Raw genomic sequence first — 72,089 nt, 5'->3', positions numbered from 1 at the left:
ACAGGGCTGTGTCATGCCATGTGCTCAATCATCTCCTCTCTGAAGGCTCAGCCTTTGAAGCAGATGGATTCTTCTCCCGAGCTAATCCTTGTCAATTAGAAAGCTGTATCTTGACACCTGCCTGGGGTCCATATATTATCTACGAGATGCTCATTATACTGCAGGCCCTGCAGTCATGGATCAGAAGATGGACGTCACTAAGGCGTGTAGAACCACCTCCTCTAGAACCAATGACCTTCCATGAAACCCTCACGTTTTAACAGCCAAACTGCCAGGAGAAAGGGCCTCAGAAAACCACAAGTTCTATCTCCTTGCACACCTCTGATATTGAATTGTCAGCTCCGAAGATCACGAGCAGAATTTCATCGTGTTCTCCTGGGAGGGGTTTCCTAAGCGATGGCTTGGTTAGGGGTTTGCCGCTTGCTCGTTTGTTCTGTTTGCCTCTCCCATTCAGAAGACAGCTTTCGTCCTGACGGTGCTGCAGCCCTCGCCACGCTCTCTTTAAAGCCACTGGTTTTGCATGGGTAGCTCTTTCTCTAAAAGGAAAATCTGCAGTATCACTTCTTGTTTAAGTTCTGCGTCAGAATGCCAGGATGCAGTGGGGACCAGTGGTGAAAAGGCACTTTGCTGCCACCTAGTGCTGCGCCTTCAAGGTCGAGGTGGTAAAGAGACAGAACAGTCACAGTTCACGGTCCCTAGACGAAGACTTGCAGGCCTAATCCTGCATGGCTGGGGGGGGGGGGGGGGCGGGCGCAGGGTGCAGAGTTCTGGGTCACATGGTTGGCTCTGACCCGTTCTGCTACTGGGCTCTGATTTAGGGAGGCTGACCACACACCCCCACAGATAGAAAACTGAGGCTGGCACCTGCCCTCCCACCCCATCACCAGGGCAAAGCCAGTGTGACCAGCAGAACTTTCCAGTTGCCCTCCGGTGATTTCTTCCTCCTACCTGAATCCCACACCCCTCCCCCCGTAGCCTACCTGGTGAAGGAGAGGAGAGAGGCAGGAGGAGGCAGAGGAGCATAAGCAGTGTGATTTTCTCTGGGTTCTTGAATCCTCTACAGAGAGCTCTGAGCACTAAAACCAAGACTGTTGAGAAAGCGATCTTAAATCCACACACTGGAATCTCCAGGAGATGCAAACTATCAGGGCGATGTGCTCGGCTTCCCATAAAGAAGGGCTGGAGAGGACTCTGTGAGTCAACTAAAAAGAAACACTCAGGAAAAAACGGCTTAAAGCTAATTGAATATGTCTGATGGTTGGCTGTGGCCCGCCTGCAAGTTCAAAGCCCCAGTAGCACGTGGTGTGCGTTAGGCCTGCCCCAAACTGGGAACACTCACAAGATTTCTTCAAACGTTTATTAATAGTGCTATGAACTTCAGTTAATCAGAAGGGTCAGGCACTGAAATGTTTAATTCGATTTTCTGGTTAACTGAGAACTCATGAAGAAATTGTCTCTTTTATCCAGGAAAGTGGATTCTGGTGGTTACAACTCTCAGTGCACACTTGTGCCCTTTGAATATTTCTGTTAATATGCAGGAAGAAGACTTTGACACATGCTGATCAAATTTTACAGGGCATAGGCTGAGGAGGATTGACATGCATTATATGGCAGAATTTCTTTCAAAAGTAATTCAATAGGCTAAAATTCAACAGACTTCTCTTATAAGAGACAAGACTAAAGTAGATTTTTTTTTAAGTTGACCACACAGATACAGGATGTGCAAATTTGCCTTAATAGTAGTTGATGTGGGGAAACCTAGGTGTTTTGGTCACCTGGTGCAGCTGCCAAAAATGCCAAAACTATCTTAGGCAGCCCTGATGGAGAGAGACATCAAAGATAAACAAAACCGGGCGCTAGTTAAAGTGATGAGAACAGATTTTAATCAGTAGTATACTATTGCAGTAGGAAAAGAATCCAGAGTGACCTGAAGTCAACTTGAATTTGTACAGTGACTGGGTGTTTTAAAGGCGGAATGAGGGAGCAGGGAGGGGTAAGCAGGGCTCAGTAGAGTCAGGGGGGTGAAAAATTACCAAGAGCAGGAGGGAGGGGTTGGTCCCTGTGAAACTCATCTGGGTTTGCTAAGCGGCGCTTATTGAAGTCAGGCTCCTGCCCTCACACTAGGCTGGGAGACAGACTCCATCTTCAGGCTGTGGCAACCAACACCTGAACCAACAGTCAGTTCTTGCGGAAGCCTTGAGTTTTCTCAGGCAGGCACTTTAAGGGAGGCTGGAGTCATTCTTGAGATGTGGCCTTGAGCTGTTAGAAATCACATTAGTATTTTGTTTAAGCCTTTATAGGCTGAGGTTGAGGCCTCATTGAGAAGGCGCTCAGAGGAGCCTGGCTAGACTTTGGTCAAGAATAGAATTCTGGGCAGAGGTAGAGTATTCTCGGAGCAGGGTAAGTGGTAGTTCTACTGAATACTGCAATGGTAGGGTCATGCCTACAATGCTACACCCATTCTGCCTGCTACAGCACAAAATGGAAAGGTGAACAGGATGATGAAAGTTCTGGAAATCCTGTCATAGGAGGAAAATCTGAAGCTGCTGAGGATGTTTAGAAGGAAAGACCCAGGGGAAAACTGAAGACGTGTTCAAACATGTGAAGGGTTGTCATGGGGAACAGGGAATAGAATTAGAACTTTCTAACAGAGTTGTTCAAAAATATCAAGTAAAGCCAGTCCTGATGGCCTAGTGGCTAAAGTTCTGCACTCTTACTGCTTTGGGGGCCTGGGTTCATTTCCTGGTCGTGGAATCACACCACCCCTCTGTCAGCTGCCACGCTGTGGCAGTGGCTCACAGAGAAGAACTAGAAGGACTTACAACTAGGATATACAACCATGCACTGGGGCTTTGGGGAGGGGAAAATAAAAAAAGAGGAAGATTGGCAACAGATGTTAGCTCAGGGTGAAACTTTCCCTGCAAAAAAAAAAAGTACATCAAGTAAACTGTATTGTGAGAAAATGGGGGTGCCATCATATAGTTCATAGAGTCTAACCACTGTGAGAGATGTCATAGAAATAATTCCTGTCCTGGGTAGGGCTTAGCCTAACACACACACACAAACGCGCGCGCGCACACACACTAAAGTCTCTTCCTGGCTCAGCTACTTACCAGCTGTAAGTAGCAGCTTACTTAAGCAAATTTCTTAACCTCCCTAAACCTCAGTTTTTTTTCCTATAAAAAAATAATGGAACCCATGTCATAGAATGATTGTGAGAACTAAATGAGATAACACATGTCCAGCATCTAATGCTTGGTACATTAGCAAGTGTTCAGTAGATGAGCTCTTACACCAACTCTGAGAGTTAGTGATCTGCATTCCCTCCTCAGTTATGAAGAGGTAACTATAACACAATCATAGACTCAGAGGCCAGGTGGCCTGGATTACAAGCCCAGCTCTACTACTTACATAGTTGAACTTCTCTGCTTCTCTTCTTCCTCATCTGTAAAATAGGTATCATAATAGTCCTTACTTCATAGGCTTGTTGTGAGGATTAAATGAGTTAATATATGTAAAATGCTTAGCAGAGTGCCTAGTATGTGTAAGTACTACCTAAAGTGGTTTGACCCACTGCATTAGTTAGGAACCTGTGGTGACAAGCAAAAGAAACCAACTTAAGCTGTTCTAAGCTAAGAGAGGGAATGTACTGCAAGGATTCAAGGGGCTCTCCTGAACGTGGCCAGTCTTCAGCAAGTGACTGGAACCGGGACCTGGAAAGGACATCCACCCTCACAGAACTTAAAATCCATTTGGGGAGACAAATATTAATCACAAACTCACACACACTTAATGTAAACTCTGGTACATGAGTGTGAGACAATATACTGACCTGACCTATTCAGGGGGACAGGGAAGGGTTTCTAGAGGAACTCAGTGAGGCAACATGGTTCTCAAGTGGCACAATACCACTCTACCCATGGGTGCTGTGGGAACTTTTAGTTATCTCAGTGCCTGGATCCACTACTGAGCAGGGATGCTGTACAAGCCACAAGGTCCAAACAGTCTCACGCAAAGAAGCACTGTCTTTCCCAAAATGCCAGCGTTGCCCCATTTAGAAACAAGGTGTCATACAAAACTAGTGCAGAGTTGGCTTCCTTGCTTTCCGTCATGGGCTTTCTTCATGACACCCATGATACGTGTGTTTCTGCCTGTTTGCTTTGTTTTTTCTTTCTCATATGGTTTATCTACTGAGCATCTACTAACACTTGATTCTTTCCCATAATGAGCTGACAAAATACAAGAATTTGGGGGTGATGGTCCCTCACCACACATTCCTCTAGGTACTCATCCAGAGGAGTATATATACAAAGAGCAGATAACCAGATAGAGACGGAAGGATTAAGTAAAGTTGGGTGTATCAATCAGGTTTAAAAATAGAAGCAGACACACCATGACAAAGATAGTTAGATGGGTGGGGGCGGAGAGATATTTGTTACGGGGATTTGACTTGTAGCAATTGTGGGAGGGGGTTACGTAGTCTCTGCAAGGCTGTCATCTTCATGTCTGATGCTAGAGCTTCAGTCCTCAGGACAGGCAGCTAGGAAGCGAAGAGAGGAAAGTGGGGAACCAGAACAAGCTGAAACCACAATCGTGAGTCAGAGCCCGTGAAGAGGGACTGAGACCAGTGTCGGCTGTCAGTCCTTGTACCCCTGACATTGGTGGCATGGGCGTCCTGCAGAAGTCAGAGTCCTTTGTCACGGAACTAAACCAAACACCTGGCCCAGGAAGCAGAGAAGCTGAAGGAGGAGCCAGGTAGGGTGGAGGATTGCAGGACCTGCCCCTGCCTCACTCCAACAAGGTGAGCCAGTGGACAAGCAAAAACATGTCTGAGCTACAAAGTGGCTGCTCTTTACTTCTGCCCATAAGAATCTCTCTTGTGGCCTATCCTAACTGGAAACATATAGGAAAAAATATTCTGGGAAATGCAGTTCGGTCTACCCAAATTCAGACATTACAAAGCCACAACATTGGGTTGGAGAATGAGGCTTAGACTTGAAGCCAGAATGGGGGTCTTGTCTCAACTGAGACCTTCGTGCAGACCTGGGCAGCCGGGTCTAGAAAATAACAGTGACGGGGCATGGCCTACCTTATATGCTATTGGAGGGCAAAATGGAGAGCTCCAGACAGGGGGACTCAGGCTGCTTTTCCAATGTGGTGGCCTGCCCCTAGGTTTGTCAGGAAGCTAGTGAAGTTTCAGCTTCAGAGCCCTCCCTTGCAAAGGCCTTTCCAAGGCCCTGGGGTGCACTATCAATTTTGTACTCATAATTTTGTATTCCCAAAATTGTTCAGCTTCAGGCTCCACACAACTCAAGCCTGTCCTTCAACCTGCCCTCTAGTTAACCTGGCCCAGTAGGTATCTGATTATCACTGATCTCCCTAATAAGATAAGTTTATTCTCCTCTCATGGGGAAAAGCAAGTGAAGAGTGGAGAGGTGGCAGAATTTCTCTCCCCAGAACGTCTCCTGGGGGAAAGAAACATTCCTGGAATTACCTTCTTTAAGAGCTGATAACGGAACACTGAGAAAGAAGGGAAATTATAGCCATCTGTGAGGAAACCAGCCACCAAATGAGTTTGCTCACCAAACTCATTTCCTCTTCATCATGGGCATAGATCTAGACATTTCCCATCCTCTTCTGTGGCATGTGACAGATTTCTAATGGAATATGAGAGGAGGTAGCATGTACTATCTCCAGCTCTCACTGAAAAGAACCATCCTTATACAATTGTTCATGCATTCTCCCCTTCTGGCTGATAGGAGAGAGAGAAGACTCCCACCACCATGAAGGGAAACTTGGGAGTCTATGTTAAAAATAGCAGAGCCACCAAATGGCTTCTTCCAACCAGGAAGCCATATCAGAATGTTACATGAATGAAATCTAAATTCTTATTGTATAAAACCATTGGGATTCAGGGTTTTACCTGTCGCAGAATCTAGGGTCCTTAACAAAGACGCATACCTAGATATGTAGTAAGGAAAATTAGATACATTTAAAATTAACTAGCTTATTTTTTTAAATCAGACATGGGGTCATAGGAACAACGTGGGATAGGGCGCTAACGAGGGAAAGATCTGTTTGGTCATCAGACAAGGTTCAATGGAGAAGATGGATTCTTGTTGGACATTAAAAGTTAAATAGAGTTTGAACAGGAAAAGATGAAAGGAGATAGTTCCACACGGAGAGAAGAGTAAGAGCCAAAACTAAGACGTGGAAAGGACAATGGTGGATTGGTTGGAGCATAAACTTTATGTAAAAGAATAATAGGAGATCAGACTGGACTCGTGTGTTGAGCACAATTTTGGAATGTGTTAAATGGCAGGCTAAGGAATTTGGCCTGTATACTTAACATTGGCAACAGCGAGTCGTTGAAGTTTTCTGAGCAGAGGGGTGACACAATCCAAACAGGACTTTAGAAAGATGGTGCTGACAGCAATTGCAGGATGGCCTGAGACAGACGGGAATCCATAGCCACAATCCAAGAACATGGTAATAAGCTTCTGAAACAGAGCAGTGTTGCGAGACAATTCTCCATGTGTCTCTCACATCTTAGTTTTTGAGATAATGTGAAAATGTGCTGGAAACTCCAAAGCCCAATACAAATGTCAGTTATTATTCTTATTACTATTAACATTGTTAAATGAAAAGGAAGAGGATGACATTCCAATAAGCCAATGTTTGCTGCTTAATCAAGCAACCCACAAAAAAGTTGGATGTGGGGGAGGGAGCAAAAGGTTGCTGACTAATGACTAAAGTGAGGTTTGGGAATTAATTTTTTAAACTCCCATTCTCCCCATTAGCATGGAAAATTCAGAGTCATCCCATAAGAACCAATGGAAACATTTTATGAGGGGTTGAAGAGATACACAGAAAGACATATGCTGGGAATTATTGAAAAGGCGAGGACTCTCTCATAAATAATGGTGAGTATATCTTTTAGTGATCATGAAATTTTATTTTAAATACACTTTCTATGTTGCCTATTTCTCCTAACTTCATTCATCCTTCTCTCTTCACTTTTTAGATCCACAAGTTGCATCATAAAAGACGCTGTGACTGGCAGCTTTGCTGAAACGATTACTGGTAGTGCTCAGCCAGGATTGAGGGGAACAGCGCTAAACCCCTAAACCTAGCACATGATTGGAGGCCACAGACTTTTTAAAGGACTTTCAGGGTCCATACAGGATGAATTGGAGGGAGGGAGGATGGAATTTGTACTTTTCTTTGTATTTGCATAGAAACAAGAATGGAAGCATCACCCATGGGGACACAGGACCAGGGAGATGTTTTTCCACGCTACTGCCTTTTAAGTGCACTGTACTGAAATATTTATGCTGGCTGCACTGCAAATATACAGAATCATACAAATGCTAAACTCATAACATTATTAATTTATCTCCATCTATGGCCTCTGTCTCCAGGAATCCCAGGGAATCTTTCAACAACAAATGATTTTTTTTTAAAAATACCAAAATAAAATAATGAAGTCAGCAGGAATGAATGAATACTTAATAAAGGACAGAAGCATGAGGTCCAAACAGAGGAAAGAAAGTTCAGTTCAGAAACAGTCATTGAGCCTCTACTACATAACTCGTATTTGTATTAGTTGCTAGAAATACAAAAATGAAGGAGACACAGCTACTGTTCTTGGGGAGCTTCACCCAGTGAGGGAGAAAGATGCCTAAAAAAATAAAACTGAGGCAATTATAGAAATCACGACCTTCAAAAGGTTGCATTGTCAATAAAAGAGTGAACTTGGGAAAGTCCACCAACTGGCACAGGAAGAATTACGTAGAAGGTTATCCATCTTGGACTAGGCTCTGGGCGGGAGAAAAATTCTCTCTTGATAGTTTAAAACTTTGAACTGAGAGGCTGGATTTAGGGTTGGTTAGTTTAAAACCTCAGACCTGAGACTTGATTTAGTGTTGGTTCAAAATTTGGGGACAAGAAAACCCCAAGTGGAGAAATTAACATTAAAATTGTTCCTGGACTGGGATAGCAGATTTTTTTTTTTAATAGCTACGAGAACATTTCCCACGCCACATTCTCTTCTTACAATGTGACTTTGGCACACCTACTATCAAAAGGTGAAGTCCACATACCCTGCCCCTTGAATCTGGGTGGGTTGTGACTATGACAGAAGTGATGCTACATGACTTCAAAGGCTAGGTCACAAAAGGCAAGACAGCTTGTTTTGTTGTTTAAGAGATTTCTTTTAAAGCAGTTTTAAGTTCACAGCAAAATTGGGAGGAAGGTACAGAGATTTCCCATATCCCCCCTGCCCCTACACATGCACAGCCTCCCCATTATCTACATCCCCACCAGAGTGGTGCAGTTGTTACAATCAGTGCGCCTACATACAATCATTATCATCCAGAGTCCATAGTATACATTAGGGTTCACTCTTGGTGGTGTACATTCTATGGATTTAGACAAATGTATAATGACATGTATCCACCATTATAGTATCACACAGAGTGTTTTCACTGCCCTAAAAATCCTCTGTGCTCCACCTATTCATCCCTCTCTCCCCCCAATCCCTAGCCACCACTGCTCTTTTTACTGCAACACAGCTTTTTCCTGGTTTTCTTCAGGACGTTTGCTCTTAGAATCCAGCCACCATGTCATGAGCCCAGGCAGCCACTTGAAGAGGCCACATGTGGGCATTCCAGCCAACAGTTCCAGCTGAGGTCCCAGCCACAGCCAGAGTCAACCACCAGACATGTGATCAAGAAGCCTTCAGATGATTGAGCACCCAGCCTTTGGTTCTTCTCAGCTGAGGTCCCAGGCATCGTGGAGCAGAGACTGGCCATCTTTACTCTGCCCTTTTTTGAATTCCTGTCCAATAGAAGCCATGAGCATTATAAATGGTTGTTGTTTTGTGCCACTTAGATTGAGATGGTTAGTTATGCACCGGTAGTAACTAGAACAGCTGATGATAAGCCAGAAGAACAGAACAGAAGCAAATGTAAACTTCTTGAAAGGACACTCCCACGACTTAAACCAATCAAAAGGACACATACACAAGTAAGAAATCTATCATGGGTGCAAATCAACAGACTCAATAAGCTGGAGAATTAGACCCCAAGAACTTGAGATAATAATATGACAATCAGGAAGAGCACAGAAAATAAGCATATTTAAAGTGATTTAAATTCTTTAAAAAATAACGAGCCGTTGCAAAAATTAGCAATAGATTTAGCTGCTGCAATTAATACAAAACCTAAAATAACTGACTTAGTCAAGGTAGAATATTGTTTTTTCATATGTAAACAAAGCCCAGGAGAAAGCGGTCTAGGGCCGATATGATGGTTCAGAGAGGATGGTGAATCAGACTCCTTCTGTCTTGTTCTTCCCTCATTCTCAAATTGTAGCTTCCACCTTGTGGTTCGAGATAACCACTCAAACTCCAGTTATTACATCTGCATTCCAGCCAACGAGTAAAGGAAAGGGCTAAGAAGTTCTCACCCTCTCCCTTTTAGAACACTTCCTGAAGTCACACGTGGCAGTTTGCTTGCACCTTGTACTGGGTTGAATAGAGTCCCCCCAAAATTCATGTCCACATAGAACTTCAGAATGTGACCTTATTTGGAAATAGGGCCTTTGCAGATGTAATTAGTTAAGTTAAAATGAGATTGTACTGAATTAGGGTGGGCTTTAATCCAATGACCAGAGTCCTTGTAAGAAGAGAAAACAGACACAGACAGACACACAGAAAGAATACCATGTGATAACAGAGGCAGAGATTGGAGTGAGGCGTCTATGAGCCAGGAATAACAATTGCTGGCAACCACTACAAGCTAGGAAGAGACAAAGAAGGATGCTTGCCTAGAGCCTTCAGAGACAGCACGGTCCTGCCAACAACTTGATTTCAGACTTCTAATCTCCAAAACTGTGAGAGAATAAATTTCTGCTGTTTTAAGCCACCCAGTTTGTGGTACTTTGTTACAGCAGCCCTAGGAAGCTGATCCACACCGTTGGTCAGAATTTAGTTACACAGGCACACATAGCTGCAAGAGAGGCTGGGAAGTACCTTGATCCTAGGCTGCCAGAAATGACAAAATATTTATGTTAATTAGCTGCCATTTTTTTTTTAGCTATATACTCTGATCACCTCTTCAACATAACTGATCAAAATTTGGTGTAGTGGGTTTTTTTTTTCTTGGTACTAATATCTTAGAGCAGTTTCTTTCATCTTCACAACTAGGCATTGGTAATTTCATCTAAATTTCTAGAATTGTGAAATTTTGGAAAATTTATATCAAGTTTCTTTTACATCTGAGCCATTACACATATTTATAGGACTGCTTCAGGTTGTGCCTTACAAAAACATGGAATTCTAACACATTCCACATTACATAACTCCCGTCAAAAGAGAAATAGTGTGGTGCTTTTATGGTTATATTTGCTGCTTTCTTGACTGTATTCCTGGCAGAGGACAATTTCCATTTTGGCTGGGTGTCAATGATCACGGAGGTCTCCACTTACAGGTATACACATCCGATAACTGGATGAGATTTCTGCACAGCAGCTTCTGGCTCTGTACATTTCACTCTTGTTTCTCTTCCATTACCCAGACTCTTCTGGTGCCGTATGCCGTAGGACATGTTTGTACCACAGTACAATCTCTGGCACTGTATTTTCATGTCATGGGCAGTAGGAGTATCCCTGAACACCGTTTCTGCAATGGGAGGGCCAGCAATAACATGGAAATCACTGAGAACCCCATAAATATATTTCACTAAATCCGAACTAAATGTATTCCCAACTAAATTTCCCCTTGGAAAGATTCCCAAAATGCCCAATACCACCCAACACAAAGAGAAGCATTATAGAAGATGACTAGGAGTGGAAAGAAAAATTGGTCTTAGCCAAACGGCATTAAAATACCTTACTTTTGCAGATTTTACAAAAATATATGATCATATGAACATATTGCTGTGCCCCCTCCCAGGGTGTTGGAAGAGGCCTACAAGCAAGGGGCCCTAAAGCTAAGTTTCATTAGCTTTATAGTAGATCCACCTCTGCCAAAAAGAAGTATCATCCAGAACCTGTAAAGAAAGACAAACTAGTCATAAGAACTATGGACACAAGAAATAAAGAGGGTTTTTATGAAAGAGGAAGCCCAAATGGCCATAGAATACCAATTAATAGCTCAGTAATACAAGGTATTAGCGAGGTTGGAAACATGTGTTATTACTGGGATTATAAATTGATATAACCAATACAGAGAACAATTTAACAATACCCACCAAACTTGAGCCTCATAGAGTCTACTTTTGGGTATATATCCTGCAGACAAACACCCATATGCTCACAACAGACATGTACAAGGATGTTCACTGCAACACTGTTTATAACAGAAAACAAGTGGAAATTAACTAACTGTCCTAGGTAAAGGAATGACTAATAAACTAAGGTTTCGTCATAAAATGGAAAACTATCCAATAAATGATGATAGAACAATTAAATTGAATTAACTGTATCTAGGTTTATAAACATGGATATATTTTTAAAGAATTTGTTGAGTTAAAAAAATGTTTCAACCTGACTTGTAGAGGTTGATATCATTTACCTATAATTTAAGATACATAAAACAATTGTTTATATTGGCTATGGATTCATCTACACTACGAAATTTACAAGAACATACATGGGAATGACATACACCAACTTCGGGATTGTGGTTACTGTCAAGAACTGTGAAGGATCTAAGATTTTGCCCTCCTTCCAAGCTAACAAGTCAGCCTGACAGTTTTATCGATGCCGGCAAAAAGACATGAGATTCCTGGGTCAGAGACAAAGGACTTCATTACTCACAGCAAAGCAGGCAGAACATGCTCGTCATGTTCACATCAGTTCCCCTTGCCTCCCAAGCCCCAGGGCGGGTAATGCTGAGTGGCCCAGGTGGATGCTATGCACACAATGGGTTTCTATCACAGTTAAGGAAACATAAGCTTTTATAACAGGCTATAAAAAAACTTGCCCTTGCCCTTTCCCTTGCCCTAGAGGAAGACACTGTCTTTATTTTACCAAACAGTAAACAACTCTGCCCTCTGCTCATAGGGAGACACTATCTTCATCCTTTAAGATTGTTCACTCTACAAACACCCTTGAAAAGACAGTCCAGAACAAAAGCTGTCAGTGCCTCTGCTCAAGATATGCACAAATGTCAGCAATGTCTCCCAATGATTACCTCAGAGAAGGAGAGGTAGGGAAATGTATTGTAGTGTGAAGCTTTAGCTGTGTCTATTTGTTTTTATTTTTTTAGCAGCAGAGAAAAAAATTTAAAAATTGAAAGAATGATTTGAAGTAGATATGGCAAAATGCTAACATCTATTTAATACTGATGGTGGGGATATATATGTCTGCTATCTTATTATCTGTACTTTTCTGAATGCTTAAAATATTTAAAAATTTAAACTATTCCTTAAAAGAAAGTAAAAACTTTTAAGGATGAAGTTAAGTGGAGTCAGGTGCTTTCTAGCTGCTCTTGACTCTGCATCCCGTCTCTACTCACCCAAGCCCTTACACAGCAGCATCCACAATGCTTTTCTCTCCTTTTGCCCATGGAGCCTCCATTCCAGGCTTCCTTTCTTTGACTCCAAAACTCACAAAGGAGTCTACAGTTGGTCTCTGGATACACAAAAGATTTGTTATATTTCAAAAGAAATTCTGATTCAGCCTTCCTTGGAAAAGCAAACAGCTATCTGAGGTATTTTCCTCAGTGAGAGTAAGAGAGCACAGGGATTATTACTATGGCTTTCACTTCTCTCTAAACGAGAGTAATGGCAGTTGGGACTGTGAGAAGGAGGTGGTAGGGTTGCATCATAAAGTATTTGTGATGTAGCACAGACCAGGTTTATTGGCTAACCAGACATGGCAGAAGAAAGAGAGAGATTCTCTGATAAGTCACAGGTTTCCGACTCTAGTACCTGAGGAAATGGTGATGTCATTCATCTAAACGGGGAATATAGAAAGAGAAGCAATTTTTAACTTGAGTTTTACATATGTTGACATTGAGGCACCCATGGGACACAGAAGTGGAAATGTCCAGTAGGCAGCAGTATATATGGGTCTAGAACCAAAAGAAGAGGGCTATGCTGGAGAAATTTTAGATGTCATTAGCACATACCTTGGAAGTTGAAGCCATGGATTGACCATATCACTCAACAAGCATGTAGAGCAGTAGATCTTAACTTCGGAGGGTGATGGATCCCACTGGAAATCTAATAAAAGCTATGGAGCCCTTACTCTTATCCTGTCCCCCTACTGTCCCCCAAATCACCCTATGTACTTACACATAATGGTGGTCTAGTGGTTAAGATTCAGTGCTCTCACCGCCACAGCCGGAGTTCGTTTCCCAGTCAGGGAACCACACCACCCATCTGTCGGCTGTCGTACTGTGGCGGCTGCGTGTTGCTGTGATGCTGAAAGCCATGCCACCAGTATTTCAAATACCAGCAGGGTCACCCATGATGGACAGGTTTCAGCGGAGGTTCCAGACTAAGACAGACTAGGAGGAAGGACCTGGCGACCCACTTCCAAAAAATTGGCCATGAGAACCCCCTGAACAGCAGCAGAGTATTGTCTGATATGGCACTGGAAGGAAAGAGCCCCTGCTTCTGGAATTACTGGTACCCCAGGTTTCTCTACAACTCTAAGGACATTCGAGAAAGTGCCCCACAGCCCTTATCCCACCCGCAGCATAACTTCTCAGGACTCATATGGCACTACCCCTACATGGCAAGAGACCAGGGGGTTAGAAAAAGGTTATGCTTGTTCTACTTCCCTTCCCCTCCCTTATGTAAACCCACTAATAGGGTTCCCACCTCTTAAACCACGGTCTAATAATTGATCCTGGGCAATTTCATTACCACAGCCCAAGGCATCTGTTGGAACACATGGGGTCTGTACTGGTGAATAAATCTATGCCTGTGCTTCAGAGGGCTGTGAGCCTGCACGACTCACCAACTCCGATTCTTGATCCTTTGCGTGAAATCGCACCAGCCCTGGGCCATGCTCCGAGTCTGGAGTTCTGCAAGAACTTTGAGAGAAGACCTTGAGATAGCATGCAGTGTTTCTATGCCTCTGACCATATCAAGCCGTTGGCAGGGAGACACTGGATAGAGCGGAGACAGATGAACAGAGCTGTCTGTCGTGGAACAAGCAGCTGCTTTACTGCGTCCAACACTGTGGCTGCTCTGAGCAGCAGTTCTCCTTCTGTAAATAATTGTGCTAAGCAAGAGACCCACCTACAGGATGCTGAGAAGAGTGCAGCAGGAGGAATTGAAAGCCACGAGGAGTGCCTCATCTGTTAACTTTCCTGTTACTCCTTCTCTGCCCATCTCTGCCCTATTCCTTTTCACGCAAATATTCCTTCCCTGATGTGGTCAAAACAGCAGGATTCTTGCCTTCAACTGGTCAGCCCACAAGCATGTGTTCATGTTATAGGTTGACCAACCCATCCTGGGCAAACCCACACTGTCCAGTTTCAAAGTGAAAATCCCACAATCCAGGAAGCCCTTCAGTCCCAGGCAAGCCAGAGTGGTCAATTTACATGCTTGCCACTTCTAGTTCCTGAGGATTCACAGGCTTCCCTCCAGGGCAAGAAGGTATCAGTGGTGCCCGATATCTCATCCTTCTTGCTGGGCAAGAAATTTACGGCCTCATCCTGCTGGTCACCATCCTGGCAGCAGGCTCACTAAACAGTGGCGTAACTTATACGTATGGGCCCCCAGTTGGAAGTCCAATCATTATAAATGATTACAAAATCCTCTTCCTCCATTTCATCATGTTTGTGAATTTCAAAATGTAATTTTTAGATTTCTGAACTACTTTTGTCAATGCTTTGTTTAGGTGTCAATATCTATCCTAAAATCGATCATTAACATTTTTGTTTACATGTTGATATCTATCCTAAAATCAATCACCGCTTCTCTAATGACCATCAGATTTTCCAGACTTCACTAGACCCTGAGGTCACATTTCCATTAATAATCCAAATTACAATAGACTCACACCCACATTCTAATTACTACAGGAAATTCAGTCTCTTTCCAGAATCTGTCCCAATGGGTTTCTGAGAACCCCGTAGAAATGCTTCCCTTTCACCCACTCCCCCCTGGAGGACACCAAGCTGCCAGCAGGCCCCTGGTAGTCGCTTGCCCATAAGGCCCTGCGCATACCACAGCCTCCCTGTCTCCTGCTTCCCGCTCCCTACACCCAGCCTCCTCCCAAGCATGAGCACAGACCCCTACCTTAGTTGCCACAGCAATCCTAGAGACCTGGTATAAATTTGACAAGAAACCCAGGGAAGCACAAACAGTAACAAGACTGCTCCTACTTGGGTCCGCTCTCAGTACAGGGCAATATTGCATTGTGGGGGGACATGTTAGGGAGACCTATCATCAGATACTCACCAGCCCTGAATTCCACCCCTTCATAGTTTTGTGATACTGGAAAACTCCTCTAAGCTCTCTGAGCCTGTTTCTCATCTGTAAAGAGGGGATGATGATAGTATGCATCTCACATAAAAACTTGTACATGAATGTTCATAGCATCATTATTCACAATAGCCAAAAAGTAGAAACAACCCGAATGTCCATCAACTGGTGAATGGGTAAACAAAATGTAGTTACTTTACACAATGAGATGTTATTTGGAACAAAAAGGTATGAAGTACTGATACATGCTACATCATTGGTGAACCTCCAAAACAAGATGCTAAGTGAAGGAAGCCAGTCACCACAGACCATATATTACATGAGTCCATTTAAATGAATTGTCTAGAACGGGAAATCTATAGAGAAAGAAAGCAGATTAGTGACTGCCCAGGGCTGGGGGGTGGAGGGGAGCAGGAAGGAAATGGGGAGTGACTACTAGTTGGTACAAGGGTTTTCTGTGGGATGATGAAAATGTTCTAAAATTAGATTATAGCGGTGTTTGCACAATACTGTAAATATACTTTAAAAACCAATGAATTGTACCCCTTAAACAGGTGAATTTTATGGTATGTAATTTTATATCAATAAAGCTATTTAAAAAATAATGGAATCTACCTCGTGAGCTTATTGTAAGGATTAAATTAGTCAATGTGTGTAGAGTGCTTGCACAGTGCCTGGCACATACATAGTGCTCAGTAACTGTTAGCACTTGTGATTAGCACGCAGTAGCCCAACCTCAAGACCTCTCAGTGAGTCATTCTTAGAAAACACCGAGTAGAAACAAACATAGGCACCTGCTACATGTTGAGCTGCAACAAGCCAGCCCAGTTTCTTTTTGTTTTGTTTTTACCGCCCACCTCTTCCCCCAGGTAAGGTGGGGATCATGGCTTTATGAGGGGCTCTCCACATCCACCATGAGGTGCTCTTTTTTTAAAAAAAAAAGAGGAAAGGAAAGAATGAAAGAAAGGGAGGAAAGGAGAAGGGAAGGAGAGAAGGAGGGAAATAAGATGAACTCGGGGATCTCCAAGGAAGTATGACGTAACTCTGGGAGAGTGGAGTCCAACAATATGTGGACCAAAACAAACAAACAAAAAATTTCTCCCAAAGAGATATGATTTTACAAAGACACAACCTTAACACAAATATACACAGAATGTTTTACCAAACCAAACACATTGCTTCCCCATCTAAAATTTCCAAGCACTGCTATGGACTATTTCTACAAATTCTGGATTGATATCTACGGAATACCTACTGTGTGCCGGGCACATGTGCAAGGTATTAGAGATACAGCAATGGAAGACCGTCTTTGCCCTCAAGTATAACCAACACAATTCACACACCCTAGAACATCAAAATAAATTATTCCTCTTATTTAAAATTTCTAACTATAGTGACTGCCAACACCTACCAACTCCAGTTAATAGAGATTCATGGCGTGTCCTCCCTCCCTCTCGTGGCTCACTGCTGTTGGCCCGGGACACTCCTTCCCCAAGTCTCCCACTCAGTAATTTTAGCCCAGGCCCCAACTGTTAAAGCTTTTGAGAACCAATCTTTCAACTCACACACCAGGCAGTTTTCTCAAGGTGTCCAGTGTCTAGTGGCTGTAGGAGTCCACACTGGGTCCAGAAACATCTTTTACCTTCAATCGCTCTTTTGTGGAAAGCAATCATCCATTTGAACTACCCCTCACATTTTGGCGAATTTCGTCTTAGAGGTCATATTATATTTTTCCTGCTGCCCAACCCTGGTCTGGGCTATCCCAGGCCATCCAATGTATTTCACTAAATTTGAACCACACAGAGAAAAGGTCAAGATCTGAATCCCTTTCCTTCTAAGAGATAGATCACTACGTTCCTGAATAAAATTTGTCCAATCCCTGCTTAGCAACCTCCAAGCTCCAAATCATCTAATAGGTATGTGGGAGGGATTCCACAGCTCCTCCTCCAGACCCGTGGTTCACCCAAAACTCCCTGTTATGCTATGCCCCACAATCCCATCCCCCAGAAAGTGCTCTTCCAGAACATAGTGAGTCGGCCACAAAGGTTTATTGACTTCTCCTCTAGAGATAGGAAACTCCCCACTAAATAAATACACATGTGCATATACATGCATATAACTCACACACAGTTACTCCCACAAAGCACTCCAAATCAGAGTGGTCAAGATCAGAAAAAGTGAATTTTATATTTTCCCATATTGAAAACAAGAATTTGACCAATTTCTCATTCCTGTCCCAGTTTAATTCTACCCGAGTCCTAACATAAGCCTGACAAGTTGCACTGACCTCCAGGTTTCCCAGATTCCAATTTTCTCCCGGTAGCCTGGGGTCCCCACCACTGCCCTTCCTGTACTCTGGTGCCTGTGAGAATAGCAGAGGAGGGAGGGCCCTCTGTGTCTTCACTCCTGGGACTGAAAGCAGTTCCCTTGCTAACGATTCCTAGACTGACTCTCAGAGGACATGAGGGCAGGGTTTTCGCCACAGAGGGCTGGCATCTGTTTTTTTTTTTTTAATTTTTTGTTTATTGCAGTAACGTTGGTTTATGACATTGTAAAAATTTCAGGTGTACATCATTGTACTTCTATTTCTGCATAGATTACATCATGTTCACCACCAAAATACTAATTACAACCCATCACCACACACATGTACCGAATTATCCCTTTCACCCTCATCCCTCCCCTCTTCCCCTCTGGTAACCACCAATCCAATCTCTGTCCCTATGTGTTTGTTTATTGTTGTTATTATCTACTATTTAATGAAGGAAATCATACGGTATTTGACCTTCTCCCTCTGACTTATTTCACTTTGCATTGTACCCTCAATGTCCATCCATGTTGTCACAAATGGCTGGATTTCATCGTTTCTTATGGCTGAGTAGTATTCCATTGTGTATATATACCACAGCTTCTTTATCCATTCATCCCTTGATGGGCACTTAGGTTGCTTCCAAGTCTTGGCTATTGTGAATAACGCTGCAATGAACACAGGGGTGCATGTACCTTTACAAATTGGTGTTTTCAAGTTCTTTGGATAAACACCCAACAGTGGAATAGCTGGATCATATGGTAGTTCTACCCTTGATTTTTTGAGGAATCTCCATACTGTTTTCCATAGTGGCTGCACCAGTTTGCACTCCCACCAGCAGTGTATGAGAGTTCCCTTCTCTCCACATCCTCTCCAACACATGTTGTTTCCTGTCTTGTTAATTATAGCCATTCTGACAGGCGTGAGGTGATATCTCATTGTAGTTTTGATTTGCATTTCCCTGATAGTTAGTGATTTTGAACATCTTTTCATGTGTCTGTTGGCCATCTGTATATCTTCTTTGGAGAAATGTCTGTTCAGGTCTTTTGCCCATTTTTTAATTGGGTTGGTAGTTTTTTTGTTGGTGAGATGCATGAGTTCTTTATATATTTTGGAGATTAAGCCCTTATCAGAAGTATGGTTTGCAAATATCTTCTCCCAATTGTTAGGTTGTCTTTTCGTTTTGTTGATGGTTTCCTTTGCTGTGCAGAAGTTTTTTAGTTTGATGTAGTCCCATTTGTTTATTTTTTCTATTGTTTCTCTTGCCCGGTCAGACATGGTGCTTGAAAAGATGTTGCTAAGACCGATGTCGAAGAGCATACTGCCTATGTTTTCTTCTAGAAGTTTCACAGTTTCAGGTCTTACATTCAAGTCTTTAATCCATTTGGAGTTCATTTTTGTGTATGGTGTAAGGTGAGGGTCTACTTTCACTTTTTTGTATGTGGCTATCCAGTTTTCCCAACACCATTTGTTGAAGAGACTTTCTTTTCCCCATTGTATGTTCTTGGCTCCTTTGTCAAAGATTAGCTGTCCATAGATGTGTGGGTTTATTTCCGGGCTTTCGATTCTATTCCATTGATCTGTGTGTCTGTTTTTGTGCCAGTACCATGCTGTTTTGGTTACTATAGCTTTGTAGTATATTTTGAAATCAGGGAGTGTGATACCTCCAGCTTTGTTCTTTTTTCTCAGGATTCCTTTCGCTATTCGGGGTCTTTTGTTGTTCCATATAAATTTCAGGATTCTTTGTTCTATTTCTGTGAAAAATGTTGTTGGAACTTTGATAGGGATTGCATTGAATCTATAGATGGCTTTAGGAAGTATGGACATCTTAACTATGTTAATTCTTCCAATCCAAGAGCACGGAATATCTTTCCATTTCTTTGTGTCTTCTTCAATTTCTTTCAGAAATGTTTTATAGTTTTCGGTGTACAGATCTTTCACCTCTTTGGTTAAGTTTATTCCTAGGTATTTTATTCTTTTTGTTGCAATTGTAAATGGGATGGTATTCTTAATTTCTCTTTCTGCTACTTCGTTGTTAGTGTACAGAAATGCAACTGATTTTTGTATGTTGATTTTGTATCCTGCAACTTTACCATATTCGTTTATTACTTCTAAAAGTTTTCTGGAGGATTCTTTAGGGTTTTCTATATATAAAATCATGTCATCTGCAAATAGTGACAGTTTCACTCCTTCCTTTCCAATTTGGATCCCTTTTATTTCTTTCTCTTGCCTGATTGCTCTGGCTAGGACTTCCAGTACTACGTTAAATAGGAGTGATGACAGTGGGCATCCTTGTCTGGTTCCTGTTCTTAGAGGGATGGCTTTCAGTTTTTCACCATTGAGGATGATATTAGCTGTGGGTTTCTCATATATGGTCTTTATTATGTTGAGGTACTTTCCTTCTATACCCATTTTATTCAGAGTTTTTATCATAAATGGATGCTGTATCTTGTCAAATGCTTTCTCTGCATCTATTGAGATGATCATGTGATTTTTATTCTTCATTTTATTAATGTGGTGTATTACGTTGATTGATTTGCGAACGTTAAACCATCCCTGCATCCCTGGAATAAATCCCACCTGCTCATGGTGTATAATCTTTTTAACATATTGTTGTATGCGATTTGCTAGTATTTTGTTGAGGATTTTTGCATCGATGTTCATCAGTGATATTGGCCTGTAATTTTCTTTTTTTGTGTTGTCCTTGTCTGGTTTTGGTATCAGGGTAATGTCAGCTTCATAGAATGAGTTAGGGAGCTTCCCCCCCTCCTCAATTTTTTGGAAGAGTTTGAGAAGGATAGGTATTAAGTCTTCTTTGAATGTTTGGTAGAATTCCCCAGGGAAGCCGTCTGGTCCTGGACTTTTATTTTTGGGGATGTTTGTGATTACTGTTTCGATCTCCTTACTGTTGATTGGTCTATTCAAATTCTCTACTTCTTCTTGATCCAGTTTTGGAAGAGGGCTGGCATCTTTAGAATATTTTGTTTGTCCCACATAAATAGTGCCCCAGGGATGTTCCCCAGCTCTTAGAGGCTGGGGCAAGGGCAAGGAACAGTAAGTTTGGGTAGTGTGATGGTTAGTTTTATGTGTAACTTGGCTAGGCTGAAGGTATTTTTGTAGATGAGATTAGCATCATCTACCATCAGTTGAGTTTAAATAAAGGAGATTATCCTCAGTAAAGTGGATGGACCTCATGCAATCAGTTGAAAGTCCTTAAGAGCAAAACTGAAGTTTCCATGAGGAAGAAGAAACTCCACCTCTGGATTGCAGTGTTAGCCACTTGAGCTTCCCCTACAGATGCCAGACTTCCCTAGCCAGCCTCAACAACTGCATAAACCAGTTCCTTGCAATAAATAGATAAGTGAATGAATGAATGAATGAATGAACGAACAAACGAACACATATATAACCTGTGTTATATATATGTATATATAACTTATAATCCACAGGTTCTGTTTTTCTGATAGAACCCTGACTGGTACAGATGCCATCTTACTCTTTGTAAAACCTGCTACTGTAGAACATTGTTTTACAGATGAGGAGACTGAAGTCCAGCCAGGTGAGGTAACCACTCGATGCCAGGGACAGAGCTGAGGTGTACATTCAGGTTTCTTACTCCGTGCCCATTGCTCTCAGTGCTCTTTCCCCTGTAGCGTTTAGACTAGCGTTCACCAGAGATGACACTGTATTGGTCTTCAAGATCTTCAGTACAGATAATCCTTACTTTTTATAGCATTAAATTTAAAAATCTTCTGCACAGGTGCAAACACCTACCTGTCAATGCCAAAGCCTTAACTGAGCTTCAGCAACAAAGGTGGCCAACTGCATTGCCCCCAGTCCAGTTCCAGATACTTGGTGGGTCCTCACACAGTGATTTAGAAATTAGGACTTGGCTACCTGATCATTTACCACTTCTGTCCCTGCCCCTCTCTGCCATCGCAACAACTGCAGAGGGATGGGAAACAGTGGGCCTTTCGAAAAAGTAATTGCTATAAAAAGCCTTCCATATCTGTTGATTTCCTCCTCATGCTGCCCTGCCACATTAAGTCTATGCTTTCTCATTGTCTCTTGGCTGCCAACCGTCAACCAAGTTTCACGCAGTCATCAATAATCTCTTCACCTCAATAAGACTCACCTGTCTGATGTCCTCTCCAGAACTCTTAATTACTAGCTAAATAATATGATAATTTGAATTGCCTGCAGTATGATAGGCAATAAAAAATGGGCTAGATACTCTTTACAGATAATATTCACATAATAAAAGAGGTTTTCTTGTCTCAACCCAAAAGAAACATAAACTTACAAAAAAGTAATAATAATAAATTGGAGTAGGTCAGGCACCAGGAGATAGAGACTTAGGGGATCCTTTGCCAATGGCTTTCAAATCCCCTCACATATGCTGTGACCTACTCCATTCATGGGTAACATTAAAACAATGTCTTCTCATCATTACAGATAGACTACAATAAATGCTTTCTGATGTCCTTGTAACAAAACAATCCTTCAACTACTAAAAGTGTGCAGAGGTTGAACTTACTAGGCTGCACTCTGGCGTCGTTTGTCATTTGGAGGTTCTACAAAGGATCTACAAAGAGAAGGTAGACATTCCCTGCCAGTCATCCCGAGAAAAGATGGAAAACCTTGGAGGAGAAACTCCTGCTTTTTTCTGGGCATCAGTCTCTTGGTATGGATATCAAAGAATTTAATTATCTATGAGTGTATTTCAACTAAGGAATGAAACGATGATCTTCCTGAATGGAGAGCTAGATGGGAGCTAGTTAGAGTGGCACAGACAACGTTCAGATACAGAAGAGTCTCTACTACTTGATTCCATGTATAGGAAGGTCAAGAACAGGCTAAACTAGTATGTGGTGATAGTGGTCAGAGTTGTGTTTTTCTTGGGGGTGAGTATTGCCTGGGAAAGGGCACAAGGGAGCCTCTGGGGTGCTGGAAGTGTTCTTTATCTTGATCTTGTTGGGGTTTTATAAGTAGACACATTTGTAAACATTCATCAAGCTGTACATTTAAGTTTTGTGTTCTCACTGAATATAACATCTTAATACAAATAAAAATTTTAAAAATAGACAACAACAAGTTGAAGAGGATGAAATTCTACCGAGTTTTGTAGTTGTATGGAACGCTTTATGTTTAGTGTCCCTCTCTAAGCACTAAGCCTCTAGAAAAAAAGACACTACAGCTGGGTTTGTGCATGACTGTGGGGTGACTATGTGTCCACACCTGAACCACAGATAGAGCACAGCACTGTGGAGGCTGTGGCGATTTCAAGAGATTCCCCAGGAATCTAGAATTTGCAAAATCTACCTGCCCCTCCTCACAGAACAGTCTCCCTCCATTGCCAACTAAGGAGGATCTGGGTTTGATTTTGCTAATGGTAAGGGTGGTTTCCCTTGCAGCCCCTTCCATACTTGGGGACTCATGATCCAAGATCCTAACCTCAGCCTGAGAACCAAGATGTCTGCGGTATTGCCAGGCAGACGAGGTCAACTGTGGAGACCATCAGAACCCAGCCACATCATGGAAATAGTCTCCACCAAGCAACCAGAGAGAGAATGGTATTCGTCCAACTCGCAGTGTGGCTTGTGTTTATCACAGAAGCCAGCCGGTATAGACCTGCAAGTTTCAAGTTTCAGCTCTATGTCCTCCATTTTTAAGGCATTTTTAGTGCATTTTTACAGGCCTAACATAGCCTTTAACATAGTGAAACTTGGAATTCTGTGTGTGTTTGCCAATTTGGGCTGCTTGTTCTTCCTGTAGTAGACAGGACTCTGGGTGCAAGTGACAGAAACTCCTGAACCCACCAATTTGGCAGGATGGAGTAAGAGCATGGCAGCCCCCACTACAGCTGTGTAGAGTAGGAGGAGGCGAGGCAGTCCCCCAAGAGTGTGGGGAACAGGGTGTAGGATTCTATTCCCAGAAAGTGGGAGTGCTGGGCAGACGTCATAGGCGTCCCTACAATGACGATGATGGAAAAGTCTTGGTGTCTTCTGAACACAGAGGCTCTCCCCTTCTTCGGCCCTGCAAATCCCCACCCTAACCTCTGCTCCAGGATGCCCATACTCTCTCAGTCTACCAACCTGGCCAGGAGCTGACAAGAGGCTCAGTGAGGTGGGGATGGGTGGAGAAAATAAAAGGGAGTGGGTTGACACAAGTACCACTGGAACACCCAGTTACCATTCCCCAACTTTGATTGACCCACAGTTCACAAAACAGAATTCATATTCTCCCCAAATGGGAGATTTTAACTTGCTGATATTTACCCAAATTTATTTCAGTCTTGGGGGAAAAGGGCCAACATCTACTAGGCTTCTAATATCTTTTATTGAGATTTTTTTTCTCAACAACTTAGTGTTTTTGCTCTCCTCCTATTACCAGCTCCCCATCCCTTCCTCACAGTTCTGGGAGGTACCCACTGCGTGACTGAAGGGAATGAGCAGTCTCCTGGAAGCACCCAGCTGAGGTATCATGGGCAGAGGAGTTTGGGGACAAGGCTGGCTCATCCAGAGACGGGGGAGCTGCTGTGGCCACGCAGACCCAAATAAAGGCCTCAGAAAGGGAAACACTTTCAAATAGACCAGGCTTTAGGGAGAGTTAAAAATTCTACCATCCGGCTAAAAGAATTGAGTTAACTCTTTCCATTCAGGTGGGATTTCAGTTTCTCTTAAATTTCATGTGACAGGCCTAAAACCCTGAAGTGGCACCATTTTTGTTTTATAACGAACCAGGTAAAGAAGATGCATAAACAAGGAAACAGTATAAAACCTCCATCAGAGACTCTGTCATTTATTAAACTGACTTAAGCAATCAAGTATTATTAGCCCTGGACTATCTGGAGAAAACATCAGAAAGTATATGGCTCTGGCTGCATGGCTAACATCAAATAGAGACCCTCTGCGCAGAACCAGCTATCATGTTGTGTGTTTAAGAATCATGGCAGGTTCCAAGCTGGGCATCCTGTAAGACTGATGAGACGGAATCACCCCAGACTTACTACTGCTTCCATTATGGCTCTGCAGAGGGTCCGATTCACCTGAGCAAGCTAAATGAAAAAAGAAGGAAGTCATCGGCTTTTCTCTACTCTCTGCCTCTGGGCCACGTCTTCTGCTCCAGGCTGGGAGGTGCAGCAAGGGTGAGACTACAGACAGGCTTTCCGAGACCTACTTGCCCTTGCTAATGCTTGGTGCGTGACTAGTGGCTGCCGTGAAGGTGAAGAGACCTGGGCCAGACCTGCCAGGGTAGTCAGAGGCTGTAGAAGCCTAAACTTCTCACAGAATGAGAAACGGCCACTTTTCAAAACTTACCAAACTACCATCCTGCAGAGATGCTAATGTATTAATATCTTAATGGCCTCTAATGGCATCACAGAAGAACTGGGGAAACAAAAACAGTCCTGCCTCAGGGCCATGCTGAGCAGCAGCTCTTCAAAGAACAATGTGGGTACATTGTGCCTCAGTGACTCCCCCCTCTGACTCCCTCTGGTCAATTAGGAACCCGGAGCTTTGGCCAGGCAATCCTGAGCTCGGTCAAGTGGCTTCCCAGGACTCCATGTGGCTGGAGTGGCATTGTTTCCAGAGATCTGAGTGCAAAAATGGAAGGGCACAGAAATATCAGGCATGCTAACCACAGTGTGTTAAAGGACCCTTCTCTGTAGAAAGAGCCAAGGACTCAACAGTGCAATGTTTGGATACCCCATACAAAGACTTGGCGGGGGTGGGTTTGCTTGGGCTGGGCTGACAGAACAGCGGTGGAGCAGCTGAGTCACCGCCAGGCTCCGAGCAGATCCTTAGACTCCCTGAGTGATGCCCGAGAAGGCTGCTGCTCAGTGCAGTCTGATGTCCACAATGGGAACTGCTCATCACCTGGGTCTGGAACCCTCACTCCCTGGTCATTGGCACACCAGCAGTGGGTAGGAAAGGAAAAGGAAAACCAGTGAAACAGTGATTTTGCTCCTTGTTACAATGAGCTACATTGCTCATGGCTACAGCAATGACCTTGGCTGGGGCGGAGGTTGAAATTCTTATCTGAAATGAGGTTTGTGGAGTATTCATCATTCTTTTTCTCTATTCCAGGCAAGTTATATCCAAACGTGGCTCTGGATTCTCACCTGGAGCTCTTGTTTGAAATGCAGATTCCTGGACTCCAGCCCCAAAGATTCTGATCCAATAGGTGTGGCCTGTGCCCAGGACTCTGCATTTCTAACAGGTACTCCAGGTGATCTGGCATCGGGGACCAGAGGAGCAGTGTTTGGGAGTATGCACCCAGCGTGTTCCTGGCCCCCACACTGACACACTGCCCTGTCCTGGGACACGTATCTTTCAGCACACATGCACTTCACACCGATTCAACTCAGCCCGTGTTTATTGGGCACTGACTACAGGCAAGGCACAGTGCCAGGTGCTATGGGTACAGAGACAAGAAGGCCAGGCCTCACCCCAAGGTAGGGGCTTACAGTCTAGTGAGAGAGACACACTCACAGGTCACAAAAACACAGGCAGAATGAGGTGAGCTCTACCACAGAGGCAAAACCAGTGCGAGAGCAGGAGCCGGCACAGGTCAAATGCACCCTGGCTGATTGGAGGTTAGCTGCAAGGAGCGGAGCTTCGGCCAGTGCCCGGGAGATGGGTAGGCTACACACAGGTGGGACCAGACAGAGAGGGTGGGAGGAGGTATAGAGGTGGGAAGGGACACTGCATGTCCAACGAACAGAGGCAGAATGTCTGCCCTGACGGAAATATAGGATGCCAAAGGGGTAACAGAGGGAGCTAAAGCCAGAGAAGTGTTTGACCTAGACAGTGGAGTCTCCCTCTGCTAAGGAGATGTGACTTCATTCTGCAGGCAGTGGTGAAGCATCGAAGGTTTCTGAGCAACGGAGTGACATTTCTCATTTCCTCAACTCCAGGCACACTGCTGTGAGCATGGCGTGATTAGCTCTATTTTTGTTAACTTCACTCTGTAAACTTATACCCTCTTTTGCTCTCAAAGCAGAAGCCCTGCGGCCACGCTTACTTCCCAGGGCTGCACAAAGCTAGGAGGCCGTGGCCTTAGGCTAGGTAAACCCTGAGCTCACTAACAGCTTTGCACCATCTCCACAGAAGTGCAGCCTTCTAGAATCATCTGAGAGTAAAGGGCAAGGCACAAGGAAGGTGCTCAACGAACTTTTGTTGCCTAAGCATGGCATGGAGAAGCTGCAAAGAAGAGGGGAGCCCAAAAGGAAAATGGTGGAGAGAGGCGAGTGACATAATTAGTAGCTTCCAGACTAATCCATCCCCTACTCGGCTTCTGGTATAACCCACACACACTCCAGCTCACTGGGTGGGGAGACCCTGCAGTCTGACTCACTGGAATCGGTAGATGGGGTTTCTAGAGCTCTACATACAGAAGGTTCTCTGCTGACCCCTTCCCCAGAATCCTGCCTAACTGTCCAATGAGGAGGGAGAAGGGCGCCCGCCCCCACCTGGGCCACCCCAGCCAGAGAAGGGATGAGAGGCCACTGCCGTCCAAGTGGACACGGCGATGCTGGTCAGCGAGGGCTCCCCTAGAACCTCCACGCCAGAAGTGGGCGCCTGGGTGGAGAGTGGCGAAGTCACAGCGGGGTTACCCAGAAGAAACGCTCCCGGGGAGCCGGCGTGCACCTCTGGGCCCGGCCCGGCAGGGCCCCCGCTACTGTTGCTGATGGTCCACAGGCACGGGTAGGGGCTGCAGAGACAGAGAGAGAGAGAGGATGCCTGGGGACACTCTCAGGAAGGACTGCCACCTGACAAGCACATGCGGAGAGGGGCCGGGTCCAGGAAGAGGGCATCTGGCCACGGCTTTATTTCTAGCTCTGACACAGACTGGCCCTGCTTCTGCAGAGAAGCCAAGAGAAGCAGCGAGATGTAGTATAAGCATACAATCAGGTGTCCTGAGGCCTAAATTTTGACACTGGCCCTGCTCCAGGCAAGTTGTTAATTTTGCACAGCATTTTATTTCTCTGGGCTCCCTTGCAGCCTGTTTAAACGGACAGGAGGGAAAGGAGGACATTTGGACGGTGTGATCTGTAAGTAAGATCTCTCCCTGGCCAAGAGACGATGTGGTATAATAACCAGGACATATTGTGTCAGAAAACCTGGGCTGGAATCCCAGCTCTACCACTTAATTAGCTCCGTGACTTTGGTCAAATTATTTAATTTCTCTAAGCCTCAGTCTCCTCATCGCCAAGATTTGGAGTGATAATTTTATGCCTTACAGATATTGTTTTGAGGATTAAATAAGAAGATGAGGAGATGATGCCTAGCACGTGGCTCTCAGTAAACAGTGGCCGTTATAATTAATTCTCCCATTCCTAGTCTCTACCTGTCGGCTCTGGTTCCTGGCAGAAAAGCCAGGGAGCTGGACCACCTCCTTGAACTTCTCTTGTTCTATAGACTTTTACAAATGTGGCTTCACTTAGTAAGTTTTAAAAAAAATACTGATGCCTGGGTCCTTCCCCCAGAGATTCTGATTTAACCAGTCTGGCATGCAGCCTGGGCATCAGGATTTTTTAAAGCTTTCCAGTTGATTGTAATGTGCAGCAAACTTTGCACCTTAATATAGAACCTAAATGAAAATGGTCGCAGTTGGAACAGGTAGAACAACCTGCAATGCTTCAAGCCTTCAGTCATCACTGTTTTGACTTTTTAGAGTCTCTGCATTGCCGGATACTGCATTGCTTGACAATAGGCTCATTAATCTAAGATAGTACTGAACATACCTGGTTTTCTCTAGCAAAATCTTTATAAAGTCAGGAATGGGTTAAACACACCAACGAGGGAACCAGAGGTAGCCACACCACCCTGCACTCTGTGCCATATTTCAGATACTATAGACCTCATTGGACCATATGAAACCTGCAGAAGCCCATGCCTTGGGCTTCTTTTGTGAGCCAGCTCAGCTTGCTGTGATTCTGGCCCTGACCTCCAAAAGAGACTCCTCTACAGTGTCGCTCAGAGCCCCCTTCTGATGCCTTCAGCACCAGTGGGAAAACCAGGGCTCTGAGTTACATTACTTTCAATGTCTGTGAGCTTTAGATTCTCCATCAGTAAAACAGGAATTGTAATAGCAGCCTTGTTGATGTCTTTGAATACTATAAATGACTTACATAGAGTATCTAGTACAGAACTTGGCACAGGATTGTTAAATATCTTCAAGGACACTCTTGCTCACTTCCCACCACAGCCCAGATCAGTGCATTTCCCTTAGACCCTCCAGTCAAGCACTATCCAGTAAAAATAACATGTGAGCCACAAACACAAGGCTACATTTTCTAGTAGCCACATTTTTAAAAATAAAAAGAATAAAAAGAAAGAAAAATGAACTTATTGTTAATAATATTTTATGTAACTGAAAATATTCAAAATATCATCTCAACACGCACTTGATGTAAAAAAATTATTGAGTTTTTTATTCTTTGTTTTGTACTGTCTTCAAAATTCTGTGTATGTTACACTTACAGCACATCTCAATTTGGACTGGTTGCAACTCAAGGGTTCAACAGCCACAGGTGGCTGGTGGCGGCTGCACTGGCAGCACAGCACTCGACCCTGTGGGCCACAGCAACATCGACACCAAGACCATCAAGACCACAGTTTACGGCAACATCAGCAACACCTGGAGGCTTGTTAAAAATGCAGACTCTAAGGCCCCAACCCAGACCTACCAATCAGACTCTGCATTTTAACAACATCCCCGGTGATCCTAATGTACATTAAAGCATGAGAAGCACTGCTCGGGGACCAAAGCCCTCATTCTCCTAACTTTTCTAGACCTACAGACCCCAAGTCATCTGACGTCTCCTCAAGTACCGTCTTGTAATTTTGAATCCCTTGTTGGACCTTTTCAAAATTCTGCATCTACGTTGAACCTAACAGCTGACATTTAGGTAGAATGTTACTACTTACAAAGCATTTCCATGCAGTTTCTCATTTTGATCTCCCCATAATCTACAGAGTAGCTCAGATTATTTCCACATTACAGATAAGAAAACTAAAGCTCAGCGAGGCTAAGAAAGTTGCCCAAAGTCACAAAGTCAATCAGAGGAAGAACTGGGACTCAAGCCCACATTTGTCAGACTCCAAGGCCCCTTTCCTTTTCACGCCACCACACTGATTCCAGAAGTCAGAACAAAATGCAGGTCTCTGGTGTGAGAGTTGTGCCATGGGTCCCACATGCTACACTTAGCCCTGTCACCTGGGTTGTGGGCCGGGCACTCACACTCTGTCCCCTTGTTAGGATGACTGGCTTAAGAGAATATGGACAATCAAGGGTCTTGAATTCTCAGTGTGTATTTACACTTTTCCCCTTCGATTACCTTGATATTCAGGATCTATCTGCTACTACCAGAGTGTACAGTATTTCTGACCGGCTCGAGACAAATGATCCCAGGCCATGATGTCTTTTCCTTTTTAAAAATAAAATTCTTGGGGCCAGCCCTGTGGCCTAGTGGTTAAGTTTGGCGCACTCTGCTTTGGCAGCCAGGGTTTTGTTCCCAGGTGCAGACCTACACCACTCATCAGGGGCCATGCTGTAGCGGCGACCCCACATACAAAATAGAGGAAGATTGGCACAGATATTAGCTCAAGGCCAATCTTCCTCAGCTAAATAAATAAATAATAAATATTAAAAAAATAAAATAAAATACCAAAGCTACAAAAGACAGAGTACGTATCTGAGCACTGTTTTCCCACTCCTCTTTCTCCAGAAGTGAAAGGTCCATCCTGTTGTTACCTTCACTTCCTAGTGGCTTAGAAGTCAGGACAATAGCTTAGACCAAGCCACCCTAGGAAAAAGAATGAACTTGAATCCCCAGTGCTAAAGTAAACCCCCAAGCCCACCAACGAGCAAGTTGCTGGTGTTGGTCTTACCTAGGCCCTGGATTCATTGGTCCGCTGGTGTGGGGTACAGACAGGATGCTGGCATGGGGTGTGGAAGATAAAGACGTCCAGCTGTCAGCTCCGGAGAAAACTTGCAGGTTATTGCTGGAGCTTTCTATCAAATTCACTTTGGGAAAATAACAACAGTTCAATTGATGGAGCATATAGAACATATAAAGATGGTGACCAATGACATGATCCTAGGGCAGAATATAACCATGGCTGGTGCTACAGGTGCCAATAGTTTGTTAGTACTTTCTGAGGGAAACAGACAAGAGGGAGGAACTTAGGTTTATTGAATGTCAATCATACGCCACATGCCACTAATATTTTAATCTTTACAACAAGGACTTAGCATCCCCATTTTATAGATGAGGCTCAGAGGGGGGGATGATCTGCCTTTTGTGACACAGATCTGTCTAACTCATGTCACCACATTCACTCCTCTGTAAGAATGGACCACATCATCAGCCCCTGAAGACAAGCCTGAGGGCCACCAGTGCCCCAGATGAGATTTCTGAGGATAAGAACCTTATTCTTCTCAGCAACCCCAAGTAGACTTAAACCTCTCAAGAATAGTATCTTCCTAGTCTTTGAGTCTCCATCTGCATAAATAGTGTATATATAAGAGAGAGGAAGAAGGAAAAAGAAGAGGGGAGGAAGGATGGGGCAAGAGGAGAGAGGAAGACGACACCAGTATATATACATGGCCAAGTCACTCCTTTTCATGGTCTGCCACTTGCAACTTCTTCAGCCTCAGCTCTTGCATCTTCCACCTCTCCCCACTGCCTCTACACTCTGTTCCAAATCCATTCCCCGGCCAACCCAGGGTCCCTCACTCTTCTGTGTCTGTGCTCATACTGCTCTCTGACCTGGCGCGCCCTGCACCTCTGCCTGTGTCCCATGTCATCCAACATTCACCCCTGCCCACTCCCCCCTCATCCTTTTCTATTCATCTTTCAAAGCTCAACTTAATTGTCAACCCCTCTGGGCAGATCTAGCTGCTATTTTTCCTTGATTCTCATAGCACCTTGGTTTGTGTGTTTTACAGAACGTTTCTCAAACTTCACTGGGCATAAGAAGCACCTGGAGACCTTGTTAAACTGCAGAATCTTTCAGAGGGAAAACCTCAGAGTCTACATTTCTAACAAGTTCCCAGGTGATGTTGCAGGTCCGAGGACCACATTAGAGCTCTTACTGCGTTGTATTACGATGGGTTATTTATGTATTCGTGTAGCCCCGAGCTCCTCCACGGAAGAAGCTATACGTTAACCACCTTGCTATCCCCACTGCCTAAAGGAGGGCCTGGCGCACGGCAGATGCTCAGAAGACATGTTCTGTGTGCTGACCATGGGAAAGAACACGAAGTAGGGCGAGAACACTGCTCAGTTTCTGATATCATTAAGCTACATTTTCTCCCTTCCTGGCAGCAGCTGTAGAGGTTGCCAGGAGCAGCAGGCGAGGGGGCACAGGGACAGGTAGCTGGTGACCAGGAAAGCCCTCTGCAGATTCAGAGCTCAGGGTGTCCCTGAGGCTGGAATCTTAACACTCTCCTCCATCTCCAATGCCATGAACTGTACGTATTTGTTTTATTTAGTGTGGATCTCCCCGTATGAGAATAGAATCTCCTTGAGGGGGTACTTGTCTATTTTGTTCATGGACAGAAACCGGCACAGAGTCAGCCTTAATAAATATTTGTCACATGAATAATTGAATCAGAAATCAACCTTCAGTTTCATTTCTCCCTTCCTTCCTTCGTTTCTCCCTCCAGTCCCTGGACTGAGCCATGCAACTCAACTGTAGAAAAGAGCCAAGTGAAAGCCATGAGCTGAATGTCTCAGACCCCCACGACTTAACTTGGCTTTTAGAGATGCAGCCTGAAACTGCTCAGTACTCGGGCGCAGTGGGAGGAGGCCTTCCACACCCATTAGAACCAGGAGACTGAGTGTCTTATGAAATAATTACAAAACACTAATAATGTTATAACTACATAGTCAACTATTAGTATATAAAATAAAACATTAAAATAATAATATTACGTATATTAGATGAAAGGGGTTCCATCTCAGATATTTTTTACAAGCTGTTTATCCATTTCTCTCCAATGCACCCCACTTGCACCCCCAAGGGTTTAATTAGCAGAACCACACACCTGAGGGAGAATGGTTTCTATGCATGTAGGCAGAAGGGTAAGGAGCCTGCCGGTGTCCTCGGAGGCCAGGATAGTGCTCACAGCCCTGGTGGGTGTGGGGGGCAGACAGAGGCAAAGGAGTAGCATACTGGTAATTGGCGTTTCCTGCTGTGCACACTCCATCCGGATTGGAAAAGATCCAGCCTCCCACTAAAATAGACAAGAGGAAGACACAGAGACTGACACTGTGAACTTCACACAAAAAATCAGGTAACCGGCCACCGTGCACAGCTATGTTTCTGTGTGAAGGACACTGAACACCTGCCCACGTGCAGATAAATGCCACCACCCCTACTGCCACTGTCCTTCCACATTTGCAGCTAAGTTGGCTTCTTAGGAGATGGATGACAGGTCCTAGCAAAGTCTGCAAAACCTCTTAAGGAACCCTGGAATCATAGCTATATAAAAGACTATTTGAATGTATAAGTTAATAGAAATGCAAAAGTTAAGTTGCTTCTGACTTCATTGAATTAAATTAAAAGTCAGTCTAGAAAGGAGTGTTAGATGTATATGTAACTCACTGATCCACAGCTACTAGGGAATGTTCAATGTGGTCACACAGAAAGAGTGAAGGCCTCTCTATTTCTGCCCAGTGGGAAGGTGTCTTAGTTCACTCCAAGCAAGAGGAGACACAGTGCCTCCATCACCACCCCACAAAGAGGACCCAGAGAGCAGAAAGGGAGCCGGCTAGCACACCTACAGCAAGAACCTTGCAGAACATTTGAGAAGGCTGCAAAATATTTCAGAGAAATTTATTTTTGAATGATCATCTCAATTGATGCAGAAAAAAGCATTTAACAAAATTTAATATCCTTTCATGATTAAAAACAGTCAACAAACAAATAGAAGGAAATTGCCTCAACATAATAAAAGCCATATATAACAAGCCCACAGCTAACATCATACTCAGCGCAGAAAACTGAAAGCTTTTCCTCTGAGATCATGAATAAAATAAGGATGCATACTCTCACCACTTCTATTCAATACAGTATTGGAGTCCTAGCCAGAGTACTGAGGCAAGCAAGCAAGCAAGGAGGGAGGGAGGGAGGGAAAGAAAAGGCATCCAAACTGGAAAGGAAGAAATAAAATTATCTCTGTTTGCAGATGACATGATCTTATATGTAGAAATCCCTAAATGTTCCACAAAATAAACGGTTAGAACAAATTCACCAATGTTGCAGGATACAAAACCAACACATAAAAATCAGTTGCATTTCTATACACTAACAATAAACAATCCAAAAGTAAATTAAGAAAACAATTCCATTTACAGTAGCATCAAAAGAATAAAATACTTAGGAGTAAACTCTACCAAGGAGGCAAAAGACTTGTACACTGAAAACTGCAAAACATTGCTGGAAGAAATTAAAGAAGATAGAAATAAATGGAAAGACATCCCATGTACATGGATTAGAAGACTTAATATTATTAAAATGTTCAGATAACCCAAAGCAATCTACAGATTCACTTCAATCCCTATCAAAATGCCAATGGCATTTTTGGGAGAAGTAGAAAAAAGCAATCCTAAAATTCATACAGAATCTCAAAAGACCCCAAATAGCCAAAACAATCCTGAGAAGGAAGAACAAAACTGGAGGCCTCACACTTCCTGATTTCAAAACATATTACAAAGCTACAGTAATCAAAATAGTATGGTACTGGCATAAAGACAGACATATGGATCAATGGAACAGAATGGAGAGCCTAGAAATAAACATCCACCTATATGGTCAAATGGTCTTCAACCAGAGTGCCAAGACTATATGATGGAGAAAGGATAGTCTCTTCAACAAATGGTGCTGGGAAAACTGGATATTCACATGCAAAGAAAGAAGCTGGACTCTTATCTTATGCATATCTAAAAATTAATTCAAAATGAATTCAAGACAAATGTAAGACCTGAAACTATAAAACTCCTAGAAGAAAAAACAAGGGAAAACTTCAGGACATTGGATTTGGCCATTATTTCTTGGATATGACACCAAAAGCACAGACGACAAAAGCAAAAATGGACAAATGGGGCTACATCAAACTTTACAACTTCTGCACAGCAAAAGAAATAACCAATAGAGTGAAAAGGCAACCTATGGGATAGAAGAAAATATTTGCAAACTATATATCTGATAAGGGATTAATATCTAGACTATATAAAGAACTCCTACAACTCAACAAGAAAAAAAAACTCAACTAAAAAATGGGCAAAGGACTTAATTAGACATTTCTTCAAAGATATACAAATGTCCAATAAGTATATGAAAAGTTGTTCAACATCACTAATCATCAGGGAAGCGCAAATCAAAACCAAGAGATATCACCTCATACTGTTAGGATGGCCATTATCAAAAAAAAAAAAAAAAAGGCAGAAAATATGTGTTGGCAAGAATGTGGAGAAATTGGAACCCTTGTGCACTGTTGGCAGGAATGTAAAATGATGCAGCCACCATGGAAAACAGTATGGAGGTTCGTCAAAAATTAAAAATAAAACTATGATATGATCCAGCAATCCCACTTCTGGGTATATATCCAAAATAATTGAAGATATTTGCACGCCCATGTTCACTGTAGCATTCTTTACAATAGCCAAGAGGTAGAAACAACCTAAATGTCCATCGACTGATGAACGGATAAATAAATTTGGTGTATACATACAATTGAATATTACTCAGCCTTAAAAAAGAAGAAAATCCTGTCATATGCTACAACATGGATGAACTTGGAGAACATTAGGCTAAGTGAAATAAGCCAGTCACAAAAAGACAAACACTGCATGATTCCTCTTATATTAGGTATCCAAAGTAGATAGAGATAGAGACAGAGACAGATAGAGATAGAAAGTAGAATGGTGGTTGCCAGGAGCTGGGGGAGGGAGAGGCAAGGAGTCGTTTGGTGGATGTAGTTAAGTCATGCAGGATGCAGGTTGGGGGGAGGGGGTCTGGGAATTTGTTGCACTACAATGTGCATGTAGTTGACAATATTGTACTGTACACTTGGACGCTGTTGTGAGGGTGCATTTTATATTGTGTTTTTTTGCCACAATAAAAAAAATTGGTGAAGATTCTGAATAGAAGGCTCTACTTCAAGTGTGTTCATGGGCAAAGACTGAGACTTAGTAACGCAGGCCCTGAAATAAGAAGCACATCTCACTGAGCAGATCTCAACTGACAAACACGCAGACGAGGATTTAGACAGGGCCAGAGCTGTTCCTTGAGAACGTTGACTAAGGATTTTCACTGGGGCTTCAATAACAAGGAAATGGAGCTTTTATTAGAAACCACTGTCTTTGCTTAACACTTTTTGAGCATAAGTAAACAAATTGTACACAGTTCATAGTACAAATTGTGGGTCAGTCATTCTCAACAAATCCTTCTGTCATCTTCATTTTCCCATTGTTGCATAGACACGTGGCCCAAGGGGTCCCTACCTGACTAATAGAATCAAGATTCAGGTTTCAGTGGGCAAAGCCAGGCAAGTGATCCTCAGAACCACGCTTCTACCCACATACATGTACACACCTCAAGGAGTTTGCTGAGAAGACTGCCACGCGTGAACTTTGAAAAGGTGTGGTTCTGCACAGGGTCCTATACTGTACAAAAAGGCTTTTTATTTCAGGTCACTTAAAAAAACGCTTTTCTGAGAGCTGCTTCTCTTCATGTGGGTATCCTGCCATTTCTGCAATGGAAGATGCATTAAGGTTTAGGGGAAGGAGGGAGTAAAGAATTCCATAGCTGGAAAACTGCAGAAGGGATCTTCCCAAACCACATAATCCAAATTAAAGAGTGTCTCAGACACCAGGGTAGCTCGTCCACTCTGATGTCACTGACTCTGGCTTACTGCCGCAGCTTTAGGGGACTTGCTCCACGATGGAGCCTCCTCTATGATCTGAGACATAGGGAGGGTGGCACCCTGTCAGGAACAGCCTGTGCTACCTGGGAAATCCCAGATGTGTCGCTCCAACTCTCCCTGCAGCTTTCGAATCAACAAATGCAGACTCTTCCTCACACGCAAGGCTACTGTCTGCCTGAGGCATTGCCGTGGTGCCCAACTGGAAAATTAGCAAATACTAGGAACAGGGGAAATCCAGAACAGAGACAAGAGTGGTGAGCGTAAAGGCAGGAGATACACCCAGGACGCACTTTTGAGAGCTCCTAGCCTCACTGACATGAAACTAGAGTCTAAGAAATTCATCTTTTCCACTCTTATCTCCTGCCTAAGATTTGTTTAAGCCCCTTAGGAACACTGGTTCTCTCTGGGAATTCTGGAAAGGGCATAAACTTGTTTCGAGTGGGAGAAAATAACCTGCTGAGTCTGGATAGAAGCTTTGGAATAGGCCGTAAGCAGTCAGGACAGGGAAAAAGTCTGAGGGTGGTGGGAGATTGCTCCTAGACGCCCCAGCATCACCCAAGGTTCACCCAACTCACAGTGAGAATAGGCTACATGCTGGCTCTCAGCGACAGCGTCCGGAACGTCTTTTAGGTGGTTCCTGAAAGAATAAAGAAAGTATGTCACAGCCGTCCAGCTTACCATATGAGTCCAGCATAAAGCACAGCCACGATTCTCTTTGGAGAGCAATATGTTTCTTGGAATAGGAAAATCAAACACCTTTTTTCTTGAAGCTACTATCTTTCCCCCATTCTCCTTCCTCTGGGGCACTTGATCTACTTGTGCAATTGCTCTTTGAATTGCAATTTTATGGTTACTCCTATTTACCACATTTACAGCAATCCCTATTAGTTTGATCGTACTGATTTGTAGTCATTGCTCCTGCCTGACAAAATTCAAGCACTGATAACAACAGCTAAGATTTGCATAGGACTTCAGGGCACAGTCACATCTGTGATATACTAGATCCACCAATGATTACAACACCAATTTTGCAGATTAACAAAGTGGGTCTCAGGGAGTAAACCAATTTATGCAAGATCAAACAGCCAGGAAATGGCAAAGCTGGGACTCAGAGTCAGGACCTCTTACTCAAAGTCTTAAATTCTTCTTATACCACGCTACTATCATTTTGAATCCAGATCCTGTCATCTCACACATCAGATTTTCTTTCGGCCTTTAGTTATCCGAAAAAGTTTTAAGTATGTCTTCTACATCATCAAAATTAAGTCAGATATTGACAGGACAGACACTCTGACACATTATTATAAACATCTGTCCATTAATCCAGAGTCTTTAAGATGAAAAGAAAAGGTTAGATAGTTTTAGGAGGTATTGAAATGATTTGAAACACAGGCAAAAAATCTGAACACTTCAAAGGAAATCATATTTATACTCTGCGCCTTGTTGATAGAAGTCAAGGATAAGTTTCATTATTCTTTTACTTTTTTCTAGAATTGAATGGAAAAATACAGAGACATAAAGTCCCTGGCCTAAAGTAGTAGAATTCTCATTCACACTCCCTGAAGTCTCTGACTTCTCTTCTCTCAGACTTGAAAGGTATGACCCTCCCATCTTTATGAATTACTTGTATGAATCACTCACCTTTCCTAGGCTAAATGTAGTTTTAAAAAAAAAAAAACAAATTTATTGACACCATACTACTCAGAAATAATTCGAGGAAGGACAGAATAAATTATTATTAATCTAAATCACTTAATTGTTTTTAATGTGGCTGGGCTGCTTTCAAGAATCTATAGTAAAATAGAGCTGACAAAACATTGCCAGTCGGAGGTTCTCCTGGATCCCTGTTTGATCCCTAAGGGACAAACACTTATGAGTTTGCTGATTTTGTTGAATATTGAATTGGATATTCACAACGTATTTCTATCAACAGTAATGCAAGAGCCTCTAGTCCAATTCCTTTCCAGATGACCAACATTTTCACATTTGCAGAAGGCATTCATAAGATTTTACTGAAATTTCTCTACTCACCTTTCCTTGGCATCTAAGAAGGCTTTGGCAAAAGGGTTGTACTTGATCTTGAGAGCTGTGATCTTACGTGTACAAAGACAAGAGGTGTTAGTGAGAGCGGAACACGCACGGACAGACGGGACCCTTTATCTTCACCTGTGAATTTCCGTCAAGTCAGAATACCTCCCCTCCCTCTTTTTTTCTCCCGCTCCATGTTTCTTTGCTTACTTCCGCATGAAATCACTATTGCACTCTCTGACAAGGAGCATTTTATTGTGGCATGTGGTGAAAATGACGAATGCAGTGAAAAGTGAGCAAAGAAAGGGAAGAGCATTAGAAATGAGCCAATACGTATAATATATATGTGACATATATTTGGTTTTCGTCTCTCCCCACTGCCATGTCAGTGCCTTGAGGACAGAGCCCACATCTAATATATTCACTGCAGTATTCCCAGCGTGTAGAACAACATCCAGCCTGTAGTAATATGCAACAAATATTTGCTAAATAAATAAATATCAAAAAGAATGTTTATGGGGCCGGCCCAGTGGCGTAGTGGTTAACTTCATATGCTCCACTTTGGCAGCCCAGAGTTCACAGGTTCGGATCTTGGGCGCAGACCTATGTGCTGCTTATCAAGCCATGCTGTGGCAGGTGTCCCACATATAAAATAGAGGAATTTGGGCATGGATGTTAGCTCAGGGCCAATCTTCCTCAGCTAAAAGAGGAGGTTTGGCAACAGATATTAGCTCAGGGCTAATCTTCCTCACCAAAAAAAAAAAAAAAAAGAATGTTTTCATCAGCAAAGGCCTGAGACTTGCTGCTCTCTGGTGGAAGGAGGAAAAATAAAATAAAACCCTTTGTAACCCAGGAACTATAGGAAGAAATCAAGAGGAAGAGGGAGGAGAGCTGTGGACTCAGATCTACATGACCTGGTCTTCCTCTTGGCTTAAACCTGGAGGGGTCAAGGTGCATAGTGCAGCTAGCAGTGGGCACAAGGGAGCTTTTGGCTCCCTCACCCACCTCCATGCTCACTCTCTTGTCAGGGAGCATCCACATCGACCTGGCGGGAAGTGTTGTCAGCAAAGGGAGGCTCTGAGGTTAGATTTTCCTGAGCTTGATTCCCTTGGGGCATATTCAAGACTGGAAATACAGCATCAGGCTGGGTAGCTTGCTAGAGGGGGGGCCTTAGCCAGGCTGGCAGTTCAGAGGGAAGCGCCCAGGAAAAGCTTCTGAACACTTACCCAGTGGGCAACTAGATGACAAGTTTTGGTGACCATGGACTAAGAGAACAGGCAGCACGTAAGTGGACAAGGGCATTGCCCTGGAGACCAGGGGAGGCTAGGAAAGGTCCCAAACTCATCCCACTGTCGAGAGTTGCAAAAGCCACAACGTCCCCTCATAGACCCAGCCTCCATCCTAGAGAGAGAAGCAGGGGAGGGAGGGCTATCTGAGAAAGGAAGTGTTTTTAGCCTGCAAAGACTGAGCACCATCTGAGGGCCTGTTTAAATGTTCAGATATTTAGTTAATTTCTGTTCCCACTGGCCTGCTAGAGGGGCTCAGCCAAGAGGCCAGATTACCTATAGAAAAGAAATTACATTTCTCTGCACATCTGTGATGTGAGTTAAATTTGCAACTCAATTTCCCCTGGAAGCATAAGGCAGTGGGTTCCAGACCTGGATGCTCATCAGAATCCTTTAGGGGGACTTGAAAAATGACAGATTCTGGGCACTGTCCCCAGAGATTCTGACTCAGTTGGCTGGGTAGGAGCTCAGAATCTTTTAAATCTTCCAAATAAAGAAATGCAGATTAAAGCAACAACAAGATATCTTTTTTTTTTACCTATCAGATTATGAAATCTGAAAAAGGTTGGTAATCGCCGGTGTTGAGAATGGTGTAAACGGATACGCCCTTTGGAGGGAGGCAATTGACGATATCTGTCTCGATTCTAAACATACTGTCCTGGACAGAACAATTCCATTTCTAGATGTTTACCATGCAAGAAACAACAGTAGATGTTCTGGGATATTCTTTGCAGTATTATTTATAAGAGAATACAAAACAGCTGGAAACCACCTAAATGTCCATCAGTGGGGAGCTGATTGTCTGAAATGCGGTATATCCTCTGCAGGCATTTCAGAAAAGGAGAGACGCCTGAACCTAATTACACAGAATGATATCCATAATACACTGTGAAATAGGAAGAAAGGAAATTTTCAGACTAATATACACAATATGAGCCAATTTATGTGAAGAAATCTATATTCTTATATATATTTATATATGCACAGAATATATATGTAGAAAAAAGCACACTTGCAGCTGTAATTTGTAGTGTTCCCAGGGAGTAGAATTCAAAAGGCAGGAGGGAAGGAGTACATCTTTATTTTTCATTTTCACTGTACACACTTCTGTACTATTTGTTTATTATGTGGGTTTTTTTAATAAACATGTATTATCTTTAAATTTTAAAAATAAGTTCAATCAAAAAGAATCCAGGGCCGGCCCTGTAGCGGTTAAGTGCACGCACTCCGCTGCTGGTGGCCCGGGTTCAGATCCTGGGCGCGCACTGATACACCACTTGTCAGGCCATGCTGTGGCGGCGTCCCATATAAAGTGGAGGAAGATGGGCACGGATGTTAACCCAGGGCCAGTCTTCCTCAGCAAAAAAAAAAAAAAGAGGAGGATTGGCATGGATGTTAGCTCAGGGCTGATCTTGCTCACAAAAAAATAAAGTAAAACAAAAGAATCCAACCCTCCCCCCAGGAGCTTCTGATGACCAACAGGCCTAGGAACCCCTAGACTACGTGAAGGGACCCAAATGTCCCGCTCCCAACCAGGTCACAGAGGCCAGACCCCGGCTACTCAGCTCTAACTGCCAGAGTGGCTCAAGTGTGCTCAGAAAAACTAACAGGACAGAGAGCATCACACAGACCCAAAAGAGGTACACATTTGGATCAATTCCCACAGACTTGCCTCCAGAGCAGGAGAGACACCCAGCTGTGCAGGCCAAGTGCACACCAGGCCCTGAAGCAGACTGGGTTTCTGTTGGTTTCATTCCAAGGCACAACCTTCCTTATTGGCACCAGGAGAGGAAGTGTTGGTGGGCCTGTGGCAAGCAGGCAAGAGGGAGCAGAAAGCAGCTACCCTACTGTTCAACTTCCTCGCTGCTGAGTAGACCTGAATCCTGGAAAACCTACCTTTCCCCCAAGCTTGGTCATGGCCATAAAAGCCCCCACCCCACCCACCATGCTCTCCCAGGTGGCATTTACACACACGCGCTCACCTCCTCGTTCTGATAGGCAGTCACAGCTATGAACTGGGTCTCAGGGAAGGAGCAGTTCATCACCATTCGGTGGGCACCTCCAACACGCACTATGTGCACCTGGGGTTCATATTTATGCAGAGAATTCAACATTATCTGCCGAGGAGGAAGAAGAAGAGAAAGAGGAGACATGCACAGCCTGGTGCGTCACAGGTGATAGATGAGCCGGCACCTTGGTTAGTCCCCGGCTCAGCACCCACCCAGTGAGGGCCACACACTTCGAATCCTGGGTCAGCTGAGTCGCCACCACCTCCCTGAGAACTGGGTGGGGGGATTTTTTCAGAAGCTCCCAGGAGCATAACATCGGAGTTTATGCCAGGGAGGAGTTGTTCTAAAGAGTGTTCAGTTTTCTGCCAAAATCCTGGTTTCCCTTTTTTCTCTCCCTATTTTCAGCACAACAATGTGGATTTTTTAAAACATATTGCTTTTCTTTGTATTGTGAATCCTAATATCTCAAAATACTGACAATGGCTGTGTTCCACAGTGACTACCTGAAAAACAATGACATCTGACATCCACTGGTTACATATAATCCACTCTTGGTGATTCACATCAAAGGTTTATTAAAAGTCACCGTTGTGATATCTGGGAGGCAACAGTAGTTTACTTTTCAATTTCCTGTTTTAATAAAGAACTGGAACCTTCTGAACATCACAAAGACTCGGGTGGATTAAGTCCCCATCCTAAGACATGACCTCCGACATCCCAGCTGGCTACGCACAGAGAGGTCAGAGAAGGGTGGGAAGTCTGAGGGCTAAGAGGCTGACCAAAGAGAAATATGGGAGGAGAGGGGGAATGAGACCTTTTCCTCCAAGCCATGTCTCTAATCCCCCAAAACAGTCTACATTTTGTATAGCAAATAACAACCTTACATGGTACACTAGTATTCACAATCCTACCAGAGAAAACAAAAGAGGAAAAGCCCCCAAATCTTGTTTACTCTAATTGGAGACCTTAAAAAAAACCTTCCTTATTTAAGGTTTGTTTGGATTTTTTTTCTGAAAACCCAAAGCTGATTCAATATTCTATTGATAATTATCATAATGCCCAAGTGGAGGTAGCAATTATTTCATTTAGAAGCAGCTTTTTATTAAAGTATTTGTCTATTGCCAACATGCCACTTACACCAAAAAAGGGGAGAGGGACTAACACAGCCTCAGTGCCCACAAGCGTCTCCCTCTCGGGCTGGGTAGAAAGCCCCACACACCAGACAAACTCTGAAAGGGCCTGATGATTAAGTAAACTACTGGCTCTCACTCTCTCTTAACATCAGGAAGTCCATTAAAAACTGAAAGCACCAATTAAGAGCTGTTTATTCCTGTTTACATTTGGACTCTGGGGAATAATTGGCTTCTGTGCGAGAAGAGGCGGTGAGGACCCCTCTAATTGCCTAAATGCACCCTTGATATTTCTTGATTGGTGTTGTGGGGCGGCTGGGTGGCCATGTGACCGATCAGTGAGGACCCCTCTAATTGCCTAAATGCACCCTTGATATTTCTTGATTGGTGTTGTGGGACGGCAGAGTGGCCAGGCGACCCATCTTACCTGCCCACCTCCATTGAGCTTGTTGGTCAGCTTCACTTTGCTGAAGGAGATGGGCGCTTTCATCCAGTGGGCCCCAAAGTTGGGGGAGTCGGGGTGGATGTAGACGCAGCTGTGGCTGGAGACTTCTGGCTTGCCCGCGGGCACCCATTCCCCATTGACGTACTTCCAGCGGTGACTGTCCGTTGGGACAAAGTCCAGCAGGAGGGAGTACATGGCATTGGGGTCCAGCCCAGAGACACTAATCTTTAGGACAGGGAACATCCGTCTATAAGAAAAGGCAGAAATTGAGCCACAGGAGGGATGTTAGGGACCATCCCCTTGTCCAGCGATCTTTCCACTCCGAAGAGCCTTCCATGGAGTGCCTCAGGGGTGCAGAGAATGCCCGGGCAGAGGGCGGGGAGGCCCAATAAAGAGGGGCCAGGCCTGCAGCCCAATTCCACAGAGCCACTTCTTATAAATGCATTTTATATTGGGGTTTTACTTTAAATTGCTGTGCTCCGTTTTAAAATCTGAAAACCACTGACCTAGTCATTTGACAGACGAAGAACCTGAAGCCCCAGGTGTATAATCAAATGCCACCTTCTCACAGAGAGCTTTCTTCAAAGATTTCCTCCTGGCTTACGTCAGATTCTCACACGAATGCCACAAAGCAGCCCACAAAGCAGTTCTCACAAGAACATGAGTTCTGAATAATAGCAATAGCATTGATAGGGAAAACATGGTTTCATAGTAAAATAAGTGAGGGGAACCCTGGACTACACAAAGTTACAGCAGTTCCTTTCCTGCAGGACGTCTCAGAGCCCTTGATGTACCCACCAGTGTGCACCATGAACCTCTGAGCAGCTGTGGGGTTGTGCACACTCTGAACTTGCATAACAGTGGAACCATCTTTTCACTGAGCATTTTGTGAAAGTTTGTGTTCAAGGAACACACTTTGAGACACGCTAGTCTGGATTCGTTGGTCCTTCTTCCACCCTCGAGAACAATACTAGCAAGTTAACTGGCACAAATATTTGGAGAAGCTACCTCACCTGGCTTCTGATTCCCTTTAGTTTATTTTTCCTTCACCAAACCTTCTAAGTCTCTCCAATCTTTCCTCAAAAGACTTGGTTTCCGGACACACACCCTCCATCACCTGATTGCCCCAAATGCTGTCTTATTTGTCAGTACCTCTTTTAAAATCCAAGTCCCCAAATTGAAAAGCTAACAATCTCTAGTCTATGTCCTTGCTACTCAAAGTCGTCCACGAACAAGCAGTATCAGCTAGAAGTGTATTAGAAACACAGAGGCTCAGACCTCACTCCAGACCCACGTAATCAGAATCGGTGCTTTTACAAAATCCCCAGGGGAGTCATAGGAACGTTAAAGCTTAAGAAGCACAGCACTAGAGTATCTTTAGCTTTCAAGACAATAAGGAGATAAACAAGGGAGTGGGGAGGAGTCACTCTAAGGACTGGTACTTCTGATGAGGCTGGGAGGAAAATGAAAAGCGGAAACTGGAATGTGCCCACAGCTAAGAGGAGGGTCCAAGGATGCCAGAAGTGGGAATATTAAAGGCAGGATGGGCACAGATGAGAACCTGGAGGGTCACCAAGGGCATCCTACTGTGTCCAGAGGTGCCCACCCTTGAGGTGAGGTAGAACGGGAATTGTTTCATATGCAAAGTGAAGGAACTGACCGACAGGTGACGAGAGATGGATCTAGAGCTGGACTTCGGCCATCCAGGCTCCCTAGTCTCCTGAGTTTAAATCACATGGGCTTCCTGAGCTCTGTGGACATAGATAGGATTTTTTTCCCTTGGCTCACCCACCTCCTTGATATTTCCTTTCCTACTCCTTTGCTGGCTCCTCTTCCAACTTAGCCGTCCAACTGAGGATGAATAGTGGGGGTCTGTTGTCAGCCTCCACCCCCTTTCTAAACGCCCTGCCTTACAGACCACTTCTAATCTCCTCATGGCAGAATACAAAGAGCCTGCGGAATTTTATCATTACATCTATCAACATCCACATCCCTGGTATGGCACTCAGTAAGTATTCAATAGATAGCAGCCTTGAGAGGCCATGTAGAAGACTGATTTGGAGTGTAGGTTCCGGTTCAGTTTGCCTGGTTTCCACGCCCACTCTTCCTGAATAGACGGCCATAGGCTGCCTTCCTTAAACTCTCTGAGCTCCAGTTTCCTCATCTCACCACCCAGCCTCAGCAAGTTGTTGCAAGAACTCAGTGAGCTAATTCATGCACAGTGCTCCTTCAAATGCCTGGCCCCTCGTGAGTGCTCTGCACGTGTTGGCTATATTGTCATTATATCCAAGCCCTTCAGCTGGCCCAGTTCTCCTGCTCTAGAATCTTACCTTGGGGCGGTGATTCTGGAAGCTGAAAACACAAAGGACATCAACTCGCCCTCCCTCCTGCCTGGCTGACAGGAACCACACCCCTCTGCTTTTCCCTCTGGAAATAAGGAGTCTAGGTAGAATAGGGAGTGACTGCTGTACCAGAGCAGAATTTGTCACCCTAAAATGTGTCTCTTTGGCTTGATTACCTGGAGCTTATGATTTTTAAGAAAGAAAAGACTCAGGAAGAAACTTTGACTTTCCCCCTAGCTGCCGAAGAGAATTTAAGATGAAAGGCCCGTTTCAGGAAGGAGCTACCACCATAGATAACTATAGTATACTATGAACTAGGTGTGGTGGACAGGGAGGAACCTAGCAAGGCCCCTCTGATCAAAGTCCTCTCCATGCCCCATTGTCTCTGCAAGGCAGGGCAAACATTTGTTTAGTAAACAGTTGCTTTCCCATTTCCATGTGAATTACCTTCCTCCGCTTTAAAATCCCAAACCACTACTCCCAACACCCTCTTCTGTCTTTAGCTAAAGATGGTATTTAACCCCAACAAATAAGTGGAGAATAACTGGTTTGATTAGTTACACCCATATCTGATTCTCAAAGCACAATAACTTTGCAAAAAGCTCTGGGAAGGTATTATTATGCCTGTTTTATAGATGAAGCCTGAGGCTCAAGACAATTTACCCCAGGTCACATGCTAAAAAGTAGCAGAGCCACTAATATTTTCTTATTCTTGGAGGTATGTGTCCTTAGGGGGAAGAATGACAAAATTGTATCAGCCTTAAAATTCAAGTTTTTATTTCTTTAGATACAGCTGATGTAAGCAGTACCTGCTATCCCTTCTCAATCCTGGCTCCACATGAGAATCACCTGGGGAGCTAGTAAAAATGCTTATGCCCAGGTCCCACTGCCAGAGATTCAGATTTAATAGGTTTAGGATAGGGCCCAGCCACTGTTCTGTTTTCTAAAGCCCCCAGATGATTATAATTGGCCACCAGGGCTGAGCACCACTCAGGCCAGTGGTGCTCGGCCTTTACATGCATAGAATCACCTGAAGGACACAGACTGCTGGGCCCCTCGCCAGAGTTTCTGATTCAGTAGGTCTGGTAAGGTTTGAGAATTTGCATTTTTAACAAGTTTCAGGTAGTGATGATGATGCTGGTTCTGTGAACACACTTTGGAAACCACTAGTTAGGCATACTGGTTGATGGTTTTCAAACTTGCTTACACACATTAGAATCACCTGGAGAAATTTTTAAGCTACTGGTAGCCAGGCACACCCTCAGACCAATTACATCAGAATAGCTAGGGTGGGGGACCCAGGCATCTACCTGTTTAAAGTTCCTAAAATTAAAAAGTTTCTCTACAGCAAAGGTTTATAAAACTCATTAATATGTGATATATAGTGATTTTCCAAGAGGGTTGTATAGTACACAGTATTTCCAAAGCTTTTTGGACCAGAAACACTCCTGTCAAGGCACATAATTAACGGCTGTGAATGTGTGAAATACTAGCCTATAGGATGAAGTGGAAACTGTGTTGTGTGGCGTACAAGACATTCCCCTCCACAGTGGATACAGCCTCATCTTTTGCCAAAACCTTCCTCCCTCCACTACGTGTGTCCCTATTAAAATATTAATAACTTTCTATTGCAATTATCTGTTTTAATGTGATTGTTTGCATTATTTCTACAAGCTCTTTGGAGTCAGAGGCTGTATCTTTATCTTTGATTCTCCAGAGCCTACTATGATGCCAAGTATAGCTGGGGCTCAATAAACATTTGTTGAGTAACTGCAAAAAATAAAATAAAGATGGTATTTAAGGTGGTGGTTTTGGCCATTTTGGTGACTTACTCAGTTTTCCTAGGTTTCTCCCACGTATACATGTTATTAAACTTTGTTTGATTTTCTCCTATTATTGTCTCATGTCAATTTAATTCTTAGACCTCCCAGAAGAACCTAGAAGGGTAGAGGTAAACTTCTTCCTCCCTTACACTGCTAATGGCTATAGGGTTTCTTTATGGGGGTGATGAAAATGTTCTAGAATTAGATAGTCATGACTGTTGCACAACTTTGTGAATATTCTAAAAGCCACTGAGTTGTATATTTACAAAGGTGAATTTGATGATACATTAATTATTTCTCAAAAAACAGTAAATTAATAACTTTAATACCACTTCAATTTTTATTCTCCAGCTGAATCACAATCATTTGCACAGGGATCCTAGGCTTTGGGGTTAGCTGTGGGAAATGGCTAATCCTGATGGCTTCCTCCTTCCCTTGACTCGCAGTAGAACTCTCTCTCCCTTCCCCTGTCTTGGTGGGCTCAAGGAGAGAATATTAATTTAAATAGGAGGTTAGGACAAGGGTATGAATTAAATGAAATTTATAGAGGAAAAAAAGCATCAGATGATGCATCCCAAATCCAGGTCTTGCCTAAGTATTGCATTACTTACCTCCTCTCTCCCCTCCCTTAATGACATGAGTATATTTTCATGTTAATGAAAATGATGATTCTCCCCTGGGAGGCTGCCTATGTCATCTTTAAATGCATACTCTTTCATTCTTTCTTCAATAGAAGGATTTTTATCTATTCTTCTCTCTTCATATCAGACTAAACTATTCCTTTTCACAATATATCTTAATGTTTTCAATTATTTTAACAGTATTGGCCAACTGTAGAAAACAGAAGCCCCCTGAAAGCACAAATATCATTTGCAAAGAATCACAAAAGTGGGCATCAGAAATGACCTTAGGGGTCAGACAGGATCATCCTGACAGCCAGGAGCCTGGTTTGTTTATATGAGGTACACAGAGAGATGGTCCAGGGCTTTTTCTGAAATGCTAAAGTTTATTTTATTTTTTCAAAAGAAAACACAGGAATGAAATGTGTATAATTGTCATTTCACACACTAAAGTTTAAAAGTACCAAAAGTTTTCTCAATAGGAATATGTAGTACATGTAAAAGTAAAAAAAAAGAGGGGGGGCAGGGGGAAACAAGCTCATATAACATATCTTCCCCTTGCACTAAACCGCCAGAGTAACGACACAACTACTCACAAGAGCAGAGCTGTTACCTTCATGGTGTGAAATGTTAGGAAGTTTCATATAATTCTGACTTAAGATTTAAGAGATGGGGCCGGCCCCGTGCCTTAGCGGTTAAGTACGCACACTCCGCTACTGGCGGCCTGGGGTTCAGATCCCGGGCGCTCACCGACACACCGCTTCTCCAGCCATGCTGAGGCCGCATCCCACATACAGCAACTAGAAGGATGTGCAACTGTGACATACAACTATCTAGTAGGGCTTTGGGGAAAAAAAAAGGAGGAGGATTGGCAATAGATGTTAGCTCAGAGCCGGTCTTCCTCAGCAAAAAGAGGAGGATTAGCATGGATGTTAGCTCAGGGCTGATCTTCCTCACAAAAAAAAAAAAAGATTTGAGAGATGATTTAATGCAACATAGTTTTGCAAATGATAATAGTAAACATATACTGAATATTATTCTGCAACTAGGACTTAACATATATACATCTCCTTTAAGCCTCACTTCACCCCAGGGAGGTCAGTGTTATTATGCCCATTTTACAGATGAGGAAAGTGGGACTCGGGAAGCACAAGCCCACACTCTTTCTACTCTGCCCCACTGCCTTCTCTTTTATTACATTCAACACACCTTTTATTTCTCCTCTCTCCTTTTCAGTTCTTCTAGAAAGTAAATATGATTGGGCCACAGTGAAAGGAAAAGTCCCTGCAATATTTTCCCAAATCTTAATACCTAATATGAGATTTATCTACTCATTTAACAAATGATTTTTGAGTGCCTACTCGATGCCAGGAACTGTTGTTCAGTGGCAAACAATTGCAGACCCATGAAGCTTGCGTTCTAACAGAGAAGTCAGGCAACAAAAAGGGCAACAGGTTTTTTTTAAATGTATAAGATAATTTAGATTACAAGAGTGCCACAAAGGAACTAAAATGGGTGACGTCACAGAGGGAGTGACGCCAGACCTTAGGGAGGTCCAGGGGTGACATTTAAGCTAAGATATAAATAACGAGAAGAAATGAGTCATGCAAAGGCCAGCAGTGAGTTATGTAAACACACCTACACACAAAAGCAATAGCAAGTACAAGGGCCCTGAGGTTCAGAGAGACCTGGACTATCGAGGGCTACTGAAGAAAAAGAAGGCCAGTGTGGCTGAGGCCAAATGAAGAAAAAGTTCCAATTTTTATTTCCACTAGTAGGTTAGAGTATGCTCCTCTCTCTCTCAACTGTCTCATGCTAGGTCTCACAAAGAATGTAGCATGACCGTTAACTCCAGAATATGAAACTAAGGCTTTTCTTCTCTCATGCAATATTCAGGAACTATGCTTGAGGTTCTAAAGAAACTATAATCACCTGAAAGGATGCTCAACATCAGGGAAATGCAAATCAAAACTTCAGTGAGATGCCATTTCACACTCACTAGGAAGGCTGTAATAAAAAAGTGACAATAACAAGCGTTGGTGAGGATGTGGAGAAATTGGAACCCTTATATATTGCTGGTGGGAGTGTAGAATAATGGAGCCACTCTGGAAAACAATCTGGCAGTTCCTCAACCAGTTAAATACAGATCTTTACCATAAGATCCAGCAATTTCATTCCTAAGTATACATGCAAGAGAATTGAAAACACACATCCACACAAAAAGTTGAACACAAATGTTCATAGTGGCATTATTCATAATAGCCAGAAAGTGGAAACAACCCACATGTCCATCAACTAACAAATGGGTAAACAAAAGGGGGTATACATATACAATGGAATATTATTTGGCAATAAAAATGCTATAACATGGTCGAACCTTGAATACATTATGCTAAGTGAAAGAAGCAAGTCACAAAGGACCACATGTTGCATGATTCCATTCATATGAAATTTCCAGGGCCGGCCCCGTGGCTTAGCGGTTAAGTGCGTGTGCTCTGCTACTGGTGGCCCGGGTTCGGATCCTGGGTGTGCACCGATGCACCGCTTCTCTGGCCATGCTGAGGCCGCGTCCCACATACAGCAACTAGAAGGATGTGCAATAATGACATACAACTATCTACTGGGGCTTTGGGGGGAAAAAAAAAAAGGAGGAAGAGGACTGGCAATAGATGTTAGCTCAGAGCCGGTCTTCCTCAGCAAAAAAGAGGAGGATTCAGCATGGATGTTAGCTCAGGGCTGATCTTCCTCACAAAAAAAAAAAAAAATTTCCAAAGTAGGCAAATCTAGAGAGATAGTAAGTAGATTAGTGATTGCCAGGGCTGGGGAGGATGGGGGACTAGTGGGTGATGGCTAAGGGATGCAGGGTTTCTTTGGGGGATAAGGAAAATTATCTAAAATTGTTTGTGGCGATAGATGCACAACTCTGAATATACTAAAAACCAATGAATTGCACACTTTAAATGGATGAATTGTATGGTAAGTGAATTATATCACAATAAAGCTGTTAAAAACAGTAAAAAAGCCATAACGTCCTGGATCCTAGAAGGACCCCTCTGAAAAGTGGTAGAACAGTTTATCACTCTATTCTCTTTAGTACTTCACTTGCCAAGAATCTTATAATTATTTTTGTTTTTATCACTAGACAGATGAACTAAGAGATGCCATGTACTTTTTAATCTCCATTTTGCCAGTGAGGAATAAATGTCCGTCAGTCAACTTGCCAGAAGTCTTGTAACTGGAACTGGAACTCACCCTGCCTTTAAGTCAAGGTCGGCTCCCCCCACCTCACCATGACCAGCGGGATGCGTTATCTAGGGATAGTTATCTGTCTATGGGCCACACTCATGAGTCTCAGAAGAGCTGAGAAATATGTAAATCAGTCCCTAACTCAGAGAGAGAGGCAAATGCGGCAGGGTGAAGGTGCAGTCCCCAAAACCAGGCTTGAGGAGGTCGGGCTCTGCCCGTGAACTCTACGTTGCTTTGGTATAAGGCGAGTTTTTCAGTTTTATTTCCCTGACGGGGGATCTTGAGACCAGCGCTGCTGAGGGAGGGGAGGAGTGAGGTTTGCTGGAAGAAAGCGGGCAGATTTTGTAGATGGGGGAACAGCAGAGACGGTTAAAGCAAAGTCCAGGAAGTTTCACTGGTGAACTCCTTCCTCCATCTCCCCACAGAACTATGATATTCATCAACTACTCATCAGAGCTTTTGGAGTGTGTGTGTGTGTGTGTATGTGTGTATGGCACGTGGGTGTTGACGCTTGTGTGCAGGTGAGCAGCCGTAAGAATAGCAGCAGGGAACCAAGGTGGCCTGGGTAGAGGCAGATTACGCAAATACAGAAGATCCCAATAAACTGTGATCATAAAGTTCAGAGAAAAAACTCCGTGGGCTACAGGGACATGGAAATTTATTTGATTGATGTGCAACCGCAATTTTCCCCCTCTCGCATAGCCCTCACTGGAAATTACAGGCATCAGCTCACTGCACCAGCATCCCTTAATAATTGGCTAATTCAATTTAATGATTCCCGACACTTATTTTACGAAAACAAACGGATGCACCAGTTACATCAGAAATGCTTCCAATTTCTTAAAACCTGCTCAAGGCAAATTTAATCAGAATTAAGTCAAAATTATTTAACTGCATGGAAATACACATGGAATATAGCATTTTCCCGTAAGGTGAAGATGTTACAGTAAAGAAAACAGGAGGTGCAAGAGATTTCATTTATTTGCCTCTGAAGCCTGAAATCAATTTTTTTCTGCAACCTGTAATATAAGTTCTTAGCTTAAAGGATGGAGATGAAAGGAAAAACTCCCAAACTGGTGCACAAGAGATGACTCAAATGAGCTCTAGGAATTATAATTGTTATTGTTATGCCTGAAAGACTACTGAATATGAATAACTAAAAGTTCTAAATAAAAAAGAGGGGAGGAAGAAAAGAAGGAGGAAGGGGAAAGGAAGTATTGAAGTAGGGAGGAAGAGTAGGAGGAGAGAGGGAGAGGAGGGGGGGATGGAAGGAAGGAGGAATGAGGCCATCCCAGGATCCCAGTTTCTGGGGATAATTCAGTGTTTTTCAGGGAAAATCCTCTCTCTTTACTACTTCTTTTTTTTTTTTAAGATTTTATTTATTTATTTTTCTCCCAAAGCCCCAGTAGATAACTGTCTGCCATAGCTGCACATCCTTCTAGTTGCTGTACGTGGGACGCGGCCTCAGCATGGCCGGAGAAGCAGTGCGTCGGTGCGCGCCCGGGATCCGAACCCGGGCCGCCAGCAGCGGAGCGCGCGCACTTAACCGCTAAGCCACGGGGCCGGCCCTCTTTACTACTTCTGATCAATATCAGAGACAAGCCTCCTATTTATACACACAAAAGTAGGTCTCCTTTCGAAAATGAGTCTTTTAACTCTTTCGGCAGCCCACCCTATGCTATTTCAAAACTTGCTATTACACAGAACAATGAGACCTCAAGTGTACGAGAGCGATCTGATGACCCCATGAAGCTTTTAGAAAAGGCTAAAAGTGAACTGCCTACAGGGGCAGGCATGTAATGTGGATGAAGAGGGCTAGGACTGGTATCAAATACCAGAACGTTCCTCTCCACAGAGAAGGGCCACAAACCCTCCTGCGTCGGGCTCAGGAGTTGGTATGAAAGGCAGGGATAGGGTACCTGGAGGAGACACAATGGGTCTGTGGCTAGAGAAAAATGGGTGAAAAGGAGACCTACAGGAATAGATGGTTAGGATAAAAAGAGAGATGAAGAGGAGAGTAAAGACGATGACGAAACAAGAAAGATGTGTCTATATCCAGAACAGTAGAGTGTTGCTAACAATTTAATCTGTGAAACTAAGAGATTGAGAGTAATTCCAGACCAAGCCCATTCATTATGAACCACATCAATTTCTTAGAGATTTGTCTTCCCTTCTTTATCTGAAGTATAAAGGGAACTTTCTATCTCCTGGCAAAATCTTCACCATAAGGGATTCAAAGACTTGAAGAGAATCTGAGAAAGGATGCAGTTCACTAGAGGAGGGAATGGCAGCAAGGCCTCCTCGGATAAGAAGAACCAAGTTGACCAAAATTAGACTTTTTCTATCAGGAATAGTTTTCACATAATTAATATTAAATGATTTTAAAATTGTGAAGAGTTTTAAATTTTAAATATGGAGAAAAAGTTATATAGGTGCAAAAAGACAAGAGAAAGCTTTTTTTAAATTGTAAAAGTACATGCTAATATGACATATTATTAAACTGAATTTACTATGGTTTCAGAAACTTTTATTTATTCCTTATCGAAATAGATGAACTGTATTTTTACTTAGTGACTGTACTTACTTTGCTTTCATATATGGCCACTTTGACAGCCAGAAAGATAGCATGAGGCTCAGCATTAGTGTAACTACTTTCAATAAGTACAAAGAATAATAAACAGAAACTTCTACCTATTATCAGACATCATAAAATTTTTACAATTGCATCATCTCTCATCTTTGAAAGGAAATAAAGTAAATCCAATTAGGAATTTGGGGTGATTCTATGAAATTAAAAACATGTTTTATATCTCTTTCTACCAAAAACAATGTGTAAATACAGATCAAGAGTAGGAACAGGTATAACTACAAATATTAAAAGTAATAAATCCTATATATAAAATAACTATGGGACCCATTTAGAGAGAGAAAGTACAAATATCAAGCAAGGTTGATATTCCTGCTACTAGTAATAATCAGAATTTATTCAAATGCCCTTATTTCTGGTACAGCTTTCACTTACAAAGCACTCTAATGCCATGCAACAGCACTCAAGTTCATAATTCTCCCAGATAGACAAGGAATGGTTCATTTTCTACACTGTGCATTTTATTGAAAAATGGAAAGCGAGACAAACAACAGGAAAGGAAGTATTTTGCACAAGGACCAAAGCCTGCCAGCAGTTCAGCTGGCCTCGACTTGTCCCTAGTAGAGAGCAGAATTTCTCAAGGGCTACAATTACAGTCCTGCCCAAACTAACCCTAATGAAAATGCCTGTCAAAGTTTTGTACTTTTGTGACCATGTGAACCAAAAGATCAGTGAGCATAACTGAGTGCTGGGAGCCAGTCTGGCCAAGCAAGGAGCAGTAAAATCTTCTTTCAAAATATTTGTGTCCCCTCTACTAAGAGAAAGCTTCTAATATTACCTTGACAGCTCCTTAGCGGACTAGACTTAACAGAACCCAAGAAACACCAACAGAGATCAGTTTCAATTAATCCCTAATTTGCTGCAATGAGAAAAAAGAAGGCATCCTCTCTTCTCTCAGGCATATATTATGGTTTCACTAACTATTACTGCAACAGCTCTCACATCATCACACACATACAATCTCGAATGAGCACTCACCGCAAACACACGAGGAAGCAGATTCAGGGAGAGGCAATAGATTAAATTAGCCCTTTTGCACCCAATTTTCAACCAGTCTGAAATTTCTGGCAAGTCTGCCATCCTGAAGAGGAAACCATCCAGCTTCCAAATAAAGTTGCCTTTCACCTTAAATGGAGATGGGGCTCAGGTCCGCTCTAGGATATGCTGTTAGTCAAAAATTAATATTATGTTCTAACTTTTGAGCACATTTCCCAAACTCATGGGGCATGCCCCTCTTTATAGTAATTTCCCAGAATTTCTCCATTTAAAATGCATGCAAGACAGGTGGCGTCATCCTCCACTCCTCTGACGATCTCAGAGAAATTAATTAAGTTGGCTGGGGGAAAGCCGTGTGAGACTGTCCTTCTCATGAGCATGTTTAATCAGACCCCGCTGCCTCTGAGCCAAGAGTGGCAGCCTCTTCAATATTCAAGGGGTCTCACTTCCCTTGCCAAGCCCTGCCAGCCCAACAGGGCCACAGATAAACTCACCTGCCATTCTTGGTCACGATCATTTCATTGGTGACTTCCTTGAATCTCTGCCAGAGCGGTGCATCCTCCAGGATGATCTGAAGTTGCTTCTCCGTAGGGTCGCCTTTTTCCCTTCCTGCCTGAAGCTCACTTTCCACCACGTTGAGCAGGCGAGAAACAGTGCCATCACTGGTCTTCTGACTGCTCAGCTCACTCATGGCCATAGGCCCCTCTCAAACTTCACTGAGAAATGTTACCTACTTGCCTGTTTCCACCTCCTTCCTCCTCTCCCTTGCCTGCTTTTCAAACCCAGCTGGAGAGTGCCTGAGGAGCTGGAGAGAACATGCCCTGGCTGTTGCCTAAGCTCCGAGCATGACACCCCTTAAAGTCTCCAAATTATACCACCAACCTGTTAAGCTTTAGTTTGGGGGGGGAGGGCGGAGGGGAGAGGTGGGAAAGAAAAAGCCCTCTCTTAATTACTCATTGGATCAGGTGGAGAGAGCCTGGCTTTCCCATTGGCTGCTGTGCATAGAGTAGACGTTTAAGAAGAGTACTCCATCCAAATTATCAGGCTTTTATCTTGTTGTACCTGAAGAGGTCTAATCGGTGTATTGAGGACCATTTTCCCATTAATTAAAATTGTTCCAGGCCCAGACTGCAACAATCAGGCAAATCATGTTTGTGTATAAATCATGGCATGTGGCACCTATAGGGAAAGAGGTCCTGGGAGAATTGACCAACTTGATGCCCACTCAGGCTTTCCTGACGCAGCTGAGAACCTAAAGCCCTTGGCTATCTGCTAGCGCTGGACAGAATAGCATATATGAAAGGCCAAAGGCAATGTGCCAAGGAGTACGACAACCATACCAGAGAATGGAGGAAGATGCTCTGTGTGCCACCCACTCAAGGGTCAGAGATCAGGAGAGAAAAGGGCCAAGGACCTCTTTCTCCCAGGGTGTCCCCTAGTGCTCATCTCGCTCCTGAGGGACCCTACACATACCCACAACCTGTTCGCCTCCCACAGACAGAAGAGCTCTGAACCTTGTCCTGCGTCCCTAGAATCCGGAGCTTAAACTTCTCTTATCTCCAGCCCTAGCCAGAGAGAGAAAAAATCATTTAGCATCATATTAATCTCTCTAAGGAAGCACTCTGCCCCCAGTGAGTGAAAATAAGCTTTGTACATCATTACACAGAGCAATTTTGATCCTGTGTCCAGAAAGGCATTCTGGCTTTCCCTTTAGACAGTCCACGGCCCATCTGGCACTTCGGGGTGAATCCCCACATTCCCTGGGAAGACACTACTGGTAAAAACGTTTCTTTACACACAGTATAAATTGGGAAAGGGGAGGGAAAGGACAGAGGTAGCTCGACCTCCACAACCCTGAGTAGATCCCGGAACTTGTGAGTTTTTCTCTTGCTACAACAGAAAGTAAGAAGATCAAAATAAAAGCAAATAAATAAGATAAAGTCAGAGTAAGGATGATACACAAAACACACTCAGTGCCTAAGTACCAAATGCTGATGAAGCATCACATCCAGTGACGAAGGAGACAGAAACGGCCTGTGCCTTCACGGAATTAACAACCTGATAGAGAAGATGAGTAATGTAAAGCAAACAACAACTAAGTAATTCTCAATAGTGATGAGTCTATGAAGACTATGTAAAAGGGTGAGGCAGTAGAGGAAAATGTGTGCAAAGTGGGGGGTGGGGGGTCCTAATTAGATGGGGTTGTACAGAAAGCCTCCTCCAAGGAGGAGACATTTCGACTGAGAACAAAAAGATAACAAGGATTTAGTCGGGAAGGAGTAGGGGGAAGAGTTCCAGGCAGAGGAAGCACATGTGAAAAGCATGTGGACCAGCTGGGGAACTACAGGAGGCCAGTGTGGCCAGAATGTGGTGGAAAGAGAGAGCAGAGTGAGATGTGCTTTGAGAGGGGCAGTGTAAGCTCTAGTAAGGAACTGGATTCTATTCAACGTGAGACAGGAAACTGTTGGAGGGTATTAAGCAGGAAAATAGTATAATTTGCTTTGTGTTTTTAAAAAATCTGACTGATTTGTAGAGGTAGACTAGTAAAAGGCAAGAATCAAAGTAAAGAGACAAATTAGGAGGCTGTTATAGTGGTTCAGGCACGAGATAGTGGTGGCTCAGCCTAGGGTGGTGGCAGTGGCCACAAAGAAACATTAATGGATTCTAGATCCATCTAGAAGTAGATAAGACAGAATGACATGAGGGACTGGATGTGGGGGTGAGGGGGAGCAAGGAAGCAAGTGTCTGAGGTGAACAATTAGTAGACTGCAGAGCCATTTACTGAGATGCGGAAAGCTGCGGGGAGATGGGTTTGCAGAGGTACAGCTTTAGTTAGAGGAATCAAAATTTCTATTTTTATAGACTTAATGTTGAGAAGGTTGTGATAGGTGGAATAATGGACCCCCAAAAGATGTCCATGCCCTAATCCCCAGAACCTATGAATACGTTATCTCACATGGTAAAAAGGGACTCTGCTGCTCAACATCATATGTCACCAGGGAAATACAAATTAAACCAATAATGAGATACCACTACGCACCCATGAGAAAGACCAAAATCCAAAACACCGACAACACCAAACATAGGCGAGGATGCGAAACAACGGGAACTCTCATTCATTGCTGGTGGATGCAAAATGGTAGAGCCACTTTTGAAAGACAGTTTGGCTGTTTCTTACAAAACTAAACAGGGCCGGCCCCGTGGCTTAGCGGTTAAGTGCGTGCGCTCTGCTGCTGGCGGCCGGGGTTCGGATCCCGGGCGCGCACCGACGCACCACTTCTCCGGCCATGCTGAGGCCGCGTCCCACATACAGCAACTAGAAGGATGTGCAGCTATGACATGCAACTATCTACTGGGGCTTTAGGGGGAAAAAATAAATAAATAAAATCTTAAAAAAAAAAAAAAAAAAAAAAAAACTAAACATACTCTTACCATTACGATCCAGCAATAGTATTCCTTGGTATTTAGCCACAGGAGCTGAAAACTTATGTCCACACTAAAACCTGAGCATGGATGTTTATAGCAGCTTTATTCAAAATTGCCAAAACTTGGAAGCAACCAAGCTGTCCTTCAGTAGGTGAGTGGATAAAGTAACTGTGGCACATCCAGACAATGGACTATTATTTAGCACTAAAAGGAAATGAGCTATCAAGCCATGAAAAGACATGGAGGAAGCCTAAATGCATATTACTAAGTGAAAGAAGCCAATCTGAAAAGGTTACGTAATGTATGATTCCAACTATATGACATTCTGGAAAAGGCAAAACCACGGAGACAGTAAAAAAAGCAGTGGTTGCCAGGAGTTGGGAAGAAAGAGGGATGAACAGGCAGAATACAGAGGAATTTTAGGGCAGTGAAAATATTCTATACGATATTATAATGATGGATACATGTCATGATACATTTGTCCAAATCTACAGAAAGTACAACACCCAGAATGAACCCTAATGTGAACTAGGGACTTTGAGTGGTACTGATGTGTTAATGTAGGTTCATCGATTGTAACAAATGTACTACTCTGGTGCAGGATGTGATAGTGGCGGAGGCTATGCATGCGTGGGGGCAGAAAGTATATGGGAAATCTCTGTACTTTCTGCTCAATTTTGCAATGAACCTAAAACTGCTCTGAAAACTAAAATCTATTAAGGGAGGGGGACGGAGTTCGCAGATGTGACTAAATTAAGGATCATGAGATGGGGAGATTATCCTGGATTATCAGGGCAGGCCCAATGTAATCAAAAGGGTCTTTATAAGAAGGAGGCAAAGGGATCCAAGTCAGAGAGAGAAGATGTAAGACAGATGCAGAGGTCACAAGGAGAGAAGATCCTACACTGCTGGCTTTGAAAACAGAGGAAGGGGTCACAAACCAAGGAATGCAAGCACCTTCCAGAAGTTGGAAAGGCAAGGAAATGGATTCTCACCTAGAGCCTCCAGAAGGAATGCCTACCAACACCTGGATTTTAGCCCAGTGAAACTGATTTAAAACTTCAGACTTCTAGAACTATAAGAGAAATTTGTGTTGTTTTAAGCCACTAAGTTTGTGGTACTTTGTTACAGCAGCAAAAAGACCATGAGACAATACAAAGACCACGAGACATCTAAGAGGAGATTTCAAGAAGGCACTGCTTAGAACTATGGCACAAATGTGGCTCTGAGCTTCCTAGCAGCCAATGCAAAGAGGAGGAATACAATCTGGCATACATTACATTGTCTCCCAAAGATAAAAACAAGGCATTTGCCTGTGAGAAATTTCTCCCATGAATCTTTATAAGGAAAACACTGTGTGATACAATGAACAATGTTTCCACAAACAGTCCATAAATACCAGTGAGATGACGATCTCTGCCTTCAAATGGTTTAACAACCTAGGAGCAGAAAAAGGCATATGCCCAGGGAATTCCAATACAGAGATGGGTGAAATGTTTTGGAAGCACCAAAAGAGAGAAAAGAAAGAAATAATACTGTTTTTCTTATCAGTTATATCCAAAATAGTGTGCTCCTGACAACTAGGTTAGCACATGAGCCTCTTCCACCAGTTGGCCCAGGAAAGAACGGCTCTTAGAGAACAGCACAAGTGATGGCTGTGTGGCAAACCCCAAAAGAGTGTCACCTGCAAGAAAAAAATGGTTTATACTCTCTTACTTTGAGTCTGGCCTGTCTAGACAATGACTCCACTTTCCAGGCTACGTGACCTCTGAGGTCTGTATTATATTAGATGTTTCAGATTGAACCATATGAAATTACTGATATTCAACCTTTGTTTTATCTGAAAAAAGAGAATTTTCATATGTTTCACCTAATTGTTGGATTCTAAACTAATATCAATAATATAAAATGCTTTGACTGATATATCTATATAATATTGTGTTACTTGGATAATTGTTTTCTAGTTACTAAGTATCTTACTACAGATAATTGTGGAAAATATAAGCAAGAAAAAAACTATCCATGACCTCAACACCCGGAGAGGACCTCTGCTAACAAGTTTGGCATAGATATTTTTTATTTACAAATATATGCGTACTTTTTCCTTTAAAGAAATGGGATTTGAGGGCCAGCCTGGTGGCACAAGCGGTTAAGTGCGCACGCTTCACTACGGCGGCCTGGGGTTCGCCAGTTCAGATCCCAGGTGCGCAGTGACGCACCACTTGGCAAGCCATGCTGTGGCGGTGTCCCATATAAAGTGGAGGAAGATGGGCACGGATGTTAGCCCAGGGCCTGTCTTCCTCAGCAAAAAAAAAAGAGCAGGATTGGCAGATGTTGGCACAGGGCTGATCTTCCTCCCAAAAATAAAAAGGAAAAAAGAAATGGGATTTGAAAATGCTTCTGATTGGGCATGGCAGACTGAACACATGGTTTTGTATCTGCCCCCCACCAAACCCCTCTAAAACGGCACTAAGGTAATATAAAATGTGCACCCACAAAGTTGAAGACCACAGGAGAGGAGACAGCAGCAGATAAACGACAGCAACAAAATTGTGGAAACTGACACATCTGTTGGCTGAGTAGTAACTGATGGGGCAGATCAGAGCAAGTTGAAATCTAAGCTTCAGAGGAAGAAGCAAGCCAATTTGTGCCACAGAACTCTGAAGTGTCTCAGGGGTTAGATGCATCCTAGACCTCTGAAAGAGGGGTGGGTAGTTCTGGCGAGGACCAAATAGGAATATACCTTGAAATTCTATATAAGAAACAGTTAACTTTTGAGATCCCCACCCTTCAGCCAAGCAATTGTCCCTCCCCTATTGCAGCAGAAAACAAGAGACTGACTTCTGAAGAGAGGATATCTGAGAGGATTTATACTCAGAGACGCAATCACTGATGGGGGCAGAGGTGCAGACCATACTGAAAACAGAGGATTAAGACAAACTCCTTAGGTAATAGACTTGACGATTCCTCAGTGAAATGACCCATTTCCCATTGCCACTAACCCCAATCAAATGAGGAAAGCCAACATTTGTAAATCCCTGCTCATGCACAAAGGCATTTCACTGGCATTTATGTGCCTCACCCTTAAATATGATCATACAGTAAGGGATCATCAGACATCAGACATGGAAGTCAGAGACCAAAGCAAAAAAAAAAATTAAAAAAGGAATTCTGAGGCAAGAGACACCATGCAGGAAGCAGAAGATAACAAAAGAAAACTACAACTATTATCTATTTAAACATAAGAGAAAATAATGCATTCATGAAATAAGACAAGGACACCATAAGAAAGAAGGAAAGAAACAAAGAAAGAAAAAAGAAGGAAAGAAGCAAAGGTAGAAAGAAAGAAAGAGGAAAAGGGAGGGAGGGAGGGAAGAATTGGAGGACAAAATAGAGTTCTTGGAAATTAAAAACATCAAACCATGAATTTAAAATTCAACAAGAGCTTGGAAGATAGAGTTAATGAAATCTCTAAGACAGTAAAATAAAATGACAGAGTTCCAAAAAGAAAGAACAGAGAAAATAAAGGGGCATAAATTCTCTAAGAAATAATACAGGAAAAGTTCCCAGAATTGAAGAACACAAGTTTCTAGATTGAAAAGTCTATTGAGGGCCCAGTACAATGAATAAAAAAAGATCTACTCCAAGATACATACACCGTCATGAAATTTTAAACACTGGTGATGAAGAGAAAAATCATAAAAACCTCCTAGAGAAAAAAACAAGTCATACACAAAAAATCATAAATTATGCCATCAGCCTTCACAATAACAACTGGAAAACTATAAGAAAATTAAGTAATGTCCTCACAATTGTGATGGAAAATTATTATTAATCAAGAATTCTATATCCATCCAAACTATCCAATGTGAGACTAGAATGAAGACATTTTCAGACTTACAAGGAATCAAAAATTTTACCTACCATGCACTCTTTCTCAGAAGTTACTAGAGAATGTCCTTAAACAAAACAAAAGAATAAACCGAGAAAAGAGATCAAAACATAAAACCTTGGAAACAGGGGACCCAGCACAGGAGAAAAGTGAAGGAAAGCCCCTAGAATGACAACTGTGTGACCATTGTACAGACAAATGTCCATGGTAGGCTATGATTTATGAAGAGATCAGAAACTGAGACTATTTGGGTAAATCAAAGAAGGTTTCTTTACCTAACAGTACAGAAGGAAGTGAGCACGTAGAGCAGAGAGATCAGCAACATTCCCCACAGCAAACAGAGTGTAAACTTCTGTGTCTCAAAAAGTCCCACCAGTAGATGTAGTTGTTGGCAATGAGTCTGAGTGAGTGAGGACCCCATCAGATCTGCTCTAAGCCTAAATGCTCCCACTTATACATGTAAATTTAGAGCAGAACTACACATGTCCGTCTGAAAACATGTCAGGAACCACCTCCGGGGAACCAGGAACCTCAAAGCTCTTGAAGTTTTGCAATATTACAATAGAATGTACTGTCACCAGGCATAGTCCAGTGCCATACACTCACTATGAATACAGAATCCTCCTTTAATGCCCTTGGCATCTCCAGACTAACAAAGCCTGGTCCAAGTACATTTCTCAACTCTGCACTGTGGAACTAGAACCAGGGTCAGCTCCCAGACGTCTCTGAGCATCATACAAATGGGCCCCAAGACCAGCTATAGGCCCCACCCTATAACTATGCAGCAACCTGGAGAGCAACCAGCCCAGATAGAAGTGTGAGCCTGGAAGGCTGAAGGAGGGGCATCTCTTTTAAAAAGAAAGTTGATCAACTACCTGATGTGTACGACTTTATCAAGAGGCATTTATAGCTTTGATAGACAGTTTGTAGTCAAATAGTAATAGGTACATTTCTATTGCTGCCTAACAAATTACCACCAATTTAGCAACTTAAAACAACATACATTTCTTATCTCATAGTTTCCATGGGTCAGAAGTCCAGCTACAGCATTGCTACGTTCCCTGCTCTGGCTCTCATATGTCTGCAATTAAGATGTCAGCTGTGATTTCTTCTGAGGCTTGTGTTCTTTTTCCAACCTCATTCAGTTTGTTGGCAGAATTCTATTCCTTCTGGTTGTAGGACTGAGGCCCTCAGCTCCTAGAGGCCACCCCTCGCCGTTAGCAGTTCAGAACTTGACTGTTTGCTTTCTTCCTCCTGGCCAGCAGGAGACCATCTGCTACTGCTTCTTTTCCCTTTTAAGGACTCCCCCGATTAGGTCAGATCCACCCAAGATGATCTCACTTATATTAACTTAAAATCAACTAATTAGGAATCTTAATTACATCTGCAAAGTCGTTTTTCCCATATAATTACCACAGCCACAGGAGTGATATCCCATCATATTTGAGGTCCTGCCAACACTCAAGAGGAGGGGATTATACAGGGCATGTCCACCAGGGGACAGAAATCTTGGGAGCCATCTTCAAATTCCACCTGCCAAAGTACATTAAAAACAAATAAGCAAGAAAAACAAATGAAATAAACTGAAGCAACTATGAACTAAAAGAGATAAAAACAAGTTTTCCAAGAAAGAAAATGTAATCACAGTATATGACAGCTCAACTGGAAACACAGTTGTAAAAACGTAAATATTAAATATTGATTTAACCAAAAATCATGATATTAGAATGAGGAGAGAAGGGGAAGCTTGTATTTTGGGGAAAAGGGGGCTAATTGTCATCTTCTATGATAGGAAGATAGTATATAATGTCTAAAATTGAAAAATCAAGAAAGAGCAGTATAAATATAATGTTTAGAAATCTGGAGATAAATGGCAGAAGTAACAGCAAAAAGAAAGAAGGCGACTGCCTCTGGGGAGAAGGACAAGTCAATGCTGTTTTCTTCTTTTTTTTTTTTTTTTTAAGATTTTATTTATTCATTTTTTCCCCCCAAAGCCCCAGTAGATAGTTGTATGTCATAGGTTCACATCCTTCTAGTTGCTGCACGTGGGACTCGGCCTCGCGTTGGACGGAGAAGTGGCGCCTTGGGGCTTGCCCGGGATCCGAACCCGGGCCGCCAGCATCATTGTTATTTTCATGTTTGCAACTTATTCCATCCTATGAATGGGTTATATTTTATTTAACCTATGTTCTATTCTTACATATTTACTGTTGCTCCATTTTTTATAATTCTAAATAATTAGATTAAAATTCTGGGCAATAAATCTTTGGGAACAGCCATGATTGTTTTCTTACAATTTAGAAGATAATTTTAGAAGTAGTACTATTTGACAAGAACAAAATATGCTAAGCACTTTATATGCATGATCTCATTTAATCCTTATAACAATCCTATAAGGTATTGTTGCTATGATTATATCCATTTTTTAGGTGAGCAGGTGGGGCTCAGAGTGGTTAAGCAACTTGCCCATGGGCATCTAGTCAATGAGTAGGAAGGCCAGTATTTGAGCCCAAGGAGTAGCTTATTCTCCCAACCATTATGTTACATTGAGTACTTACTATGTACCAGGCACTGTATTATGTGCTTATATACATGATCTCATCTAATATTCATAACCTTGTAAAGAATCATTGCCCTCACCCCCTTTTTTTAAACCAGGAGGGCACTCAGGCTCTGAGGAATTACGTATCCTGCCCACATCACATACTAAGTAAACGGTAAAGCCACTTCAGTCTGGGGCATTCTCATGCCAAAGGCTGAGTACTAATTTATAGTCCAAACAGATAGACTTTCTTTTAACCCATCTGTCTCCAGGAATTCATTCTTTCATCATTTTAATGATAAAATCAGGAAATCCTTATTTTTTCCATATTATAGATGGAAAAATCTAGTTAAGAAAGGAAAAAAATGACTTGTGCAATAATCAGTGAACCAGGAGAAGGTTAGAAAAGGAATGACCTTCCTCCTACCCCCTGAATCTCCACCTGAGTACAGAGCACCCCAGTGGACGCATTATTGCACTTTTAGGGAACCAGGAAGGAAGACTTTCTCATGAGTGGCCCTTGGTCCCCTAGCAGGTGGGACTCCCCCCCCCATCCCCCAGCCCCACTGTACATCCTTCAACCACAGAAATTCTTTTCCATATCATGTGCTGGGCTGCCATGGAAGTTTTTGTTAGAATAAAAGAGGTAAGAAAAAGTTCTCATATTTTAAAAAATAGATACAAAAACTTTAAAAATATGTTTCAAAATCCTTGGATTAAATGATACCTGAGGTGTTTCCCAGCTTAACAATCTAGCATTCCACTGATATATATTGGTGGTACTACTATAATTATTTCACCTACCAGCAAGGGACCAATTATTTTACATATTGAAAAAAAAAAAAAGTCATACCACCTCATAGAAGCCTTGTCTTCCTCAGATACAATATGCTGTTCTGGATTTCCATTACAATGGGTTACTGCCTTCTGAATCATTCTCTAAGAGCTTCATGGGTGTGCCCCTGACGTATCTTAATAAAGTAGGGGTTCTGGTCAAGCTTCTAAGGAAACAAATCACTCATTTTTTCTCTTTTCAGGTGTCTTTTCAGCACAATGCTTTCCTGAAATGCAGCGTTAAATCTTAGACAATGTGCAATTCAATATCATAGTTTCAATATTTGAAAATAGAGCTTCGTATCAGCATCTTAGGATTAAATCACTAAATTGTTTTGCCTCCAATATCATAAGCCCATTTACTTTTAACCATAAAACCTAGGAGCTAGCACATATTAGGTCCTCTATAATTATTGCCTGATTTATTGTTTAATATATCAAGATGCAATGAGGTAAAAACTGATATGTATTAAGAAAAAAACATTGTTTACTTAATTACATACTTTCAGAGGCATCATATTTATTGAGGCATTTTTAAGAGAAAACTAATATTTCATAAGGATTTTTTCAAGAACGTTTTCATTTTTGAATCATTTTGTTACCTTTGAAATAACCTAAAGGTATTTTGGTGAAAAACATTGACATAACTTTCCATTAAGAAATCTAAATATATAAAAAAAGAAAATAAAATAACAAATAGTAAAACTATTATGTTTTAAGTCAAATGTTACCTGGTTCTTCCCAGATTTTGGGAATGCTGCACTTTCAACAAAGTGTCGGGTCAAATAAAACAGAGACACACACACAACCAAAAAAAGTCAATGCAATTAAAAAAAAAAAAAAAGCTGACGATTCCCAGCCTATGAAGAAGCCATGCCCTGTGATTTAATATGAGAATGGAGACGGGAACCGAGATGTCGTACAAAACCCTGAGCACCTCAAACTCCTGGACCCCCGCTAACTCTTCAGAGACAAGAACAACTCCACTCCGCTCAGCCACACAGCGCGCAATGTCCACAATCCGCCAGCTCAGCATCGCTCCAGCTTGTCACCAGTGCTTCCCGATAGGCATGAGCGGTGTAAGGCGTTCCCCCACACTCCTCATTAAGAAACGAATCCACAACTACACAACAGGTGTGCCTGGAAGTAATACTAACTGCCCAAATCCTCTTTACATAGCACTTTAAGTGTAACTAGGAAACTTGCTACATACATAATTCTATTGTGATTTCTCCAGTAAAGCAAATATTCTTTCTGTAAATAATTGCTCCTCAAGAAGCTTGTGTGTACATCTGGATTTTTCACTTATAGGCCCACTTTAAAGAAGCCTTGGATGAAGCATTCCAGGGAAAGAAGGAGAATTAGGAGGGGAAGTCTTCACGTGAGAAGACCCTGAGAATGATGGACAGGAAGGATGCAACAGCCAGGCACAGGTGAGCTATAGCTGCTTCTCCCCTGCACAGGCATGTCTGCTTCTCACGTCAGACAGCTCAGTCTCATGCCTATAAAAGTCCAGTTCCTCAGGTAAAGATCTGAGTTGCCTTCTCAGTTGCTCACACCCAGAGCTCCAGCTGGTGAGTGGCAGGGTGGTGACAGGGCCAGGGTGGGAACCTCAGTCGCTTGGGATTTAGCTCCTCAGGTTGGGCCCGCATGTGCCCACCTTCCCCACAGTAGGCCACCTTGTCAGAAGGAGGCTGAAATGTTGAGGTTCACAGGAAGGAGTAAAAGAATGAAGTGATTCTAGACTCTGCCATGAATAACCCTGTGTCCGTTGGGCAATGAACTTCATTGTAACTCTTTCTTCACATGTTAGAAGGAGCTGAAAAGAAATCTTTGAGATCTTCCAAACATCCTCTGATTCCACACACAGGGCTCGTGACAACAAGGATGGGTGTGACGTCTCCGGCATCATTTCATTCCTTCATTCAACCACATTATGGAGTACTCACTCTGAGCTAGGCCCTGGGCTGGGCACCACGTCTGCCCTCAGCAAGCTCACGGTAGGAGGAGACTGACAAGTTACCTGTAGTGGAAGTTTGGAAGGGACGTCGCCTAAGGAGGCACAGAAAAGGGAGAGCCAGAGACACCTTTGCAGAGCAGGGGACACTTAAGCTGAGTTTTGAAGAAGCAGAATTTGCCTTGGGCACAGGAAGAACTGCATTTCAGGAGGAGAGAATATTCCATGAAAAGGTGAGAGGGCATAAAACATTGAGAATTCAAATAACATCAAGGAGTTCAGCCTGTGAAACATTAGACTAGAGAGGAAATGATAAAGGGCTTTGGATGTTCATATTTCCCACGAGGAAACAATTTTAAGTGGCACATGGACTAACACTGGTTATTATAATAGTTATAGCAGAGAAATGCAACTAGCCTGTGAAACTCATACTAACCCCTAGAAATACTAACCCATAAAGATAGTATTTCTTAGGACAAGTAAAGAGTAAAACTAAAAAAGAGAGATGCCGTTTAAAATAAAATGTTAATAAAGCCATAGTGAAGGTAAACCTCTAACATCACAAAGGTGCTAAGATGACCGAAGTTTAGCAAAAGCTACTATGGGCAGCTTCACAGCTTCATCATGAAGCACCATAGCTTCATCACTATGGGTGATTAGGAACCACCAAATAATTTTAAGTAGACAACTTGATGAGACTGACATTTTAGGAAAGTGCTTTGGTGGCGATGTGGAAGCTGGGTGGGGAAGCACTGGGAGTGCGGGTGGGAAGAGTGCTACAGAAATCCTTGCGAGGGTGGCGAGGGGGAGCAAGGCAGGTGCAGTGAGGAAGGAGAGGACACAGCAGGTGTGAGAGCTACCTAGAAGGAAGAATCCATAGAAATTGGACACCACTGGATATGGCTATTAAGGGAGAAGGCATGTGTGATGATGCCGGAGCATCTGGCTGGGTGACTGGGCAGAAGACAGGACCATTCTCCAGGACAGAGAACACAAGAGAAGAGCTGGGAGGAATGGCATTCCATGTTCACCATGAGCAGGGGAATTAATTTCCAAGAACGGTCGGCAGTTCACAGGCTGTCTGTGAACACACCCTTGGACACCAACTCGAATATTCAGAACTGGAAGGTGGGGAAAGTAGATGACCAGCTCTGTAGCCTCTGGCCTTAAACACTGCTGAAGGGATTAATAGGGCTAAATGTTCTTCTGCTGCCTGGTGACTTAATGAAGTTCTATCTCACAGGCCCAGCAGCTGCCCCACTCCCTTTGGGGTTGGGGGGCCGCTATTAATTAAGGTGTGCTGTCTAGCTGACACCTGATAGCCCTGCTGTGTCCTTTGGCACACAGCGGCCCATGTCTCGGACTTAAAGGGCAAAAATTGAAAGCCACGCAACCTGAGCTGATGAGCTTGAGCTCCCCTGAAAGGTGCCCAGATCCCTGGGCACACACCAGGCTGAATCCATGTCTGCACATTCAGTCCCTGCAGCCTGCAGAAACCTAACACCTCTCTCCACCCACCTCCAGTGCCACCTGGAAATTAACACTCGCCCAGGTACTTGGTCATAATTAAACTGAACAAAAAGACAGCTGCTCCTACCTTTCTTTTTTAATCACCAACATGCAGCCCTGGGGATTACTAGCTTTTGGGTGATTTAGGGAGGATTACTCTTTCATTAGTGTCTGGGGTCAGTTCCAATACAATCTCATAAGAGCCTTTTAAGATACCCTCCCATGCCAACAGCTCATCCCTTTCTATGTCTAAAAGGTTAGATTTTATGAAGCCACTGGTAACCTACTATTTTTTGGACCCCCAAATATCTGTGACTTTTCACCAGAAACATCACCCACAAATGAATTCTGCCCTGAGTTTCTAGGTGTCTATGAGAATGTCATTCTAAATCCCCAATAAGTCTCCGGCAATGATGAGAAGGAACAGCACTGGGATAGGACTATGACTGTCCTCCATGTTGACAGTTAAAAGATACTTGACTTTCCTAAAGCTGCCCACTGTACATCAACCATGCTCTCATGCAGCTAAACCATGGGACACAAACACGCTGACCACACAAGTGAAGGCTGGGCATGTCAGGGACTAGGGAAATGGAAAGGCCCATCCAAGGCATCAAAAGACAAGCAATGTTAAACACTGTGTGGAGGAGAAACCAAATATGTCTGCAGGCTGAAGTCTGCCTCCTGTTTGTGACCTCCTAAACCTATTGATATTATCATTCATGCAGCAAATATTTCTTAGGTGCCTATTCTCCATTATGTGGTGTGCTAAGTGCTGGGGATATGGCAGTTAGCAAAACAGACACAGCCCTCATGGAACTTAGAGTCTTCTAAGGACAATGGCATGAGTCAGGGAATGAGGGAAGGCCTCCCTGAGGAAGCGAGGCTGACTCTGAAATCTGAAGGATAACTAGGAGGTAACTTGGCAAAGAGGAGAATTGTAGGCAGAGGAAACAGCATGTGCAATGACCATATGACAAGAGAGGGCGTGACAAGAACAGAGACTTATGAAGGCAAACTGAAGATGAAAAGGTAGATAGAGGCCAGACCATACAGAGTCTTGCAGGTCAAAGTATGAAACATTGCCTCATCCTAAAAGTAATGGAAAGTGCATTTTGAAGATTCCTCTAGCTACAATGAAGAAAATGTATTGGAGAGGTACTAAAGCAGATGTGAATAGACAAACTAGCAGAGAGTTTCATAACCCCCAGCAAGTGATGGTGGTAACTTGGACCACCTGTAACCGCTCAGTCATGTTTACTCCCCTGCTATACAGTGATAATTTGAATCTAAAACGGCCTCCTTTAGTCTTCAAGAGTAGCTCCAGTTCTTGGTCTCGAGAATTTGGTGCACCAACCTGTGTTTGCTTTCTCGTATGACTCCCATTCTCTCCATAACTATAGAGTCTTCATTTATAGCCCGTTAGCTGGCTTCATTTTTCTATCCTCAAGACCACAAACCTTTTTATTCTGACCCTATTCAGAAGCCCTGGGATTTGATGATCCATTTTCAGCTCTATCACAGCTTTCTTGAGGTGGGCCATCAAAATTGTGCCCAGTGTTTTGGTACAAAAACACCCTGGAAGGATTTTCTGCTTTGTTTACAATACCTTCCTATCGATATCCACAAGGACTCCAAAGTGCCTTTCAAGGTCATAAATGGCAAACTGGAGCCCATGATCACAAACACAGTTCGGGCTGCTTTTCACTATACGCTTAGTGACCCAGCACTTTCCTACCCATTCATAAGATTTGGTTGGATTTTACGTCAGCTCAGAATTTTTACTTTCCAGGTGAACTTTGCACATCTATAAATTTCTCAATTTCACCTTATAATTTCTCTTGAGGAATGTTTATGAAACGTTAAAATAGAAGTAATCTCAATTTTGATCCTCAATGGACCTCACTATTTGACATATTCCCTCTTTCTTTAATCCTCTCAATCCCATGATAATTTAGTAGAGTTTTACTTGCTAGTTTAGAAAATAAAATATTTCTATGTAGAAACTTGTTAGTGATTGGGTTTTTTTAGATACTGCCCATTGGTTGACTGTCTTATCTACGTTAAATCAAGCTCTTTGGTGTTCTATCTAGAGGCCAAAATTTTCCCTTTCTTCATGAGTTAGCTGAAGGATAAACATGACTCCAGAAAACAGAAGCATGAGTTCCATAAAACAGTTCAGAAGAAAATAAATTGAAAGTAGATTTTTATTAATTACCTGCTATGTATATATGAAAGTCTAATGAAAATTGTTTTTTAAAATAAAATATATACATATATATGAAAACTAAATGAAAAGTTAAAAAAAAAAATGAACATCTGAAGCATCTTACCTAAATTATTAAATGTGATGGTATCTTATTAAATTCCCAACCAAAAAATTTCTAGGAAGGCCCAACAAACTACCCTGGTTATGAGGAAGATAGGCGGAATGAAAACAAGTTTCACCCTGCCTACACAGACATATCCACAACACTTTTTTTTCTTTTGTATCCAGCGTTGATATAACTTGAGAGACAATGCCAAATAAAGGAAGAAAATGTGGTAACTGAGCAAAAAATACGAAAAAAAAAAAGCAGACAAGGGTGCTATATATGGTCATTACTCTTGTTAGTCAAAAGCTTAGGCATTATAAACAGCATGAAAAGGCCATTTGTGGCTATG

The 72,089-nt window shown here is 42.9% G+C and overlaps 1 protein-coding gene across 1 annotated transcript; it reads right to left on the bottom strand.

Moving 5' to 3' along the window:
• Positions 1-26,114: 26,114 nt before the first annotated feature.
• TBX19 (T-box transcription factor 19) lies at positions 26,115-56,023 on the bottom strand. Its single transcript, XM_004425071.3, has 8 exons — positions 55,760-56,023; positions 43,574-43,838; positions 41,990-42,124; positions 38,725-38,786; positions 37,269-37,330; positions 32,812-33,000; positions 30,651-30,786; positions 26,115-27,468 (listed from the first exon to the last, which is right to left on the bottom strand). Exons 1-8 carry the CDS (start codon positions 55,960-55,962, stop codon positions 27,186-27,188), a joined length of 1,335 nt encoding a protein of 444 aa, XP_004425128.1. The 5' UTR covers positions 55,963-56,023; the 3' UTR covers positions 26,115-27,185.
• Positions 56,024-72,089: the final 16,066 nt, after the last annotated feature.

Source organism: Ceratotherium simum, chromosome 2, assembly GCF_057802395.1.
Source record: "Ceratotherium simum simum isolate JZ-2026a chromosome 2, ASM5780239v1, whole genome shotgun sequence".
NCBI classification, from domain to species: Eukaryota; Metazoa; Chordata; class Mammalia; order Perissodactyla; family Rhinocerotidae; genus Ceratotherium; species Ceratotherium simum.
The sequence above is the reverse complement of the archived record's forward strand: the minus strand, read 5'-3'. Positions and strand labels throughout refer to the sequence as shown.

What these genes read in the sequence shown, in the direction of transcription:
- TBX19 (XM_004425071.3), bottom strand. Translation starts at nt 55,962, where the DNA reads ATGGCCATGAGTGAGCTGAGCAGTCAGAAGACCAGTGATGGCACTGTT. An exon ending in AGCTCAATGGAGGTGGGCAG is followed by an intron (nt 42,125 to 43,573) that starts GTAAGATGGGTC and finishes CCTCCTCGGCAG; the next exon opens with ATAATGTTGAATTCTCTGCA. An exon ending in CCAATGAATCCAGGGCCTAG is followed by an intron (nt 27,469 to 30,650) that starts GTAAGACCAACA and finishes CTGTCTCTGCAG; the next exon opens with CCCCTACCCGTGCCTGTGGA.